The sequence below is a fragment of the Rhinoderma darwinii genome, chromosome 2 (assembly GCF_050947455.1).
Source record: "Rhinoderma darwinii isolate aRhiDar2 chromosome 2, aRhiDar2.hap1, whole genome shotgun sequence".
Taxonomy (NCBI): domain Eukaryota; kingdom Metazoa; phylum Chordata; class Amphibia; order Anura; family Rhinodermatidae; genus Rhinoderma; species Rhinoderma darwinii.
The window spans coordinates 463,268,994-463,329,941 of NC_134688.1; the positions used below are offsets into that span (position 1 = coordinate 463,268,994).

The 60,948-nt window shown below is 44.4% G+C and overlaps 2 protein-coding genes across 3 annotated transcripts; one reads left to right on the forward strand and one right to left on the reverse strand.

The window, feature by feature from the left end:
• Window positions 1-31,017: 31,017 nt before the first annotated feature.
• On the reverse strand, window positions 31,018-49,794 carry SETD4 (SET domain containing 4). Of its 2 annotated transcripts, XM_075854592.1 has the most exons (12): window positions 49,575-49,794; window positions 45,849-45,937; window positions 44,786-44,881; window positions 44,197-44,234; window positions 42,088-42,176; window positions 40,775-41,204; window positions 40,589-40,678; window positions 36,111-36,285; window positions 35,504-35,585; window positions 34,049-34,129; window positions 31,533-31,656; window positions 31,018-31,188 (listed from the first exon to the last, which is right to left on the reverse strand). In XM_075854592.1, exons 2-12 carry the CDS (start codon window positions 45,916-45,918, stop codon window positions 31,057-31,059), a joined length of 1,407 nt encoding a protein of 468 aa, XP_075710707.1. In that variant the 5' UTR covers window positions 45,919-45,937; window positions 49,575-49,794; the 3' UTR covers window positions 31,018-31,056. The 2 variants fall into 2 exon arrangements, with proteins under 2 accessions (XP_075710707.1, XP_075710708.1); XM_075854593.1 differs by lacking the exon at window positions 40,589-40,678 and having other exon boundaries at window positions 49,575-49,789.
• Window positions 49,795-51,164: 1,370 nt separating this feature from the next.
• CBR1 (carbonyl reductase 1) lies at window positions 51,165-60,573 on the forward strand. Its single transcript, XM_075854594.1, has 3 exons — window positions 51,165-51,535; window positions 57,700-57,807; window positions 59,978-60,573. The coding sequence occupies exons 1-3, from the start codon at window positions 51,256-51,258 to the stop codon at window positions 60,412-60,414; spliced, it is 825 nt and encodes a 274-aa protein (XP_075710709.1). The 5' UTR covers window positions 51,165-51,255; the 3' UTR covers window positions 60,415-60,573.
• Window positions 60,574-60,948: the final 375 nt, after the last annotated feature.

Consider the following 60,948-nt stretch of genomic DNA (forward strand, 5'->3'; position numbering starts at 1 on the left):
CCCCCTTGCCGCTGAAGTCATTTTTAATTTTTGTTTTTTCCTTTCCATCTTCCAAAAGCCATAACTTTTCCATTATTCCATCCACACAACCGTATGAGAGCCTTTTTTTTTTTTTTCTGGGACGAGTTGTCGTTTTTAACGGCACCATTTATTGAAAAATGGAAAAAATATTTTTGTGGGGTGGAATAGAAAAAAAAAACTGTGATTTCTTTATTGTTTTTTAGGTTTCATTTTTACGGCGTTCACCGGTAAATACGACATGTTAACTTTATTCTGCAGGTCAATACGATTACGGCGATACAAAAATGTATAGTTTTTTTTTTATGATTTACTACTTTCACCCCCAAAAAATAATTTGTTAAAAAAATATTGTTTTGTGTCGTCATATGAGATCCATAACTTTTTTATTTTTCCATCAATGGAGCAGTGTGAGGACTTACTTGTTTTTTACAGGGTTTTATACTGCACCTCTACCGACTATGATGTACAGTTACGTCAAATGTCGGTAAGGGGTTAAAGGTAGTATCCTGGTATTGTAGTATTGTGTTGCCCTGGCCAAATTTGGCCCCCAGACCTCAGTGCAGCATGGCACCAGTGTTCACCACGGTGTCAGATTTTAATGCTATATTAATAGATTTTCTAGATTATCAGAGTAATTTTAATTGACCCAATAATGAAACAAAACCAATTTTTATTGCCCCAATGGATAAAAACATATCTGAAGTTCTTCCCGCTAAGAAAACATTTTCGAATTAAAATTTGTTAATATACGAAAATAAGGGTCCTCTTACATGGCCCGACATGGGCTGTGTAAACGAGTGTCGATCAATAAGACGGCTCGTTGATCGGCGCTCGTTTTCTCCTTTCACATGGAGCTATGATCAGTAATGTATGGGGACGAGCGATCATTACTACGATCACTGGTCCCCATGGATTACTGTCATGTCGGCAGCACGTCTCCCTGATTATACAGGGAGATGTGCTGCCGACAACGCTAAAATTTCATGCTGCATAAACTATACGATCAGCTGATGAATGAGCGTTTGCTCTGGGCAATGATCGGAAACGAGCGGTCAAAAATTAGCCTGTGTAAAAGGGCCTTAACATCCCAAGTCGAAAAAAACTCCAACCCTGACACTTTATGGGAATTACTGCATTGTTTCTTGTACTGGGGTCAGATGTGATCTCTAGAAACACACCTGGCGTCTACTTTTAAGACTCTGAGCCTTCCCCTTTTATACAGGTCAAACAGGGGCCAAGAATAGGATACTTAGGATATAAGCAATATTCTTTTCCTTTACCCTTTGGTTCTTCTATTTCCCCATGGGCCTCCACCATTATAACCATGAATGTCCCCCGACAGCAGATGTCGGGAAAAAGAAGGATCGGGCATGTTGACAATAAGCCACTAATGGAGGTGTATTGTCTCCAGCTCGGCTTTAAAATAAACATGCAAGCTCAGCTGAGTAGAGCTTGAATGTTTATAGTTAAGTCGGAGATAGACGGCCTGAGTTGACCATGGAGATCAATTTAGGAGGTGATAGAGCGCCTGAGATGTGATGGAGATTATCTGAAGGGGTAATGGAGAGTGCTTGAGTGAGAGTGCTTTATAGCATTATCATTTGGGTTATGGTATTATTTGGGCACTATATGGCAGCACTATATGGCAGTATGGGTTGCCCCATAAAATATTTGCCCAGGGTTCTCCACAAACCTGGCCATACAACCGTGATACATTGAATTAACCATGAAACTGCATCCCTGGTATGAAGAATTGAGATTTAGTGGGTTAATAATTGGGTATGGAGAAAAAGGTAACAGTGTTCATCCATAATACAATTACACACACTCACACTATACCTGATGAAAGCTGGAAGACTGGGCTTTGGATGTGAAACAAATTCTTCATACGTTATATACGAGACTTGATCTCTGGCAATACGTTCAAACTTGCTTGAGAGGGGTTTGCGGAATATCTCACGCCCATTGTTCGCTCCTCAGACACAAACACATTACATTGTATCACGAGGAAGGATTCACAACCTGTGCTCATTGTATAGGTGGAAGGATCGGTGAGGCTGAGGTTTTTGTGGTAAGCCAGAATTGTGTGTTTTTAGAGTGTGCTATCACTGGCTGACCTCAGTTCTTTTACACAACATGCTTGTGGTTTGGTCTCCAAACAAATCCCCAAGATAAGCAAATAATCGGCAACCACTGCATCTCCCGTATACATCAGGCACCTGTCTTCAGAGTATATAGTATCATGGACCAATTTGATTGTTTCAGTGCAGAACGGATGGAGCTTCTTCAATATTGTAAGCCAAAGAACAATGATAGACTCACTACGTACAACTACTGTCCTCCTCTAAAAGGAACCTATGCTGGTGACATCTGTATAATGCCCTATCAAAGCTACGTTTTTGTATACCTTCCACATTTTTGCAGATGAGAAAAAGGGACCTGTGCCCACCATAACAAATATGTCAGATGCAACACTGATCATGATGATGAAAGCTGAAGTACCCCCATAATAGATTACTAGAGTGACTCCATAATATATATCCATGATGCACCCATAGCAGAGAGTCACAGGGCCTGCTAAGGGACAACAACAGTGGCTCCATAAAAGAGAGCAACAGGGTTTCACTAAGAGACAATCAGACACAGTTTGGCACTAAGAGACCGCAAAAATGTCCCCATAAAAGACAGCCATAGTGCCCACCTGACAGCCAGCAACAGCCCAATAGCCACAGTGCCCCAATAACAGAGAGCAACAGGAGCTGCTAAGAGACAGATAGACACAGTGCCCCCCTAAGAGACAACCACAGTGCCTCCATAAAAGAAAGCCAAAGTGGTCCCACAAAAAAGAGCCACAGTGCACCCATAAATCATAGAAGAGAGATATAGTCCCCCATAAGCGACATCACATTGCCCACATGAAAAACAGCCACAGTGCCCCCAAAACCGAGAACAACAGTGTTCTGCTAAGAAACAGACAGGCAAAGTGCCCCCTTAAGAGATAGAAAAAATGACAGCCACAGTGCCCTCATTACAAAGAGCAACGGGGCCTGCCAAGAGACAGACACAGTGCCCCCCATAAGAGATAGCCAGAGTGCCTCCATAAAGAAAGCCGAAAATGGTCCCACAAAAAAGAGCCACAGTGCACCCATATATAGTCCCCCATAAGAGACAGCCACAGTGTCCACATGACAAACAGCAACAGCGCACCCCAGACAGCCACAGTGCCCCCATAAAACAAAACAACAGTGTTCCACTAGGAGACAGACCGGCACAGTGCCTATCCTAAGAGACAGCAAAAATGTCCCAATAAGAGACTACCACAGTGGCCAGATGAAAAACCGCAACAGCGCTATGCAGGCAGCAACAGTGCCCCCTATAACCGGGAGCAACAGTTATCCATTAAGAGACAGACAGGCACCATGCCCCCCCTAAGAGACAGCCACAGTGGTCCCACAACAAACAGCCTTAGTGCATCCATAACAGAGAGCCATAGTTCCCCATAAGAAACAGCAATAGTGCCCCCTTAAGAGACAGTCCAAGCGGCAACATAACAAAGAGCCACAGGGTCCACATAAGAGAAATAACCAGACTGCTGAATAATTCTCAATCTAATGTTCCCTGACAACAGATGTTGGGGAAACAGGGATCAGCCATGACAGATTTCCAGAGGTGGCAGTGGAATTAAATTTGCACAATCGGCCAAGGTGAATGTATATAGAGAGTTTGGGTTAGATACAGTAGCTATCTACTGTGTCAGCTTAAAGGGGTTTTCTACTTTGGAAAACCCTTTTTCATACACTCTATTAGGGATTTCTGAGTTAATAGAGGGGGGTCCTCTGTTAACTGGTCCTCATCTCTTGGCCAGAGTGGAGACTGGTTACAAAGAGCGTCTCTTTATCTGGAGGATCTGTTCCGTCCTACATTACACAGATAACTGATTGACTTGAAAGGTGTAATGCTTAATTTCCTTTGTAGTGGCGCTGCAGAAAAATTAAACACTTACTGCAAGGTTAACAGTTGATTACTGGGAGGTCCAAGCAGTGGGTCACTTTGAGATTACTTTTTGTCAAGGGATCCTTCTAACAAGTAGAGATTGTCCAAAGAGGATGACCTTTAATAAGCCTATTGTCACGGCGCGGGGTGTGGACCCACTGGCTGGAACCATGTAGCGGGATAGCAGTTGGCCAAACAGGTATATGCAATGTCTATAGTTCTGAAAGGGTACCTGAGGCAACGTAGACAGTAGCGGTGATTTCAGGCTAAGATGAGGCTCCGGCAGTAGACAGACACCCGGCGGGGTACGACACAATAGATACAGCGTAGGGCAGAACACGACTCCAACTCTTCAAGGCACAGGGGCACGGTAGCACGGGATACAGGGTACAGGCAGCAGGAAAGGGGAACACTGGGAACTGGAAAAACTTAGGAGGCCATTTGCAAAGACAAACTAGGGTAACACAACAACGCTCAGGCAATGATTGGGATGGCAGAGCCCCTTTTATAGTCCAGAGGCATTCTGGGCTTATTTGCAGCTATTCTGCATATGAGCATACTAGCTATTTAAGGCTGAGCGCGCGTGCCCTGCGGGAGCCAGTCTCAGAACGCGGAAGTGAGTGCCGGCGTCTCCTAGGAGGGTGATGCCGCCCGGAACTCACTTCTCCATGGCCGCAGCCATCAGGGGGTAAGTCAGGACGATGGTCCGCGGCCATAGACGTTATACCTATAAAACTCCAGTACTAAGAATTGTGGCAGGAGTATATCTCCTTAATGCAACATGATGAAGTATTAGAGACCATTATCATAAGTCGAGTGACATTTATAGAAAATGTCCCAGTGATGTAGCCATGGGGGGTATAGAGGCAGTAGTCTCATCTGGGCCCTTATATCTCGGGGCCCATAGGTCCCATGTATTGCAGAAAAGAAAAGCAGAATAGTATGTGTGGAAGCACATGTCATATTATGTTAATTTTACAGTGATGTCACTAAACCAATGAATACATGAATTACATATAGTTGTGATGTCATCAAATATGGAGGAGAGTTCAGGTATAACTTTTGCATGGAGGCCCAAGAGATTCCAGCTACACCACTGGTCATGGACTTTTAATATAGCGGCAAAAACCAACCCCGTGATGTCATTGATCTATCTGTCCCAATGAGTTCACGTCATACACATAATCCTTCCCATGACCTGACAGTCACCACTCTGCTGACTACATTTCCAGTACATGAAAAGTCCAGATACAAAAGATCCAGAAGTTAATAAAAGAAGGTTTTGATCATCCTGAAACTAAACACCTGTCTGCTCCTCCGAGAGGCTTTCAGACACCGAGACTTCTTCAGAGCTACTGTAATACACCAAGAAGTCAGGTCGGGTTACTGCTTCAAAGGTGACTCCATGTAAAATTATCTAAGAAGAAACAGCGTGTTTTACGACAGCTCCTCTCTCTTAAAAGCAGATTTTTGACTTTGATTAATTTGTCTCCCAGGGAGAGTTTGGTAAAGGAAGGTTTTTAAGTCCTTATACTGCCAAACAACCTCTTGAGGCCTCTAGTCCCACCACGAGTAATATCTAGCAGAAAAATACGTCAATTTTATTTGCAAACTGCGGAGTGGTCACATGGTCACATCTTCAAGATGAGTCCATCCTATGGAAAATGTCTGAATCTAGATTTCTTCGCTACATACGACATGTCTATTAACAGTTTGTCGAATTTGGACGTGGCCATAGAAGCGGAAATATCTTCCGAACCGAAGAACATCACAATATTTCTTTAATTAAATCTATTTTATCTGGACGGGACAGGGAAGTAGTCAGAGGGATCTGGTCTTGCATGTGCCTCAGCTGCTGGGTGCCAGGGTACGGGGGAACCAACAAACCGCCCTGCTTTGGTCAGGGTATTTAGATACAGGGTTAGGCCAGATTCACAAGAGCGTGTGCGTTTTGCGCCCGCAAGAAACGCTGCATTTTGGGCGCGCAAAGGTCCATAACAGCTCTGTGTGTCATGAGCGTATGATGCGTGGCTGCGTGCTTTTCGCGCAGCCGCCATCATTATGACACTCTGTTTGTATGTTTGTGAACAGAAAAGCATGTGGTGCTTTTCTGTTTTCATTCATAGTTTTGACTACTGTAGCGCGCATCACGCGCGGCACACGGAAGTGCGTCCGTGTGCCGTGCGAGCTTTTCACGCACCCATTGAAGTCAATGGGTGCGTGATGCGCGAAAAACGGGCAAATATAGGACATGTCGTAAGGTTTACGCAGCGGACACACGATGCGTGAAAATGACTGACAGTCTGATAGGCCCCGTAGACTAACATAGGTCCGTGTGAGGCGCGTATTATACGTACGTCTGAATAAGCCCTTAGGGTGATTAAATTACATTTTTCTGAAGGAAAGTATACCCTTCGTTTTAAGTTGAACATCCATAGGGCACAAATGAAAGAGAATGGTGTAACAAAAAGTCCTCCTTCTATGGCCATCATAAAGGGTAACTAAAGGTTCAATAAACTTCTGACATGTCATAGTGACATGTCAGAAGTTTTGATCGGTGGGGGTCCGAGCACTGAGATCCCCACCAATCGCTAAAACGAAGCTGCAGAAGGACTCGAGTGAGCGCTGTGCCGCTTCATTTGTGATCGACTTTTCTTGCCAATCAGAAACCAAGGGTCTCAGCAGTTACTCAAGGGCATCTACTGCTTCGTTTTAGCGATCGGACTCCTACCGATCAGAACTTCTGACATGTCAGTATGACATTTCAGAAGTTTTTTGAAAGTTTAGCTACACTTTAAGATACAGTAAGGTGAAAATAATGAAACAAACCAATACATTTTTATAAACGCAATTCCACTTCTACTTATACTAAAAGATCTAAATCTCAGTTTGAAGAGTTGCTCCATCCATATGTCCCAACATTTAAATCACAAATCGTGGGACATTTTTAGCACCCCCCCAACTCCACCCAGAAACTCCCCCAAAGCTAAATTTATTTTTACAAGAATGTGTCAGTAAGAAACAGAAATAGGTCCAGTTTAAGGGTATGTTTACACGGCCTATTTTCGGCGGTTTTTCGGGCCGTAAACGCCCGAAAAACAGCCGAAAAATCGGAAGCAGAACGCCTCCAAACATCTGCCCATTAATTTCAATGGGAAAAACGGCGTTCTGTTCCGACAGGCCATTTTTCTACGCGTCCTTTGTGAAAAACGGCCCGTGTAAAAAGGGAAGCGAAAAAGAAGTGCAGGTCACTTCTTGGGACGTTTTTGGAGCCGTTTTTCATTGACTCTATAGAAAACAGCTCCAAAAACGTCCGTGAAAAACGCAGCGAAAATTGCGAAACAGCTCCGTATTTTCAGACCTTTTTTGCTAAGCGGGTGAACATACCCTAAGTCTTGCCGAATCTCCTTGCTCCTTCCCTGACTTCAGTTCAATGATATATTTGCCTTAAAACCTGAGTAATCTGAGACATACTGGTTGCTAGGGAAGTGTTGCCTGACAACCCAACTTAAAAGACTGTGGTTGTTAGGCAGTAAATCCCTTAGCAACCAGATGGTAAGTTAAAGTTCAGCTGTTCGGCTCTAAACTGGATTGGCAGTGGAGAATGTAAAAAACAAATTGGAAGTGATGAATGAAGAACTTACGAGGACACAGAGTTAAAATACACAGACACACAGAAAATTATGAATCGGTGCCATGCATATATTGCCTGCCGCAAGCAGATTTTTCACAAAGAAAAGTTTCTACTCTGCAGACAATTAGAGTATGCAGATATGGAGATGGGCCAAAATTCAAGTTCTTCAAGAATAAATGCCCTACTAATCCCTAAATATTCTTCTGGCTCTCAGTTGTGCTTGTGTCTTCATTTCTTAATTTTTTCCACCCCCGCACAGTTTATCCTATCTTGTCAGGGGACTGTTTCAGGCCACTAATCTCCATATTCAGTTTGTGGAATAGGACTGGTAATAGGAGCAGAGCTGCAGTAACCCAGACGGGCCACTATACAGTGACTGGAGCGTTCTGCTTTCGGCACAGACCACTGCATAGCTTCCAGTGCCCGGAGGCAGCCGGTACAGCTGATCAGTGAGGGGCCCAGGTGTCGGACCCCCACCGATCATATACTGATAACCTATCCTGTGGATAGGTCATCAGTATGTAAAACAACCCCCAAACTGGACAACCCCTTTAACCAATGTGCCCTAAAAAGGAAAAAGTTCTCTTCCGATCCCAAGTGGCGATCAGACCGGATCAATATTAAATAATTCTTTACTTATTTATGTCCTATCTCCTCTATGACTCGACGGATGAGTTTAACACATTTATGCAATAACTAATGTGAAGCTTGTTATCTGATGGTTATGTCTCATTCATGTCTGATGGTTTCACCTTAGAGCAGGGCATTATGGGAATTCAGATGATAAAGCAAGGTAATGCCCCATGCACACTACTGTATTATGGCTACGAACAACTTTTTAGATGAACGGAGCTGTAATACTACACCCATAGAAGTCTATAGGGCTCTGCTGTACCTCTGTATGCCTCTGATTTCATGTATGAATCGGACACCAAAATAATTGTACACCATACACAGGAGTATACAGTCTGTGGGGACATGTGCCGCCATACTGGCTCCGTGCACAAAATTCCATCTGGAGTTTTTAAGCAGATTTTGACCTGCCAGCACGCCATTTGCCGCGTTTTTCGCAGCATTTTTCCATTTTTCGCCCGTGGCCGCTGAGCGCCGCAGGCAAAAAACACAGCAAAGAACGCTTTCTCTGCCCCCCATTGATGTCAATGGGAGGTCAGAGACGGAAACGCCCCAAGAAAGGGCATGTCTCTTCTTTTTCTCGCGAGCGTTTTTTTCAGCTCACGGAAAAAAACACCTCCGCCTCCCATTGAAATCAATGGGAGGCGTTTTCGGAAGTTTTGTGGCGCGGTTTCCGACGCGGTTTCCTGGTCAAAAAGCGCAGCAAAAAATTCTGTGTGAACAGGGCCTTAGTGCTAAACTGATAGGTCATACTGTATGTCTGAGAATGGGGTGGGCCAACGCCATGAAGAGTGAAGAGGCCTTCACAAGGGAATGTCACACTGGTTCTACTCCCGAAAATATGTTGTGGGGTGGCATAAAGTGCGGTAGCTCCTCTAGTCTTCATTTCAGGTACACAACAGCTCGGAGTTACATTGATTTAGTCGTGGAACCAGTGGTACGGCCATTTGTCCAAAGTTTCCACTAAGCCGTTTTTCAATAGGACAACGCCAGGCCGCATGTTGCTCACGCTACTGTGAGCAGCCTGCGTGGCCTAGTCATGCTACCATGGCCTGCAGCGTCTCCGGACTTGTCTCCCATCAAGCACATCTGGGACCTCATTGGCCGGCAATTGCAAAGGGAGCTGCCAGTAGCCAATCTTGATGATTTGTGTGCCCAAGTGCATTCATCGTGGCATAACATTCCTCAGACAACCATTAATAACCTCATTGATAACAGGTTTCCATTTTTTTTATAATTTGCATATCATTAACATGTCTCTCGATCCTGTGAGTTCCACAATTGCAAATGTTTTCCTTCTCGGTGTTGCCATTTCAATATTGAGGAGTGTATATAGATCACACTCATCTGTAGAACAAAAATGAGAACTATGCAATAGGTGGCGTCATTTTGAATAGACTAACAGCAAAAACTTCTTCTCTAGTGCACTCCCAGTCAGTACAGACGAGAAAATAATGCAAAATAACCAATCTGACAAGCTGCTGGCCAGGTGTGCTGAGCATAACAAGGACGTTTCCCATTCTTCCCGGCAAAAATATGTTAAAATACTAAAAATGACAATAAGGGCCTGTTCACATCACCGTTCGCTTTCCGTTCCGGGGTTCCGTCTGAGGTTTCTGTCGGGTGAACCCCGCAACGGAAAGTGAAAGTGAAACCACAGCTTCCGTTTCAGTCACCATTGATATCAATGGTGACGGAAACATTGCAAATGGTTTCCGTTCGTTACCATTCCGGCAGGTTTCCGGCTTTCCGACGGAATCAATAGCGCAGTCGACTCCACTATTGATTCCGTCGGAAAACCGGAAACCTGCCGGAATGGTGACGAACGGAAACCATTAGCGATGTTTCCGTCACCATTGATATCAATGGTGACTGAAACGGAAGCTGTGGTTTCACTTTCACTTTCCGTTGCGGGGTTCACGGAACCGGAACGGAACGGAAAGCGAACGGTGATGTGAACAGGCCCTAAGACAGAATTCTTTCAGTGCGTTCAAGAACACAGAAAGGCGACGGGTGCCCTTTAAGACAATTGGTATTATTTTACGGGTCATTAGATACGTTTTAGTAGTATCAAAAGACCCATGAGAATATCCTAAACATCCATTAAAGATGATTTACTCAACAATTTCCCTTTGGGACTTACTATACTAAATAAACCATCACCGCGCAATCCGTTAGCTTGTAGAAGACACTTCAGATCATTGTGCTGCGAGATACATTCATCATCCCAGCCGGCTCTTACATTTTATCCATTATCCCTTTGAAAATTTTATCACAGGTAGAACAAAAAATACCAGTTAACGGGGCCAAAATGTCTCAATCTATCATAATAAAGATGTAGGAAAAGCGTTATTACCATACACCGCGAGGCCTGCCACTATTTAATCATGACAGCAGGCTGGAAGCATCCGATAATGCCCGGGGGGTCTACACGAGTTGTGCTTGAACCCATCCGTTGTCATGTGATCACTCACCTGCACGCTGATGTGCGCAAGCAGATAACATTATGACAGAAACTGTCTGCTGCGGGCTTCAACACATCACATCATAGGTTACAGACCCGAAGGAACTCAACCTGCAAAAAAAAAAATGGATGACTTACTTTAGGAATGCTGTGTAGTCTGGGTGCTTTTTTTTGTTTTTTTTTTGTTTTTTTATGGGTTTTTTTCTTTAACCCCACCATTAATTATTTTTTTTATTCGTTTTTTTTATTAGCTTTTTTTTATCATTTTGTGCTGCATGAGGTTTTAGTCACAAAGAAACTTGTCCTACAAAAAAAATGGATGACTTTATTTAGGAACACTGCGTCGTCTGGATGTTTTTGTTTTTTTTAGATTTCACCATAGATGTTTTTTATTTAGGTTTGGTTTTTTTGTTGTTTTTTTTTTTAGCATTTTGTGTTGCATTGGGTTAGTTTAAAAGGAGCTCATCCCACAAAAAAAAAATGAAAAAATGTATTACTTACTGTAGGAATGCAGTGTCGTTTTATATACCTGTTTTGTTTTTTTTTTACGTAAAAAGGCCAAATATATGTGGACACCTGACCGTCACGCCTAGAGTTTATCAGCTTGTTGGACATCCCATTCCAAAACTGTGGGCATGAACTGTACCAACTTTTTCCCATTCATCCAGAAGAGCATTTGTGAGGTAAGATAATGATGTTGGGGGAGAAAGTCTGGCTCACAATTTGCGTTCCAATTCCTCCCAAAGGTGTTGGACAGAGTTGAGGTCAGGGCTCTGGGCAGCCACTCGAGTTCCTCCACAACAAACTCCTCGCGCCATGTCTTTATGGAGATCGCTGTGTGTCCAGGGGCACAGTCATGATGGAACAGGAAAGGGCCGAACTCCAAACTGTTACCACAAAGTTGGAAGCCACAATTGTGTTCAATGTCTTTGTATGCTGAAGATATACAGTATATCCCACTCCTATATGATAGTCTATGTATAAATCTCTATCTTTTATCATCAGGTCATTTTTAGGTTCCGTGTGGATTAATTTATTAATATATCTTCTTAGTGGCTAGAGCTCTGTTTTATTTTAATACAGAGCTTCCAATCTCTTTCATAGACATAGGGGGGAATTTATTAAGACTGGTGTTCCATACGCCAGTCTTAATATAAAACACTCTGGAGTAAGATGCGCCTAATTCATCCAGAGACGCGCGCTTCCTAATAATTTAGGCACATCTCTGGCCATCCGTGTGCCAGAAAGTCAAATATACGCCAGCTATGAGTTGGGGTAGATTTGCGCTATAATTTACGCTGTTTCCTGTGGGTTGCCCTGCCCCTTCCGCTAACCTCCACCCTCCTTTTATTACACAAAAAGTGCAATGAGTGGCGCAAACAGCACAAAAGTTGCAATTGTTTGTACAAATTGTGACTGTTGTGCCTTTTGCAGCTTCTCTACGCCAGAAAACCGGCGTAAAACTAGTAATAAAATTCTGTCTGCAGCCACCACTAGAGGGAGCTTACTGCATACTGTTTAAAGGGTTATTCCCAAAATCATAAATTATCACCTATTCACAGGATTGGTTATCATTTTCTGATCGCTGGGGGTCCCACCACTGGGATCCCCACCGATCGTGAAAACCGGGGTCCTGAACCCCCAGATCCTCCTCGCTGCTCGACCGCACTGAGGAGGAGCTTGAATGGAGTGACGGTCGAGCACGCGCGCTGCCCATGTGTTTAATGTCTATGAGACTAACAGGAACAGCCCAGTACAGCGCTCAGTTGTTACCTTCATTCTCATAGACAGTGAAAGGAGTGGCGGTTGAGTATTTGCCAGCCGTTCCTTTCACTGTCTATGAGAATGACGGTAACACCCGAGCGCTATATTCAAGCTCCTCCTCACTGTGGGGGTTGCAGAGAGGAGGATCTGGGGGTTCGGACCTCCCTTTATGTCGATCATTGGGAGTCCCAGTGTTGGAACCCGCAGCGATCAGAAAATTATCACCGATTCCGTGAAGCCCAGCGGCATATTGAGCGCCATCACTGTGCTGCACAGCAGAGCTACAACTTATTATAGTCACTATATATCCCCAGCCATTAACGGATCTGCCGAAGTATAAGTAAAACCTCACACCCCTGAACCGCTGCTTCTGAATGTAATTGGATAATTATTTAAAGAACTTTACAAGGATTTGTATGGGCACAGGCCGTGGTTATGTGCTGTAAATTAATTGTAAGTCTCTCTTATGGCGGGGGGGGGGTTGAGGGGGGATAAGTGTCTTCACGCTGAAGAATGCAGACATACATCATGTCTGCGAATACAATAAAAAAAGATCAAATGTAATATTTTCTTTCAACGCAGACAAACTGCTTTGAGATTTTCCATTCAGACAGCCTTGAAGACCGCCTCAGGCACTTGCCAATTACTTCTGACAAATACCATTTGGTAGTGAGTTGAAAAAGGCAGCGTGAGCGGAGATAGCTGGATGAAAGGAATTCTGTTCAGCGGCTGAAAAATGACTGTAACTTGTAAGTTCACAAGGCAGGATTTATGCCCTGGTCACTGGCCGAGAAGCCGACAACACTAAAAAACAATTCCCAAACACCTCCTGATTTAATAAAATTTTGTGATCACTATACAGTATAACTCCTTTAATTCAGCATCCAATAATCCAGAAATGCTGATCATTCGGCCAGTGTTAAACATAAAAAGAGAGGGCCTCATAACAAAAGGCCAAAATGGGGCCCTCTGGTGGCGGGGCTGCTTCATACCATCACACCCCATCACTTGTAGGAGAAGAGGGCAGCATTACTTTCTGATTGTTTCCTCCTCAGGGCCTCCTTTTTCTCATGGGCCCCATAGCAGCTGCCTAGATGGAACATATGCCCTTTAATCCGGCATTGGCTTCCAGATTATAATCCCAAACCAGACACAAAAGACTGAGCAGAGATAACGAAACAAAGTGATGAAAGTTTATCTTATGAATTGTTGTCGACTCTCCCGGCATGTCAGGGGTCGGAATTACTTTTGGGGTTGGAATTACTTTTGGGGTCTGGTGGAAGACTCTGTGAAGGGGTCATGTGCAGGATTTGTGACTCAAAGCATTAAATTGGGAGTGTTTGGGGTGTGTCCTATATAAAGGGGAGGGGCATAAAAGTCTTCCTGGTGTCAAGTAGATTTTATGGTAGAAATGTATTATGTGCTCTATCCTTATACAAAATGTTTGCATATTTTTTTATGATTGTCCAATAGTCCAGAATATTTGATAATCCAGACCAGCATTTGTCAGATCCTGTTAATGTTGAATAAAAATAATTTTACCGTACATAGAATATATAAAAAACTAAATTGGGACTAAATTGGGTTTTATAGGTGCCAGATTATCAAATGTTCTGGATTATTGGATGGCCATAGAGCGGTATATATAGTTTACTTGCACTGTCTGTTTAAAGTTTACTTTTATTTTATCTCAATCAGCACTGTTATTTTGGCATTGTATAGTAGCATTATTTGGGGACTGTATGGCACTGTTATTTCAGCATTATAGGGCATTATAATTTAGGGACTGCATGGTACTATTATTTAGGTTCTATGGTAGAATTTTGGGGCTTTTATTTCAGCAGTGTTTGGCACTATTATTTGTGCACTGTATAATATTGTATACTATGTAGAGCTGTTATTTTGGAGCTCTATGGCAGTATTATTTAGGACTGTTTTTAATTGGCATAGTTATTTTGGAGCTCTAGTACACTATCATTTGGGACTGTTATTTCAGCAGTGTTGGCTCTATTTTTTGGGGACTGTATAATATTGTTTCGGAGCACTTTTTTGTTAGGGGCACTGTTATTTTGGCAGTGTATGGTACTATTATTTTGAGACTGTATAAGGAAGTTTTTTAGGCGCTTTGTGACAATATTATTTGGAAGTGATATTTGTTTGGGACTGTTATTTCAGCAGCGTATGGAACTATTATTTGGAGACTGTGTGGAGCTGTTATATTGGAGCTCTATGGCAGTATTATTTAGGACTGTTTTAATTAGCATAGTTATTTTGGAGCTCTAGTACGCTATTTTTTAGGAACTATGTAAAGCTGATATTTTGGAGCTCTGTGGCACTATTATGTGGGAAGGCTTTGGCATGGTTTAGGTGTATGTTGTTACACTTTTGGATCCTCCTGCTCTCGATGGGATGTGTGTATAATGTTCCTGTTCTAATATCAGAATATTGGAGGGTATGGGACCACACACCACATTGTCGGCCGGCATGTTATAATATATTTCTGATATGGCGGCAACAAAAGGGAAATGTATGGCTAATCGCCACGGGTTTCAGGAGCCGGACCTGAATCCCGGATCAGCAGATTCCCAGGCTCCAATCCTTTTCAATTTTAACTCTTTCCTTTCTGGATTGTTTAAAAATATAATTGCCAAAAGGTTTAAACGAATAACTTTCCAGGAAATGATTATCATAACTGGACCTTTCAGCAGAAGTAAGGGGTTAACTTGTGTGGAGGCCCCGGCAGTTGCTCTGACATTCCTTCCTAAGCTGTAATTAGGTTTATGTGATGTTTGGATTTTGGATCCTGTTGGAGCTGCTGCTGTTATTACAGACCACAGAGTGAGTGTCAGATTAGGATGACTTGTGACCTGGCAGCCATTTGTATAAACCACAAATTAAGAGGTCGGCTTCCTAGTGCCCCCATGCAGGGCCAGAGCAACACTGATACTAACATTGTCCCAAACCGCAGTAATCTCATGGGGACTTGATTTATGGGCCCCTGGGAAGAGGCTGCATCATGGAACTGGAGCTGGATAGTGGAAACCAAAGGGGATATGGCTGTATCGTACAAGAAGGGAGATATGTTAGGACGTTACGGACGTTTTTGGAGTCAATGAAAAACGGCTACAAAAACGGCTCAAGAAGTGACATGCACTTCTTTTTACGAGGCGTATTTTTACGCGCCGTTATTTGAAAATGAGACGGAAAATAACGCCCCATCGTAAACAAAACGCCGTATTTCCCATTGAAATAAATGGGCAGATGTTTGTAGGCGTTCTGCTTCCGATTTTTAAGCCATTTTTCGGGACGTTTACGTGTGAACATGCTCTTAGGGTTTGGATTCAAATATGACTGAGGCCTTGCTTACACTTTGCATCTTGATCTATTTATTTTTTTAGCCAAAACCGGGACAGGATCCAAGAAAGTGGAGAAGTGTTGAAGGGGCTTTTCAGGACTTTTATATTGATGACCTATCCTTAGACTCCATAACAGAGGCATTCTACGACAGTACCTCCATAACAGAGGCAACCACAGTGTCTCTATAAGAGCAAGCCATCGTGCCCCTATAAGGCTGGGTTCACACGACCATGTTACGTCCGTAATGTACGGAACGTATTTCGGCCGCAAGTACCGGACCGGACACACTGCAGGGAGCCGGGCTCCTAGCATCATAGTTAAGTACGATGCTAGGAGTCCCTGCCTCGCTGCAGGACAACTGTCCCGTACTGTAATCATGTTTTCAGTACGGGACAGTAGTTCCACGCAGAGGCAGGGACTCCTAGCGTCGTACATCACTATGATGCTAGGAGCCCGGCTCCCTGCACTGTGTTCGGTCCGTGTCTTCCGGCCGAAATATGTTCCGTACATTACGGACGTAACATGGTCGTGTGAACCCAGCCTAACAGAGGCAGATTACAACAGTACCTCCATGACATAGGCAACCTATAACAGTACCTCCTTAACAGAGGCAGCCACAGTGCCTCTATAAGAGTTAGGGCTTGTTTACACGAACGTGTATTACGTTCGTGCAACGCGCATGATTTTCACGCGCGTCGCACGGACCTATGTTAGTCTATGGGGCCGTGCAGACAGTCCGTGATTTTTGCACAACGTGAGTCCATTGCGTAAAACTCACGACATGTTCTATATTTCTGCGTTGTTCGCGCATCACACAAAACCACGCATGCCACACGGAAGCACTTCCGTGGGACGCGCGTGATTCGTGCAACAGCAGTGAAAAGGATGAATGAAAACAGAAAAGCACCACGTGCTTTTCTGTTTACAAACATACAAACGGAGTGTCATAATGATGGCGGCTGCGCGAAAATCACGCAGCCACGCATCATACGCGTCGGACACACGGAGCTGTTAAGTGCCTTTTGCGCACGCAAAACGCCGTGTTTTTTGCGTGCGCAAAACGCACACGCTCGTGTAAACCCGGCCTAAGCCATAGTGTCCCGATTACAGAGGCAGACTACAACAATACCTTTATAACAGAGACAACCCACAAAGTACCTCCATAACAGAGCAAGCCTATCAGTCTATCTCCATAACAGAGGCAGAGTACAACAAAGACTTCATAAGAGAGGCGGCCACAGTGCCTCTATAAAAGTCAGCATAAAACAGTACCTCCATAACAGAAACAACCTACAACAGTACCTCCATAACAGAGGCAGCTTACAGCAGTACCTCCATAACAGAAACAACCTACAACAGTACCGCCATAACAGGGGCAGCTTACAGCAGTACCTCCATAACAGAAACAACCTACAACAGTACCTCCATAACAGAGGCAGCTTACAGCAGTACCTCCATAACAGAAACAACCTACAACAGTACCTCCATAACAGGGGCAGCTTACAACAGTACCTCCATAACAGAAATAACCTTCAACAGTACCTCCATAACAGGGGCAGCTTACAGCAGTACCTCCATAACAGAAACAACCTACAACAGCACCTCCATAACAGGGGCAGCTTGCAGCAGTACCCCCGAAACAGAACCTACAACAGTACCTCCATAACAGAGGCAGCTTACAGCAGTACCTCCATAACAGAAACAACCTACAACAGTACCTCCATAACAGAGGCAGCTTACAACAGTACCTCCATAACAGAAACAACCTACAACAGCACCTCCATAACAGAAACAACCTACAACAGCACCTCCATAACAGAAACAACCTACAACAGTACCTCCATAACAGAAACAACCTACAACAGCACCTCCATAACAGAAACAACCTACAACAGCACCTCCATAACAGAAACAACCTACAACAGTACCTCCATAACAGAGGCAGCTTACAACAGTACCTCTGTTATTAAGGAAGCTAGCAACACTGAAAGAAGAAGAAGAAGAAGCAAGAAGCATGGCATACAGGCAACAAGCATACCCTCTAAGGTATATGCACCACAGGTTGGGAAACGATGCACCAGGATCCCCCTCTAAGACAAGAGCCGCTCTTTTTCTGGAGAACCTGATGCATCTTGTGACATCAATAAGGGCAGTGTAATACTCAATTTCAATTTCCTTCCATCGACTTCCAACAGTGATAACATCTGATAGCTGGGGGTCCCAACAGTGGGTATCAACTCGTCATCAGGGAACAACTTCTTTAGCCACATCCAGCAGCAGGTATCTAATCACCATACGGTAAGTGTTCGTACATATACCCACATATGTGCCACTATTAAAGCCAGTTATGATGAAGATAGTATTGTATTTGGTTAATCCACACAAGGCCTCCATGACAACAATGCACCTGACAGAAATCAAAAGGGGACATGATGTCATCAGAATCCCTCAGTAGTGCAGCCTCAGGCTTTGGGCCTGTAACCTCAAACAATCACATCCCAGCATAGGAGTCAGAAATTATAATTATAGGTGGTGTCCGCGTATCTGGAATATGTTCATCTAAATAGATGAGAGCTCTGTATAGCTCAATTCCAATCCAGCACGTCCTTAATCTGGGCCAACGATCTTTAAAATTTCCTCTAAGAAATGTGTAAAGTTTATCAAAAGATTTTTTTTTTCCCCAAGCCGAGGTGGCTTTTTATTTCCGTTGTTTTCCAGGTCCTCCTCATGACATCCCTCATCCCGTCACCTCATCAGTCCTGGTTCTTGGCAGGACCTCAGGGGATCTTCCACCTGTGGAGCTGGGTGCTGTCACCTCATTACATCTGCTAGTTATATACTTCTGACTTCCTCACACTTACTGTGTATATACAGCTGTATGGTGCGCGCTCCGTCCCAACATGTTTCATCGCTGCCAGGCCAAGTGTGATTTATTTACCACATAAACTCTTTTTCCCTTTAACCGCAATTGTCTAAGGTAGACCACCCATCGTATCCCTCTATTCCCGTCAACGTGTAGTATCACTCGCAGGAATTAGGCCTGTCACCTCCAGGCATCCATTAAGACACCGCTATTGTAATCTCAATATGTTTTCTGAAGTATGAGGTACAGTACATTAGATACTGAGAGGTTTATGTTTATATTAGATCCTTCTTGACATGAATTGACCGTTGTAGAAAAGTTCAGTTCTTCAAGGTGAAATCCTTGTCATTGGCGTCGGTGTCTCTCAAGTAGAATCCAGTTTCGTTTGCAACCTAGAACACAAAGGGTTAATTTAACAAAGTTTCTGCGCTAGAAATTTCTCAAACAACTAGAAAGTCTAAAAAATTTCAATCTGTTTGCCCCACTTTTGCGCGTTTTTTAAATGGGCGTAGCTTATTGGAAGGGGCGTGGCTACCTGCCGCTCAATATGCCTCTTAATAAATTTGTCACATCTTAACCCATCTTGTTTATTTTTTTAAGACTGGCAGCAGTGTTAACCCGTTAGTGACCGCCCATAGGTATTTTTATTCTGATGCAGTAGCCTTCAAAATCAACATCGATCTCGTCCAATCGCAGGGTGCCGATGGTTTCTATGTCAGCCGGCGACCTAACAAAGGCCCCCCGCATTTCCCCTAGTGAATGCATTACCTAACAGATGCCTCTCAGTTTTACACTGACAGGCAGTAATACACTGCAATACAGAAGTATTGCAGTGTATTATAAGGGTATTTGCACACACACTAATTACGTCCGTAATTTACGGACGTATTTCGGCCGCAAGTACCGGACCGAACACAGTGCAGGGAGCCGGGCTCCTATCATCATAGTTATATACGATGCTAGGAGTCCCTGCCTCGCTGCAGGACAACTGTCCCGTACTGTAATCATGTTTTCAATACGAGACAGTAGTTCCACGGAGAGGCAGGGACTCCTAGCGTCGTACATAACTATGATGCTAGGAGCCCGGCTCCCTGCACTGAGTTCGGTCCACTACTTGCGGCCGAAATACGTCCGTCAATTACGGACGTAATTAGTGTGTGTGCACATACCCTAAAAGCGATCAAACGATCGCATAATGAAGTCTCCTGGTGGGACTAAAAAAAAGTTTAAAAAGTTAATAATAATTAAATAAAAATCCCAAGTATAAAAATAACCCACTTTTTCCCCTTACAAAATCTATTATGAAAAAAACAAAAAAAAAGTTAGACATCTTTGATATCGAAGTATCCGTAACGGCCCCAACTATAAAATGATTACAGAATTTAAGAAGCATGGCGAATGCCGTAGAAAATAAAAAACAATGCCAGAATTGCCGTTTTCTGTTCATCCCGCTTTCAAAAAAAATTGATAAAAAATTATCAAAAAGTCTCATGTACTCCAAAATGGTACCAACAAAATCTACAAGTCATCCCGCAAAAAAAAAGCCCTCATACAACTGTATCGGTGGAAAAATAAAAAAGTAATGGCGACTCAAAAACACATAATTAAAAATAAAAAAAGTGGTTTTACTGTTTAAAAGTACAAAAACATAAGAAAACTATATAAATTTGGTATCATCGCAATCGTAATGACCTGCTGAGTAAAGTTATTATGTTATTTATACCACACGGTAAACTGCATCAGTTTAGGACGCAAAAAAACTTGGCGAAATTGTTGTTTTGTTTCTATCCCCCCCCAAAAAAGTTCATAAAAGTTAATCAATAAATTATATGTACCCCAAAATATCCATCGGATAGGTCAACAGTATATCATCGGTGCTGGTCCGTCAGCCGGTCCCCACACCGATAAGCCGCTCCGGTGGCCTGCGGGCACCGTATGTTATGGTACATAATGCTATGTACGAGCCCGGAAGCAATTGGCTCCGTACATAGCATAGCGGCCGTGCTGCAGAATTTCAGGTCCGCTCCTATTCACTTGATTGGCACGGAGGCACCAGACCAGCTGATCTGTACGGGTGTCGCTCCCCCACAGATCATGTACTGATAACCTATCCGGTGGATCGGTCATCAGTTGTCAGAAGGTGGAAAACCCCTTTAAGACCTAAAATAGTCTGTCACCAAGGGGTTAATACATCTCCCCAAAAAAAGTTATTGTCTCCTTTGCAGTACCAATAGGGATCTCCACGGTCTTGAGGCCAGCTTCATTAATATCACTAACTAATAAAGCTTAAATAAAAATATACTCAGTGCTTCAATTTTATCCCTATTTTGAAGACCTGTGCTTTCTGTCAGTGAATGGAAAGGAATCACTTTGCTGCCCGTGTACTAGAGGATTGAAACAGTGGGACTGAGCTACTGAGCATTTTTGCACACCACCACAGAACACATTAGATCAAATTCTGAGATTTAAAAAAAAGGCACTAGGGGGACCCCTCAATAGAATCCTAACGATATGCCCTTATTTTCTGTGATCGGAATAACCCTTTAACATAGCGATCAGAGTGACCCCATCAACAATGGCAGATAAGTTTCCTCAATAAACCGTGCCAGCAGAATGCCCTCCATAAGCAATAGTGCCACTAAAGTGCTCTCAATAAACAACAGTGGTGTCAGAGCGCCCCCTTATGCTGACACAGATTTTTTTAACTTTTTTATATGTCCGAAGCTCTACGCTGTTCAGTTTCACGATTATTTTTATAGAGGTCAGAGCTTCGTTTTTCTGATGGCGGTAAAATTAAGTAATCAAATACTGTCTGCCTGCAGCCGCCACAAGGGGGAGCTCACTGCAGACATATGTATACACCTACCACTGAAGTCAATAGATGCAATATAAATACATATGCAGGAAGACCTACTTAGTAGCGGCCCTCCGCCGTCTGTGGGAGCTCCCCTATTTTAGGAAAGTCCTGGACAATACAGGAGAGTAGGCAAATATGATTAATGGGGCGTTAGGAATGAAATGTCGCCGCTCCAAGGATCGCTCGTCCATCGTGACGTCATGGGGCATTGTTAGTATGGATGATATATGCCTGATTGTATACAGGCGGAGCAGAGCGGCAGCAAAGGAATGAGCGGGAATTGGTAAGGTAAGTATGGGCTTCATAGCAACCAATCACAGTGCAGCTTTCTTATTTTATTGTACATCAAATATTCTTTTGGTTGCTATGGGCAACAACGCCATCTGTAAAATACTTTTGTTAAATCTCCCTCTAATAGACTGCAAATCTGGTTATCTGGCTTCAATCAATCTATAAGCTTCAGCGCTGGCTCACAATTTAGGATTTAATAAATAAATCCTCCCATTTTCTTAACAAAACTTTCCTTTGGCAGCCGAAGTGCAGTCGTCTATAAATAGGATCCATTTTGTTTAAAGATGAAAAGAGCTGTAAAAACAATAGCGAGGTGTGATAACGAGAGATCAAAAGAAGTCATTCACCCCGGCACGTCCCCCTGCCGACCTCAGGCAAGACTTAGGAGACGTAACTCACAGCGATGACATCACTGGTTATGATAAGTCCCTGGACCGTTCCTTGAGCCGTTTATCGTGATGTTACATGAACGCACACATAATCGGGGACAGTCAGCAAAACTGGAGCAATACATGGACACGAGCGCAATACGGGTAGATTTTTGCATCTGTATTAAGGCCCGACTGCTGGGCTAATGACTCAAATTAAATGGGTATTCCCAGAATCGACAAAGGATAGGTGATAATTGTCTGATCGCTGCGGTCCTACTGCTGGGACCCTCACCGATCGTGACAATGAAGGTCCTGAACAGCGGAGCAGCTGTTGAGCATTCGCGGGGCAGCTCCATTCAAAGTCTACAGGAATGGCGGAAACAGACAAGTACAGCGTTTGGCTGTTTCCGTCAGTCCCATAGACATGGAATGGAGCGGAGGGTGCATGCTCGACCACCGCGCCATTCAAGCTCCTTCTCGCTGTAGGGCAGTGCAATGAGAAGGAACAGGGGGTTTGGGATCCCCCATTATCCTGTTAATAGGTGATAATTGTCGGTTCTGGGATGACCCCTTTAGGCTCATCATAGGGATGATGTTACGATGCTGTTAGTTTGGGTCATTAGACCCATGGCCGGGGCCGGGATTTGAGGTTGTAATTACACTAATGTCAAACCGGCCTAAGTGTAGCCTTATAGGGTACTGATCCATAATACAGAGCCCATAGATTTATATAGGCCCACATTGTACTCTGTATGCCCTCAATTTTTCTGTATAAATACTCGAGAAATTAAATTGTGGCATGTTCCATCGGATGCCATATTTTGAGGTATTCTCCCCTGGAAGCATTACTTCTAGGGGAGAATCCGGCACCTCATGGAGTCTCCAGCACACAGAGGGGGAGAGGTTTCAACCAATAAGATTCCACTTCTCATTTTTCAGAGGCCCTTTTGAAAATGACAGAAGCAATCTTATTGGTTGCCATGAGCAACTGCCCCTCATTTCCTTTGCACAAGTTTTGATATCTCTCTCCCAGAGTGTCTTACAGGTCAATAATACAGAACCATAGAAACGTAGTAGTGTGCCGCCGCCGCCGTACAGGGTCCATTTCTCTAGGCTCTGTTCACACTGGTGTCATGACTTCTGTTTATAAAAGAAGCCATGATGCTGGGCCGGATCCCAATAACTAATAATGGGATCTTTCGAGGTCGTCATCATAACTATGACGGCAAAAAATAGCGCTGAATGCTGCGCTATTCATGCCGCCAAAAGTCATGGAAACTCTGACAGGACCCCCGATGGAGGGCCATAGCACAGAGGCGAACAGCGCCTTACATTCAGATGTATTTTTTTCTCTTTCTCATACTCGGTTTTCCAGTGTTACGTCAACTGTATTATGAAAAGTAAAAAATGACTGTGCTTCAATTCCTCACTGACCTTTGCTTGATGTCAGTGAATGGAAATTCTTATTTACAGACCTAATCTTATATAGACCCAATACTTCTCAGACCTGGGTGTTTGTTAAGGCCAAATATCGCTACGATTCGCCAGTATCCAAGCAATTTTAACCATAATCAACAATAAAACTACTGTTTATCGTCACCATTGTGTCGGCCATAATATTTATGGTTATTGGTGGCACGATCGGTCTATGGGCATCGCTGTATAGTCCTCGTGTCTCTGGGGACTGCCAGGAAACATCCATGTTGCTCTCAAGAGCGGTTCATGAAAATGGTGCAAATATTTTTGGATTGATATAGGAGGATGAGTGAATTATTTGTTCCCTCTACCATATGTGCATGGTTACTACAGGGGCGACTCTTGTATAGCATTGTAAATGAAGGGTTGGCCTCCTGAAGACAGCAAAACGGCTTCATAACCATCAACGACTGAAGTCAATGGGATACACCATGTTGTGCCTGAACTAATACATTCATTTGCAAAACATGGACAGAATTGTGTCTCCTGTAGAACAATAGCACCACTCAGTGGTAGCCTATAGCAATTACACACAAAAACTCGACCGTCCCGACAAGTCTCAACCATTAAAATGCAACCTTTTTTGTGCAATTTTGTCAGATTGTACTATTTCAATGAACCATATTGAAACTTAAGTTGCTAAAAAAAAAAAAAGTGTATTCCATAAAGCCTCCAAAACAGTGTCCAGTGGAATTGCCCCATCACAGTGGCAGACAGAGTATCCCCCTAAGGCCCCACTCACACAAGCGTGTACTAAACAGCTCCGTGTGTCATCACCATATGATGCGTGGCTGCGTGATTTTCGCGCAGCCGCCATCATTATGACACTCTGTTTGTATGTTTGTAAACAGAAAAGCACGTGGTGCTTTTCTGTTTACATTCATAGTTTGACAGCTGTTGCGCGAATCACGCGCGTCCCACGGAAGCTTGTGATTTTCACTCACCCATGGACTTAAATGGGTGCGTGATGCGCGAAAAACGCCGAAATATAGGACATGTCGTGAGTTTTACGCAGCGGACTCACGCTGAGCAAAAATCACTGACAGTCTGCACTGCCCCATAGACTAATATAGGTCCGTGCGACCCGCGTGAAAAGCACGCGCGTTGCACGGACGTATATCACGTTCGTGTAAATCCGCCCTAAGGGTATGTTCACATGCCCTATTTACGGACGTAATTCAGGCGTTTTACGCCTGGAATTACGCCCGAAAATATGGCTCCAAAGCGTCGGCAAACATCTGCCCATTCATTTGAATGGGTTTTACGATGTACTGTGCAGACGATCTTTTTTTTTACGCGCCGCTGTCAAAAGACGGCGTGTAAAAAAAGACGCCCGCGTCAAAGAAGTGCATGTCACTTCTTGGGATGTAATTGGAGCCGTTTTCCATTGACTCCATAGAAAAACAGCTCCAATTACGTCCGTTAAGGAGGCAGCGAAAAACGCCTGCACATGCAAAAACTTCTGAAATTCAGGAGCTGTTTTCGCGTGAAAACAGCTCCGTAATTTCAGACGTATTTTACGTTTGCGTGTGAACATACCCTTAGGGTGCTATGCCACAGCCCGAACCAATTAGGGCCTGCCAGTACCCCCCCCTCCCCCCCCCCATTACGAACTCTGGCATGAATGCTTACCCACTCCCTGCTTCTCCTCGTCACTGTACAATCCCGACACAATTTTATCGCAAAGCAATAGGGTGTCTCTGGCCACTAGCTGCACAGGACATGGTCTGTACTTTGCAGTAAGAACTTAAACAAGTTGTCCAGGATTATAGAAACAGGGCTTCTTTCTTTCTTTCTTTCAAAAACAGTGCCTCACCTGTCAACAGGTTGTCCGTGGTATTGCAGCTCAGCCCCATTCACTTCAATGGAGTTGAGCTGCGATACCAGACACAACCTGTAGACAGGTGTGGCGCTGTTTTTGGAAGAAAGAAAGAAGCCCTGTTTCTATAATCCTGGACAACCGCTTTAAAGGAGATCTTCACCCAAATGAAAATCAAGATGGGGTTGGATGAAGCTAGAGGAGTAAAATAAAACCATTTGGTGTTACACTATTTTTCTTCTTCCGAGATATTCAGTTCTGATAAATCCTTTGTCAAACAAAAGTTAAGATTTTTTTATTTATTTTTTAGGAATAAGCTTTTCATTGAAAATATGTTGGCACAGCTGAGGGGTTTATATAGAGGGGAGACGTTAAAAAGAAAAATGACAATGAGGCTCCTACTTGATTCACACCACCGCACCCACCTATACCTGGATAAAAAGGGTCAAGGGCCAAGTCCCCACCAGTGGGACCACTGGTCTGTGGAGTTATTACATATTCAAAGTGCCCTGGGTTCGTTGTGCCGGGGGGGAGGCACTGACAAGTCCCTCTGCCTTTGCACTTAGTGATGGTATTTAGACACAGGACTAGGGCAGCAAACTGAATCTTTTCCTCGGCTGGTGAGAGGAGTGGGAGGAGTCTGCTTATACTTTTAGGCAGATGGGTGACTGCGTGACCCAAGACAGCTCTCCATAGCCTTTAAAAATGGAAGGCAATGGTTACAACTTCCTGTCACCAGTTACACAGGGAGGTGCAGCTCTGGAGACCAAACTTCAGCTTTAAACAAGTGAAATACTGTGTGAACTAAGGGACACAAGAGTCTTTATTGGTGTATTTAAGGTGTACTATTAGGGAAGGGATGACATTTTCAAGACTTCATTGTAATGTTTCTTCAATAATTGTGCTTTTTGTACACATAAGAATCATTAGACCTAAAAACTCTGGAATTCCCCTTCAAAGTGTAAAAAGTAAAGACTCGCTCTGCGGAGGATGATACCGTTTTGTGACATTTGGGATTGACCAGATTTAAGGACAATTATAATGTTAGCGTCCCGGTGCCTGTCTAGGACTCCATTACGCCAGCACTTGTTACCACACTTATAACCTCCACCTCTCACCTCCCCGTAGACTGCAGTTCAGCTACTGGTTCCTGCCAAGTAAAAAATCTACAGCTGCCAAATCCTGTGAAGTACGGGAATATTCAGCGCCGTTTTCTTTCAATCTGACATCATGGGAAGCCTGTAAAGTCTGTTATATACTTCATAAAGTGAGAGTCATTTCCTCTCCTCATAAATTGCAGTCGTTTGAAGGTTGCGCAATGGTAATCTTAAAGCCAACAGCGTCACCTACAGGACAATATGCAAAACACAGGCATCACGCTTTACATTTAACCCCTGCGCTGACAGACGTGAGTGTTACATCTTTATCTCAGTTCCTCACCAGTTTGTATGGGTCTTTACCCACTTCATGGGAGAGAGGACTCTGACCGTAAGAGCTTACAATCTAAGGTTCTCTTCACACTGGCCTTACGGCTCCATTGCATCAGGTTTCCTACAGAATAGCGTGGTCTGCTGCTCTATTCCACCACATACCGGATAGACCCCATTACAGGTCAATAGGATCCGTTACAAAAATGGATCAGTCGTGTATCCTGTGAAACGGTGACGCCAGAATGAACAGAGGCCTAGATGAATATGAGGGATGTTTTGTAATGGAGTCCAGGACTTATAATGAGATTGTCGAGTTCCCTTTTTTTTTTTTTTTTTAACCAGACCGTATAAACCAGCAGACCACACCATTCTACCTGACAGGGTATTCCACACCTGGGACAATAATGTGGCAGTATTTTTACTTTTCTGCACATAGCCATAATACAGCGCCCATAGAAGTCCACAGGACCATGGGTTGTTTTTGATATTGCCGCTCAGCTCCATTGTATTGAATAGAGCTGAGCTGCAATACCACACACAACCAGTGGACAGGTGTGGCGCTGTTTTTAAAAGAAAGCAGCCATGTTTTTGTAATTCTGGAAAATCCCTTATAGCGCCCCCTAGTGGTAAATCAGAATTTTTATGACTATACAAGGGAATTGGAGCTATTTTTTTGAACAATGAAACTCCGACCACTATAAAGCTATATTAAGAAATTAATCAGCACAGAATTTGAGATTTATTTAGATTTTTTTTCTTTTTTAAACCAATGTCAGACATTCACTTTAAAGAAACAAGTCTGAGTAATACAGAGTGTAAGGAGACGGCTGATGATACCGGAGATCTGCCCTAAGCGCTACTGGTAAGGGTGCTGGGTCAGGCGGCATGGAGCAGACCAATGCTGGATCGGAAAAATACGTCTACTGAAAATGGTAAATCTGTGGGATTGGGGTAAAGTGCTAGTCTAAGTAATGTAGGACAGTACAGAGTCTCTACTAATAAAACATTGTGCCCCCAGCAGGAAGCGAACGTACCGATTAAATAGTATTTTATTAAAGCCGGTATCCAAAACGACAGAACCCTTGCACAACGGAGACAAACTGCAACCATTGGCACCAGATCCGTCACCACTGAAATCAATGGTGATGAATACAGAAACCTTTGGTTTCAATTTGTGTGAGTCAGGGCTCAGTTCCGACGGAAAGCTCAGACGGAATGTCGGAACGGAGCCCTGACGCAGATGTGAACATAGCCTAAAACACCATTGCTAGGTACAGCTTTCTGTGGCAATTACTTAATATATCTTTATGGTGGTCTGTTTTTCTGATACTGAGCTCTAAATCCCCGGTATAAACAAAGTCAAACTATACAATTTTGGCTGCTTGCAGCCACCACTAGGGGGAGCTCACTACATATTGTTTATTATTGAGTTCAATGTACAGTATAAATAGTATGTAATAAGCTCCCCCTAGTGGTGGCTGTATGTAGCCAGAAGTTTATCATTTACCTAAGTCTATGCAAAAGATTAGAAGAGGTCAGAAACACAAGATAGCAATTAGTATATAGGAGCACGCCTGATTAGGACCCGGTCCAAAAGGTCCTGTTACCATCAGAAAAACCAAGAGCAAAGCAGCACTCTCAATATATGATCCTTTATTCAACCAATGCAACGTTTCAGCTTTCACAGGTTATAAAGGCTCCTTTGAGAGCTGAAACGTTGCATGGGTTGAACAAAGGATCGTATATTGAGAGCGCTGCCTGATTTATCGCTTTTTTATGCAGGGGATTTGGAGCTCTATATCAGAATATAGTGGAGCCCCAACCGCACAGATATGTAGTCACATCACTACCACTGTGCATAAACTGCAGTAAAACCGTATGAAATCATTTGGAAAAAAAATGCCATATGAACACCACGAAAATATGACAGAAATGGCATGTTGTGGTTTTGGAAAAAAACAAAACAGCAAGCATGAAAAACTTGAAACAAGCTCACTATTCTGCTGGTGGAGTCACTGTGTACATACATTACATTACTTATCCTGTACTGATCCTGAGTTACAGCCTGTATTATACTCCAGAGCTGCACTCACTATTCTGCTGGTGGAGTCACTGTGTACATACATTACATTACTTATCCTGTGCTGATCCTGAGTTACATCCTGTATTATACTCCAGAGCTGCACTCACTATTCTGCTGGTGGAGTCACTGTGTACATACATTACATTACTTATCCTGTACTGATCCTGAGTTACATCCTGTTTTATACTCCAGAGCTGCATTCACTATTCTGCTGGTGGAGTCACTGTGTACATACATTACATTACTTATCCTGTACTGATCCTGAGTTACATCCTGTATTATACTCCAGAGCTGCACTCACTATTCTGCTGGTGGAGTCACTGTGTACATATATTACATTACTTATCCTGTACTGATCCTGAGTTACATCCTGTATTATACTCCAGAGCTGCACTCACTATTCTGCTGGTGGAGTCACTGTGTACATACATTACATTACTTATCCTGTACTGATCCTGAGTTACATCCTGTATTATACTCCAGAGCTGCACTCACTATTCTGCTGGTGGAGTCACTGTGTACATACATTACATTACTTATCTTGTACTGATCCTGAGTTATATCCTGTATTATACTCCAGAGCAGCACTCACTATTCTGCTGGTGGAGTCACTGTGTACATACATTACATTACTTATCCTGTACTGATCCTGAGTTACATCCTGTATTATACTCCAGAGCTGCACTCACTATTCTGCTGGTGGAGTCACTGTGTACATACATTACATTACTTATCCTGTACTGATCCTGAGTTACAGCCTGTATTATACTCCAGAGCTGCACTCACTATTCTGCTGGTGGAGTCACTGTGTACATACATTACATTACTTATCCTGTGCTGATCCTGAGTTACATCCTGTATTATACTCCAGAGCTGCACTCACTATTCTGCTGGTGGAGTCACTGTGTACATACATTACATTACTTATCCTGTACTGATCCTGAGTTGCATCCTGTTTTATACTCCAGAGCTGCATTCACTATTCTGCTGGTGGAGTCACTGTGTACATACATTACATTACTTATCCTGTACTGATCCTGAGTTACATCCTGTATTATACTCCAGAGCTGCACTCACTATTCTGCTGGTGGAGTCACTGTGTACATATATTACATTACTTATCCTGTACTGATCCTGAGTTACATCCTGTATTATACTCCAGAGCTGCACTCACTATTCTGCTGGTGGAGTCACTGTGTACATACATTACATTACTTATCCTGTACTGATCCTGAGTTACATCCTGTATTATACTCCAGAGCTGCACTCACTATTCTGCTGGTGGAGTCACTGTGTACATACATTACATTACTTATCTTGTACTGATCCTGAGTTATATCCTGTATTATACTCCAGAGCAGCACTCACTATTCTGCTGGTGGAGTCACTGTGTACATACATTACATTACTTATCCTGTACTGATCCTGAGTTACATCCTGTATTATACTCCAGAGCTGCACTCACTATTCTGCTGGTGGAGTCACTGTGTACATACATTACATTACTTATCCTGTACTGATCCTGAGTTACATCCTGTATTATACTCCAGAGCTGCACTCACTATTCTGCTCGTGGAGTCACTGTGTACATACATTACATTACTTATCCTGTACTGATCCTGAGTTACATCCTGTATTATACTCCAGAGCTGCACTCACTATTCTGCTGGTGGAGTCACTGTGTACATTACATTACTTATCCTGTACTGATCCTAAGTTACATCCTGTATTATACTCCAGAGCTGCACTCACAATTCTGCTGGTAAAGTCAATGTGTGCATACATTACTTATCTTGTACTGATCCTGAGTTATATCCTGTATTATACTCCAGAGCAGCACTCACTATTCTGCTGGTGCGGTCACTGTATAAGATAAGTAATGCTGCTCGGTGTATCTAAACAAGTAAAACAAATTTTTGATAAAACTATTTACAAAGTTACACAAAACACACTGATTGACCTTTCAAAGGTTAACATATCCTTTAACTCCCTCATACAAGTTATATTGTGCTCGAGTCGCCGTTCTGTAAAATATTGGCTGAATATTTCAGAATCTTCATTTCCTCTTGTCTTAAAGCTTCCACTAAATCAAGGTGAGGGTCGGCTGTCTTCTCACTTTTCCGAGAAGAGATCTGAAAAGACAATGTTGTATTGAAAATGTATAAGTCGTAGGATAGGTCGCAAATGTCTGACAGATGAGGGTCCCACCTCTGAAACCACCATCTATCCAGAGATCAGGGGTCCCATGACCACATTTACTTGAATCAGGATGAGCTACAATACTGGACACAGCCATCGGACAAGAGTGGCGCTGTCTCTGGAAGAAAGTGGACGGCTTTTTCTTTTTTCATACACCCCTATTAAAGTCTATGGACCTGTATTTTATAAGTGCGCTATCCCTTTAATTTTGGACAAACATGTAATTGCCATTCAGTTGATGTTTTTGAAGCTGCATTTCAACATTTCGCTGACTCACCGCGTCCAGAGCATGGGAGGTCTGTTCTAGTAAATGGAGGCAGATTTTCCTCGCCAGTTCCACGGACGCCCGTTCACTGGACTCGGAAACAAAACTTCCCAGAAGCACTTTTTTCCAGTACGTGCTGAAATCAAAACATTAAGTGTCAAAAAAATGATGAAAATCAAAGGAAAAATATACAGAAAAAAAATTTTCATTTCATTTTTTTAAATCTCATGTGTCCTGTAATAATGAGCAACACCTACAACATAGACAGCAGATTACGGTTATTATATGTTATTACAGTGCAATTCCTTTAATCCGACATTCGATAATCCAGAAAGTCTGATCATCAAGATTCTAGAATCTGTACTGCAAAATAAAATGGAATTTCAGATTGAGGTTGGAAAATCAATGGAGAATTTCCATTAATGTGCATGTAAATGATACCAGCGGAACGCACTGCGTACACGGATGGACGTTTGGCCGACGTTTCGGCTGTCACCGCAAAAAATATTTATGACTGACCAAAACAAATCCAGATCAAAATTTTGCCAGTTTGACTGTCGGAGACCAATTCATGTCTGATAACTGGAAAATACTAAGGCCCCATGCACACGACCGTATTTTCATCTATCTGTAAATACGGATCCGTAGTCCTCCGTAACTTATCCGTATATACGAAACGGTATCCGCAAATACGGCCCGTAGTGCATCCATATTTGATCCCTATATAGAGATCCATAAAAAAACGAGGGAGGATGCAAATCATGTCACCATCATGTTGCTTCCGTAAATACGGACGGTTTACGGATGCACATCCGTAGCCATCCGTATTTACGGAAGCGCTCGTAGGCGTGAAAATACGGAACGAGGTCCGTGGCCAATAGAAATTAATGGGTCCGTAATTACGGATGAAAAAAAAATACGGTCGTGTGCACGGGGCCAAAATCAGTTGTTTTGGATGATATTTATCTCTGGTCTATGGTCGACTGTATCCCCCATTAAGAGGTCCCTCCGCCACCACATTCGCTTTTACCTCCAACCTCTCATCTCTCCATCTCCCTCGCTGCTCCACCTTGCCCGCTCCTCAACCCATCCTATTCTTTCACCTTTAGGCCTTGTTCACACAGTGCAGATTTTGCATGCATTTTTTTAAACCAAAACCAGAATTGTATCCAGGAGAGCAGACCTATTGGGCCTTACCGTATATATTTATGCTGTTTAGATTTCGTTCCTGCTTTTGGCTTAAAAAATACATGCGAAACCCTTAGCAAATCTGCACTGTGTGAACAAGGCCTAGGGAGGAATATCATGTCAAGCAATAGTGTTTAACATGATGCTCCTAAAGGACTATGTACTGCATAATACAACCGCCAGATGTTGCAGAACCTCTTTTTGAAGAGAAAGGAGTCGTTTCATGTCAATTATCTTCTCAATGTAGATCGGCAGTGTGTGGGATGTATACTAGATTGTGTATTACCCCAACGATTGCATAACCTCATAAATACATGCTCTGGATGAGGCAGAACCTCTTTGAAAGCTATATGTCAGCTGATTGGCTAAAGGACAGGTACACTATATGGCCAATAGTACGTGGACACCCCTCCTAATTATTGAGTCCAGGTGTTTTAGACACTCCCATTGCAAACAGGCGCATAAAGTCAAGCACACAGCCATACAATCTCCATAGAGAGAATGCAGCGTCATCCTCAGAAGAGTGAGCCTTTATTTTTTACACTCTGAAGGGGAAGTCTTAGGTCTAATATATACAAAAAGCACATTATTTGCAGAAAATAACACATTGAAGTATTAAAAATGTATCCCTTCCTAAATATTACACCTTTAATAGACCCATAACGGTTCCTGCGCCCTTAGGCGGCACAGTATTTAACTTGTTTAAAGCAGAAGTTCGTGCTTCAGAGCTGCACCTCCCCCTGTAACTAGTGAAAGGAAGTTTTAACCATGAGCCACCATTTTATCAGGGTATGGAGAGCTGTCTTTGGTCATGCAGTCACCCATCTACTTGTAATTCCTCTTGTTTCAAAGAGGTTCTACAGCAGGCGGGTCACTCTATAGTGCAGTGATTCATCTTGATCGCTTACAAAAAGGATTACATCATCTAATGTGTTTATATTCAAAGTATATGTTAAAAAATATCTTAAAGGGTAACTAAACGTTCAACAAACTTCTGACATGTCATAGCGACACGTCAGAAGTTTGGATTGGTGGGGGTCCGAGCACTGAGACCCCCACCAATCACTAAAACGCCAGAAATCAACGTATAGGAGTACAGGCTCAATAGAAAGTCTATGAGCCCAGACTCTGACACATTGATTTCCGGAAGAAGCCGAACAGACACGAAGCGGCTGAGCGTTCACACAAGCACTTCTGCAGCTTCGTTTTAGCGATTGGTGGGGGTCTCAGCGCTCGGACCCCCACCAATACAAACTTCTGACGTGTCGCTATGACATCAGAAGTTTGTTGAATGCTTAGTTACCCTTTTATGAAACAAAAATATGGAACACATTTCATACAATTCATCCGCTCCAAGACGCAGGAGTTTGCACGCTGTAAGGAGTCTCCAGGAGGGACCGTCTTGTCCAAACGTCAGGTTCCTGGAAGGAGCAAATTACTGAGAGTCACATGAGCAGAACACAGAATTACTGCCAGTACAAAACATGTCCCCATGAGGCCAGAAATACACAAACATTTTTTGGGGTCATAGCAACACAGTCATGAAAAAGTGGTCCCGGCAAAACCTTAGGGCGAATTCACACAATGCAGCTTTTCAGTGTAGATTTCACTCTGAAAAATCGCAGCAATTTACAGTACAAGACATAAGGGAGGGGTTTTAGAAACCCCATTCACAAATAGTGGAAAAAATTATTGTGGGATTGAGATTGTAAAATTCGCAGCAAGTCAATTCTGCTGCGGAATTATTGCGGATTATCACCGCGGATTTCATCCAAGTAGGGTCTTACGCACCGACTAAAAGTTACTGGCACCTCACCATGTAATACTCATGTTATTTATCTGGAAGAATCTCCATAGCAAATAAGTCAAATGTGAAACAATGGGCAGATTTATTCAAACCAGTTCATGGAAAATGTGGAGAGGTTGCCCATAACAACCAATCAGATTCCAGCTCTCATTTTTCAGGGTCCATTTTGAAAACAAAAGCAGCAATCTGGTTGGTTCTTAACGGCAATGGCTCTACATTTTGCACCAGGTTTGATAAATCTCCCCATTGGGCTTCATTTATCAAACTGTCTAACACAAAAAATGGCCCCATTGGCTATAGCAACCAATCACAGGGCAACTTTCATTTTTTCAGTGAAATCTAAGAAATGAAAGCTGAGCTCTGATTGGTTGCTATGGACAACTAGGCCGGTTTCGATAAATCTTCTCCAGTGTTATGTTAAATCCACATGTGTTGCCATTACAGGGCTTGTCGTATTAGGATATTCCCTGTTCATATGGCCTATTAGGACATACGGATGCAATACAGGGAGGTCCCCTGCTTAGAATCCACCTCTGGGAAGAGGTGGTGATTTCATTGCCCAACTCCAGATTCAGCCCGTGATAACCCCGCTGTAAAGCATACCCCCTCCATGATGTGCTGAGAGGGTGGGGAGGAGTTCCCTTAAAGGGGATGTCTGGTTTAGAAAACCCATTTTCAAATACCCTATTAGAGATTCCTGATAGGGATTATGTAATGCTTTGTTTCCCCTGTGGGGGCACTACAGGGAAATTGAACACTTACTGTCAGGTTCATCCATGGATTACAAATGATCGCTGGGGGTCCCAGGATTGGGTCGCCCTGTGATCAGCTACATTCAGGGGACTTTTGTGACAAAAAGGGATTATCAAAAGCAGACTAATGTCCTACAAAGAGATTAGCCCACATTCGAAGGAATATTGGCTCAGGCTGTGAAACAACTCCCACTGTACACAGGTGAATGATGAATACAATATTGATAGGAACTTACTCTAAAAAGCCATTTTCTTTAAGAAGTGACCATTTCCTCTGTAACTGTTTGTCTTTTCCGGACACAAACTGAAGGATGGCATCTAGTCATAAAAAATAATCATAACAGATAGATAGATAGATAGATAGATAGATAGATAGATAGATAGATAGATAGATAGATAGATAGATAGATAGATAGATAGATAGATAGATAGATAGATATGAGATAGATAGATAGATAGATAGATAGATAGATAGATAGATAGATAGATAGATAGATAGATAGATAGATAGATAGATAGATAGATAGATAGATATGATATAGATAGATAGATAGATAGATAGATAGATAGATAGATATGAGATAGATAGATAGATATGATATAGATAGATAGATAGATAGATAGATAGATAGATAGATAGATAGATAGATAGATAGATAGATAGATAGATAGATAGATAGATATATGAATGGGGCATCTGTGGCTGGCAGTGTTATGGGGTCCCACTGTGACTTAAAGGGGAATCCCAACCAACAAAAATCAGTCTTTTTGGTGCAACTGGAAATCCCCATTCCCTTTTACCCATACAATTGATAATACAGGTACATTAAAGACTATACAAACCTCTCGTAACATAAACACTTTGATGAGGATTGTTAGCTGCAATAAAGCCATAATCCAGGAGGAGGCGCTGGTTATCATGATGTCCATAGCATATAAACACCTGTTGATATTTCCTATATGGGACCATAGTCCTTATCTCGTAACACCGGTTCTCCTCATTAAAAGCAGCTTCCACCTTTCAAGAATAGAATACATTAAAAAGTCTGAACATATTAGACAAACAAAATCCATACAGTAGCCAATAGGTAAAATTGGCAAAACTGCAAGGAGACCTACCAGAGAAAATATACAAAAAGCCGTAATGTGAATAAAAAAATATGAAAAATATCTTGCTTCTATCCTGAGATCTGATCTCCTGTTACAGGCCTTAAGACTGAGCTGCACTACTGAGATATTCTGATGTCCCCTTCTCCTTTCTGTTAGGTGCAATGGTGTCATGGAGACTCTGTGTGGATCCAAATCAATCCACTTCCATGTTCACACATATAGGCCACTATTCCAGACAGTTAGAATGTAGATATTGATGTTTTTCGTTCCGTACCAGGTCTCCATGACAACACTACACTTGGCAGAAATCAGAAGGATCAGGTCTTCAGAATCTCTCAGTAGTACAGCCTCAGGCTTTGGACCTATAACTTAAAGCGAGTACCAAACACCGGATGGACACTTTCCATATGCGAAATTCGTCAGTACACTCCCCATATGCGGCACTCGTCTGTACACTCCCCATATGCGGCACTCGTCTGTACACTCCCCATATGCGGCACTCGTCTGTACACTCCCCATATGCGGCACTCGTCTGTACACTCCCCATATGCGGCACTCGTCTGTACACTCCCCATATGCGCACTTGTCTGTACACTCCCCATATGCGGCACTCGTCTGTACACTCTCCATATGCGGCACTCGTCTGTACACTCCCCATATGCGGCACTCGTCTGTACACTCTACATATGCGGCACTCGTCTGTACACTCTACATATGCGGCACTCGTCTGTACACGCTCCATATGCGGCACTCGTCTGTACACCCTCCATATGCGGCACTCGTCTTTACACTCCCCATATGCGCACTCGTCTGTACACTCCCCATATGCGGCACTCGTCTGTACACTCCCCATATGCGGCACTCGTTTGTACACTCTCCATATGCGGCACTCGTCTGTACACTCCCCATATGCGCACTCGTCTGTACACTCTCCATATGCGGCACTCGTCTGTACACTCTCCATATGTGCACTCGTCTGTACACTCCCCATATGCGCACTCGTTTGTACACTCTCCATATGCGGCACTCGTCTGTACACTCCCCATATGCGGCACTCGTCTGTACACTCCCCATATGCGGCACTCGTCTGTACACTCTACATATGCGGCACTCGTCTGTACACGCTCCATATGCGGCACTCGTCTGTACACCCTCCATATGCGCACTCGTCTGTACACCCTCCATATGCGGCACTCGTCTGTACACTCCCCATATGCGGCACTCGTCTGTACACTCTACATATGCGGCACTCGTCTGTACACGCTCCATATGCGGCACTCGTCTGTACACGCTCCATATGCGGCACTCGTCTGTACACCCTCCATATGCGGCACTCGTCTTTACACTCCCCATATGCGCACTCGTCTGTACACTCCCCATATGCGGCACTCGTCTGTACACTCTCCATATGCGCACTCGTCTGTACACTCCCCATATGCGCACTCGTCTGTACACTCTCCATATGCGGCACTCGTCTGTACACTCCCCATATGCGGCACTCGTCTGTACACGCTCCATATGCGGCACTCGTCTGTACACCCTCCATATGCGGCACTCGTCTGTACACTCCCCATATGCGGCACTCGTCTGTACACTCTACATATGCGGCACTCGTCTGTACACGCTCCATATGCGGCACTCGTCTGTACACCCTCCATATGCGGCACTCGTCTGTACACCCTCCATATGCGGCACTCGTCTGTACACCCTCCATATGCGGCACTCGTCTTTACACTCCCCATATGCGGCACTCGTCTGTACACTCTCCATATGCGCACTCGTCTGTACACTCCCCATATGCGCACTCGTCTGTACACTCTCCATATGCGGCACTCGTCTGTACACTCCCCATATGCGGCACTCGTCTGTACACTCCCCATATGCGGCACTCGTCTGTACACTCTCCATATGCGGCACTCGTCTGTACACCCTCCATATGCGGCACTCGTCTTTACACTCCCCATATGCGCACTCGTCTGTACACTCCCCATATGCGGCACTCGTCTGTACACTCTCCATATGCGCACTCGTCTGTACACTCCCCATATGCGCACTCGTCTGTACACCCTCCATATGCGGCACTCGTCTGTACACTCTCCATATGCGGCACTCGTCTGTACACTCCCCATATGCGCACTCGTCTGTACACCCTCCATATGCGGCACTCGTCTGTACACTCTCCATATGCGGCACTCGTCTGTACACCCTCCATATGCGGCACTCGTCTGTACACTCCCCATATGCGGCACTCGTCTGTACACTCTACATATGCGGCACTCCTCTGTACACGCTCCATATGCGGCACTCGTCTGTACACGCTCCATATGCGGCACTCGTCTGTACACGCTCCATATGCGGCACTCGTCTGTACACCCTCCATATGCGGCACTCGTCTGTACACTCCCCATATGCGGCACTCGTCTGTACACTCTCCATATGCGCACTCGTCTGTACACTCCCCATATGCGCACTCGTCTGTACACGCTCCATATGCGGCACTCGTCTGTACACGCTCCATATGCGGCACTCGTCTGTACACCCTCCATATGCGGCACTCGTCTTTACACTCCCCATATGCGGCACTCGTCTGTACACTCTCCATATGCGCACTCGTCTGTACACTCCCCATATGCGCACTCGTCTGTACACTCTCCATATGCGGCACTCGTCTGTACACTCCCCATATGCGGCACTCGTCTGTACACTCCCCATATGCGGCACTCGTCTGTACACTCTCCATATGCGGCACTCGTCTGTACACCCTCCATATGCGGCACTCGTCTTTACACTCCCCATATGCGCACTCGTCTGTACACTCCCCATATGCGCACTCGTCTGTACACCCTCCATATGCGGCACTCGTCTGTACACTCTCCATATGCGGCACTCGTCTGTACACCCTCCATATGCGGCACTCGTCTGTACACTCCCCATATGCGGCACTCGTCTGTACACTCTACATATGCGGCACTCGTCTGTACACGCTCCATATGCGGCACTCGTCTGTACACGCTCCATATGCGGCACTCGTCTGTACACCCTCCATATGCGGCACTCGTCTTTACACTCCCCATATGCGCACTCGTCTGTACACTCCCCATATGCGGCACTCGTCTGTACACTCTCCATATGCGCACTCGTCTGTACACTCCCCATATGCGCACTCGTCTGTACACTCTCCATATGCGGCACTCGTCTGTACACTCCCCATATGCGGCACTCGTCTGTACACTCCCCATATGCGGCACTCGTCTGTACACTCTCCATATGCGGCACTCGTCTGTACACCCTCCATATGCGGCACTCGTCTTTACACTCCCCATATGCGCACTCGTCTGTACACTCCCCATATGCGGCACTCGTCTGTACACTCTCCATATGCGCACTCGTCTGTACACTCCCCATATGCGCACTCGTCTGTACACCCTCCATATGCGGCACTCGTCTGTACACTCTCCATATGCGGCACTCGTCTGTACACTCTCCATATGCGGCACTCGTCTGTACACTCTCCATATGCGGCACTCGTCTGTACACTCTCCATATGCGGCACTCGTCTGTACACCCTCCATATGCGGCACTCGTCTGTACACCCTCCATATGCGGCACTCGTCTGTACACTCTCCATATGCGGCACTCGTCCGTACACTCTCCATATGCGCACTCGTCTGTACACCCTCCATATGCGGCACTCGTCTGTACACCCTCCATATGCGGCACTCGTCTGTACACTCTCCATATGCGGCACTCGTCTGTACACTCTCCATATGCGGCACTCGTCTGTACACTCTCCATATGCGGCACTCGTCTGTACACCCTCCATATGCGGCACTCGTATGTACACTCTCCATATGCGGCACTCGTCTGTACACTCTCCATATGCGGCACTCGTCTGTACACTCTCCATATGCGGCACTCGTCTGTACACCCTCCATATGCGGCACTCGTCTGTACACTCTCCATATGCGGCACTCGTCCGTACACTCTCCATATGCGCACTCGTCTGTACACCCTCCATATGAGGCACTCGTCTGTACACCCTCCATATGCGGCACTCGTCTGTACACCCTCCATATGCGGCACTCGTCTGTACACCCTCCATATGCGGCACTCGTCTGTACACCCTCCGTATGCGGCACTCGTCTGTACACCCTCCATATGCGGCACTCGTCTGTACTCCCTCCATATGCGGCACTCGTCTGGACACTCACCATATGCGGCACTTGTCCATACACTCCAGAGCCCTCTAACCCCTTCCTCTCTGCAGTCACTGTAGCACTGTAAATTGACAGTCTCTCTCTCTGCAAACATAGTGAACGTAATGGAGCATTATTACTCCAGTGACATGTTTGCAGTCATATTATATAAGAGGTACCAGGCAGGTATTCATGTGTTACCTGCACCCCTGCATTGTGGTTCAGTAGGTCTAAATATGGCGCCAGGGCGTACACATCCTGCTCCGCAGAAAAACATTCCCTGTGTGCGTGCTTCATATACACTGTCCTGGTGTTCACCGTGCACCAGGCCCACCGCACTGCGTCATAGGTTAATATGTTCTCCACGATCCCAGGAAACAAGGGTGTCAGGGACGTGAAGAACGGCAATGCTGAAGAGTAGAATTCCTGAACGGCGCTCCTCTGCTCCACGGCTTTCTGTTTAACAGGATCAGGCAAATAATTCACGGTCTCTGCTTCCCAGTGAACTGGACAGTGGTAGGCACTGGGCAATACATCCAAGTACGGCTTCCATGGTGATTGATCTCCAGTGTATCTCTCCAAGACTAAGAACGTGCACAGAGCCAGCAGAGGGGACACAGGGGGGCGCCACCTGTCATACACAAAAAACTCCATAAGAGGCAATGACACTTTTGATGCAGCAGAGCGGAGTTTGTCATTTGGTACAACTCAAATGTTGGTCAGCTATATTGTTCTATGCAGCCATTTCATAGTTATTTCTGTTACGAGCAAAGCTATGTGACAAACAATATGGCTGCTATTACAGGTCCCACCGGGGTGGTCACCCAGCTTTCCTAGAGTACTGAATGGCAGATCTGCCTCGTTAAGCAGTGATAAGACCACTGCTACTATATGCCTGGATAACTAGTCAGCTTTTCTGTACATGGCTCTGAGTAAGAACCCCATATGGGAACACAGTGATTTCCCTTTCATGAGCTGCATACGGGAAAGCTTGCAATAATATAAATAAAGCAGAAAGGCTATGTCCATCTTCATAACCAATTTTTTTGATTGTCCTGATGTTTCTAAAATAAAAAAATAAAGCAAAAAGTCTTAATAAAAAAGGTCTTATTTTTTTTTGTGTATACAGCTCCTATGCGGATCTATGTGTCTCCATGGTAAACGACTACAAACAAACCCTGTGTAGTCTGATTCTGCAGCCATACTCTCTTATGTGTCCACTACTTCTTGCTAACCTATCAAATGTATGTAGAGAACAGAAGAAAGGGAGGATGACTGACTGAAGGATCAGACTACACAGGGCTTGTTTGTTGTCTGTTGCCCTGACGACACATCGGTCTACAGAGGAGCTGGAGAGACAAAACCATAGAATTAACCTCTAAATACAGCAGCCTGCTCAAAAATAGTGGTAGACGTTTGTGGTCCACTGACGAAAATAGGCATTGAAATTAAAAAGTGAATTGAAATACTGGTAGAAATGATATGTTCTATGTCACGAGTCATGAATTTCTCACCTGTGGATATACTTGCCAAGGTAACTGGTGAGGACAGTGCTGGTGGTGAGCAGACAAGATTCTGGAAGGGAAATAATCAGTTCTCCTGGCTGGGAAAAGCATAGAAATCAGGGCAGATTGGGGTTTAGGTTCCGTCACTGTAAAAATCTAGGGGCTTGTGTCGCCTTAGTGCGTATTCTTCTCTAGAAACAATGCAGTATATAGCGCATCAGATCTCTCTCATAATCAGTCTAGCACCTGTGCAAGCAGGACTAGGTTAGGGAGGAGACACTGAATATAAACAATGAAGGTTTCCATTCACTGACTGCGGGTAGAGATCTGTGAGGAATTGATATGATGCAGATTGCAGGGGTTTTTCTACACGTCACCCCCTTGAAGTACAATAGAGTCAGCCTGAAAACAATAGATTGTGTAAAACTTTATAGCAATTTTTTTTGATATTTCTAATGTCTTAAAGGGAACCTGTCCGTTTATTTAGGCCCCTGAAACTGCCACCATGGCCATACTACCTCACCAGCCTAAGAGGCTCAGGTACATGGCAAACCCAGGAGTCCATTGTTGGGCCCCCTGGCTGCCAGGGCACCCCACCATTGTGAAACCACTTACGTGCTGCTGTCAGCATTGATCGCGGCATCCGAATGTTTAAACCACTGGGTTAGTGGTCAACTCCGATCCTGGGTAAGGCATGGTGGGTGACCTGCCCACTCCTCACATCATACTATTACACACAGTGCGAGAAGGGGTTACATTTGATAACAAGAGACCACTAAGAGTGTAATAATCAGATCCCTCGGTCTGACCCCAGAAACAGGAAAAATAAGTGAATTTCAATATACACTATATGGCCAAATGTATGTGGACACCTGACCATCACACCTATATGAGCTTGTTGGACATGCCACTCCAAAACCATGGCCTCTTCTGGGGGCTTTCTACAAGATTTTGGTTCGTGTCTGTGGGAATTTGTGCCCATTCATCCAGAAATGCATTTGTGAGGTCAGACACTGATGTTGGGGGAGAAGGTCTGGCTGACAATCATTGTACCAATTCATTACAAAGGTGTTGGATGGGGCTGAGGTCAGGACTCTGAGCAGCCACTCGAGTTCCTCCACAACAAACTCCTCACCCCATGTTTTTATGGAGCTCGCTGTGTGCACTGGAGCCGTCATGCTGGAACAGAAAAGGGGTTGAACCCCAAACTGTTACCACAAAGTTAGAAGCTCCAATTGTGTAAAGTGTCTTTATATGCTGTATTTTTAATATTACTCTTCGCTGGAAATAAGGGACTGAACCCTGAAAAACAGCCCCAGACCATTATCCCTCCTCCACCACGTTACAGCAGTCACTATGCAGTCAGGTAGTTAGCGTTCTCCTGGCCTCCCCCAAACCCAGATTCCTCCATCAGACTGCCAGATAGTGAGCTGTCATTACATTGCTGTGTGCTTGATTTTATGAACCGGTTTTCAATAATTATGAGAGTGTCCACATACTATTGGCCATATGCTGTCATTATGTAATTAAAGAGGATCGGTCACCAGTTTATAACTTCCCTATCTCCTACCTAATCTAATAGGCGCTTTGATGTAGATAACTACTGTGTTATGAACATTTTACGATTTATGCAAATTTTTTCGAAATGCCCAACTGGGTGTTTTTTTCTATTCACCAAGTGGGCGTTGTATAGAAAAGTGTATGACGCTGACCAATCCACAACATACACTTCTCTTCATTCCAGCCCAGCATGATTCACAGCACAGCATGATCTCGCGAGATCACTCTGTGACATCATTTCCTCCCGCAGGTCCTTCATCGGAGCGACGAAAGATTGAACAGACATCGCCTCCAGCCGTGCCATGACGTTTATCCGAATCTGCAGCGGCTGGAGGCGATGTCTGTTCAGTTGGGCATTTAGAAAAAATTGGCATAAATTGAAAAATGTTGATAACTTGGTCAATAATAAAAGTTTAAAACAAAAAAACATTCAGTAGTTATCTACATCAAAGCGCCTGTTAGATTAGGTAGGAGATAGGGAAGTTATAAACTGGTGACAGAGGATCTTTAATTTCCAAGCACTATATTACTTATTATTTGTAGTGTATCGTCACCAACCTGCAGCAATTGACTGGCCATCAGTCCTCTCCCAGTATCTTGAAGATAAATAAAAGAGGAATGAAGAATGAAAGAATTAAAAAAAAGAAATAAAACAATGTATCAGTGAGTTTGGTCCAACTTTCTAATTACTTTTTATTAAAAATTATTTTTACTTTTTGAGATACAGCTGCTTTATATCCTGTATACAGAGCAGCTATATCTAGCGCTGAGACCTGAATCCGTCAGGTCAGTAGGACTGACGGGTTCAGTGTCAGCGTGTACTCCTGTTATTCATCACATCTGTTATAAACTTAGATGTGATCAATAACGGCTCGATCCTGCGTGTCAGAGACACCCAGGCCCCGCTGACGCTGAACCCGTCAGTCCCGCTGATCTGACGGATTCAAGTCTCAACGTTAGATACAGCTGCTCTGTATACAGAAAAAGTCAAATATATTTTTTAATAAAAAAGTAATTAAAAAGTTGCACCAAACACAAAGGGGTACATAGCCTCTAAGTAATTTGTGCAAGTTCACTTAAACATGGCATTTGAAACAGAGTAGCTAAATGGTTCCCAAATAAATATATAAATATATGTTCTTTTTACCTGGAAAATGTGCCGTCCTCAGCCGCTTGTCCTGAAACCCTCTCTCCTTCATCCACCTCCTCAGCTGGATATTTTGCCTTTCATGACATTGATTCACTATAGGCAACAACAGCAAATGAGATGACAGCAAACAAGTACAGTCGTATAACATACAAACCCCTTCCCTTCACAGACATTCTCATTAAAGAGGATCAGTCACTAGTTTAGTAATGCCCTATCTCCTACTAATCTAATAGGCGCTGTCACACTGATGATACTAGTGAAAATTGTGTCCTAAAAAGTTTATTATTTTAGAAGTTATGAGCATTTTTTTAAATATGCAAATGAGCTTATACTAGACAAGTGGGAGGTAACAGCAGCGATTCTCCTGAGGTGGAGCTCCTCCCAGCCTCTGACGCTGTCCTATCAGCATGAAGCTGCTTCACACAGTGTGAGAGACTGAGGCTGGAAGGAGGGGGGATCACTTCAAATAGCCATATCCCCGGCTGTGGACCACCTAGAACCGTGGTTCTGGTGGCATATGAAAGATGAGATTCTAATCTAACCAGGATCGCAGTTCTAGCTGTGAAACAACCGGAGATGTCACCAGTTAAATACACAGTCGGCATAATAGCGACTATTAGATTAGTTAGGAGATCGGGAATTAATAAACTGGTGACAGAGTCCCTTTAAATAAGACCTCTCCTGACATGTCTATTTTAGTAAATCCTTGTATTACCCATGAAATAACAATTCTGGACCATCTTTTCTTAGAACTCTGTATTATGCCATTCCTCTGTTATTACTACGGGAAATGTATAAATAAATTGACAACTAGACCATACCATTCCCCCTTGTCAATAGGGTGTGTCCTTACAAAGTCTGATATTGGCAGCATCAATCGGAATAAAAACGATATCCTCAGAAAATAAAAACAGACCAGAAAGCATAAAGAGAATATTTTAATGAATCTAAGGAATATACATTGCTAAATATGTTGGTGCCATAAAGGCATCGGGAAATAAAATGTTCGCTGAGAACCTTATTAACATGTAGATAAAAACCAGCCTTGGTCTTGTGTTACCTGTAGATGTTTCCAGAACTTTCTTCTTCCGGCGTCTTCCTGTCCGTCCTCGTTTAGGATTCATTTTCATTCTTCATATTTGTTTGTGTCTGAAATAAAATGTAAAAAAAAAAACAAATGTGAATAAGCACGTGGACTACGCGTGGCTGTACATAGGGGCTCGTGCCAGGCACGGGAATGAACAGCGCGATCTCACCGCTCAATGAAACGCATTATGATGGTACACGGGATCGGTCTTAGAGAGGATTTCCCACAGGATATGCCATACAATTCTGTTCAACGGAGGATCAACATCCAGGACCCCCCCCCCCCACCTGAGAACGCCAGGGTTGAGGTCCCATCTGCTTTTTCCCTGCACAGCGACACTCCTGTCCACCCACTTGTGTAAGCGTGCTTTTACGTGGCCTAATACCGGAATGGAAAAACGGGCGCCAATCGACGATACAGCATGTCGATGGGCGCTCGTTAGTTCTATTCACGAGGGGCTGTGTAGGGGGACGAGCAATCGTTAAAGTCTATGTACACCATTGAAATCATTGGGTTTGAAGCAACTTTCAAAATACTTTTTCTAAAAATGATTTTTACTTTTTGAGATACAGCTGCTTTGTATCCTGTATGCAGAGCAGCTGTATCTAGCGCTGAGACCTGAATGCATCAGGTCAGCGGGACTGACGGGTTCAGTGTCAGCGTGTCCTCCTGTTAATCATCACATCTGTTATAAACTTAGATGTGATCAATAACAGCTCGATCCGGCATGTCAGAGGCATGCAGGACCTGCTGACACTGAACACGTCAGTGCCGCTGACGCGACAGATTCAAGTCTCAGTGCTAGATACAGCTGCTCTGTATACAGAAAAAAGAAAAATTATTTTTCTGTATCCAGCGCTGAGACTTAAATCCGTCAGGTCAGCAGGACTGACGGGTTCAGTGTCAGCGGGTCCTGCATGCCTCTGACATGCCGGATCGAGCTGTTATCGATCACATGTAAGTTCATAACTTAGATGTGATGAATAACAGGAGGACATGCAGGACCCGCTGACACTGAACCCGTCAGTCCCGCGGACCTGACGGACACAGGTTTCAGCACTAGATACAACTGCTCAGTCTACAGTATACAAAGCAGCTGTATCTCAAAATGTAGAAATAATTTTTAATAAAAACTAATTAGAAAGTTGGAACAAACCCACTGGTAGATATTTTTATGAAAAAAAAACTTTTTCCAAAGGTGGACATAGCCTTTAAAACAATAGTTGGTCGACATGCATTTGCTGGTTCATCGGCTGATTGTAGCGCTCCACTCTACTGGACAGGGCCGTGCTGCAGTTCCCTGCACAGCGGGTGGAGCGGATTGTCGCTGTGCAGGGTAAACCTGTAATCATTCTAAGAATTGGTGGGGGTCCCGGCAATCAGACCCCACTAAACAGAAAGCAATGACATATCCTAGTGATACGCCATCACTTGTAATACTGGGAAAACACCTTTAATGGCCACCTATCTCCAGAACCATTAAAAGGATATTTCTAATTTAATACCACAAACCTATCTCTAGAACGGGGGTCACTCGCTCCCCTTCCCACCCGGTGAAGCTGCTGCCGGCGGAAATGAATGGTGAGGAGGTCGCTCGCTATTCATTTCTTTAGGTGTTAGGCTTTATTCAGACGAACGTAAAATACGCGCGTGCAACGCGCGTGATTTTCACGTGCGTTGCCCGTAGCTATATTTGTCAATGGGGCCGTGCAGACATGGCAGCGTTTTTTGCGCAGCGTTGCTCCGTTGCCAAAAACTCACGACATGTCCGTTGATTCAGCGTTTTCAACGCATCACGCACCCATTGAAGTCAATGGGTGCGTGAAAACCACGCATGTCGCACGGAAGCACTTCCGTGCGAACTGCGTGTTTGCGCAACAGCTGTCAAAAGGATGAATGTAAACAGAAAAGCACCACGTGCTTTTCTGTTTCCGAACATCCAAACGGAGTGTCTTTGCGATTAGCGAACCCCGACAACCGAAGCTAACTTCACCGGGTTCGGCCAAACTCGTTTTGGCCGAACCCGGCAAAAAAATTTCCGGTCCGCGACGTCGGGAGACATTCACTGTGCATGGTGTTGAAAGAGTTAAACTGTTTCAGCACCATGGACAGTGACTTGCGATCCCAAAATACATGAACCTGTAAAAAAAAACGAAGTTCTAACTTACCGATTACTCCTGTCTCCTTCCTGCAGTCCGACCTCCCGGGATGACACTTCAGTTCAAGTGACAGCTCCAGCCAATCACAGGCCAAGCACAGGCTGCAGCCAATCACAGGCTGCAGCGGTCACTTGGACTGCCGCGTCATCCAGGGAGGTGGGGCTCGATGTCAAGAGAGGCGCGTCACCAAGGACGCGTCACCATTGGAAGTTCTCGGTAAGTAGGAACTTTATCTTTTTTTTTACAGGTTTTTCGCTGTTGTGTTCGGCATTCACTGTCGAGGGTGCTGAAAGATTTAGCGCTTTCAGCACTTTGGACAGTGACGGGCGTCGACAAGCCTCATCTCTATGATGCCGGCTGCGCGAAAATCACGCAGCCGCGCATCAGACACGGATGACACACGCAGCTGTCAAATGGTTTTTGCGCGCTCAAAACGCCGCGTTGTTTGCGCGCGCAAAAACGCAACGCTCGTGTGAATCCAGCCTTACAGAAACAGCCCAACAAGCTGGCTCCGCTGTTTCCATTCACTCTCTGCCTGGATGCAGCGGCCGCCTCACCAGGTGGAATGGAGGTCGGGTGACTTCCATTCTAGAGATAGGTGCGGGGTATTAAATTAGGAACACCCCTATAATGGACCTGCGACTATCACAGGATATCAGACCGCGTGGTCTTCTCAGGTACAGTCACAAAAGGGACAGCGTGAAGCAATGGTGGGTTGTCTTGCAAAGCAGCATCGCAAAATCTCACTATGGTGCCGGGATGCTGCCAGGCAAGGGTTAACAAGGCACTTTGCAGCCCCCTACACTACATCCTGAACATCCGTAAAAGTTTGTTTCTGATTTTAGGGTAAAGATTTATTGTTGTATAAAAAAACAAAAGTTCTGACACTTTCTAACATACTTTTTTATTTCTTCACTATTTTCAAGACCTCTGCTTGCTGTTAGCTGTATGAATGCAGACAATTAGCTGTTTTTGAGTGCAGAAAGCTGCAACGGGGGAAATTAACCCCTTGACGCACCATGACGTATCTGTACATAATGAATTGCCTTACCCGGAGGCACCGTGACACACAGTTACATCACGGCGATCGCGAGGGTATAGGGGCTGTCCCGTAGGTTTCCGTTGGTGATTGACAGCCAGGCTCCAACCCCTTAGACGCCGTAGTCAATAGCGACTGCTGCGTTTAAGGTGAGGGGCTACCTCTGTTACTCCATTGGGGCGCTGATCGGTTACCATGGCAATTATGGGGCCTAGCAAAAAGCCACCAGGTCTGCCATAAACATCTGCCTTATAGGGCACATGGAAAGGGTTGTCCAGATGCATCAATCCCTTTAAAATCAGTCCTGCTCTAATCTTACTGCAGTTTGTTGCAATGTATCAGCAGCTCAAATCGCTTACATACACTGAAACACTGCAACAAACCCTCAGCAGTAGGTCAGGACTAGATTTAAATAAAGCGATTACCGTTCCCATCCAATTACAGATGAAGCTTCACATAACAAGGACATTGCGCCGTATTGAACGTAGGAGATAAGCTTACATCACCGCAGGAAAGGAGGACCTTGTCAGCAGTGTCCATGTGGGAGACAGAACTTTACTTCCGGGAATGATTCTTCCGCCGACACGTCTCGTTGGATAGTGTTGTGTGACGTCACGGACAACGTGATACGAGGGTGAAAGAGCGCACTGCAGTCGTTCTACTGAGAGTCTCCGCTGCACGCGGACCGCCATCTTTCCTGAGGCTAATTCTCAGAGCTGTGCCAAGTGAACTGCAGAGAAAATGTGATGGTCCAAAGCTGTAATTAGTGGTCCTCTGTGCTGTGTTTTAATCTATGGCGTGCCTAAACTTGTATTCACATAATGCTATATGTATAAATGGTGTCACAGCTGCAATTCGGTGCAAAAGCAGCGCCATAAATGGCGCAAAGATGTTCACTAACTTCTGATATGAGTGGCAATTTAACCAAAAATGAGTGTGGTTAAAGAAAGACGCCAACAGGTAGTCAAAACTTACGCAAACGTGAAATATAAGGGTATGTTCACACGCTAAACTAAAAACGGCTGTAAAATACAGAGCTGTTTTCAAGGCCGTTTGTAAAGCATCAAACTTTTTGATGCGTTTTTTGGAGCCGTTTCTGGAGCTGTTTTTCTATTGACCCAATGAAAAACGGCTCCAAAAACAGCTCAAGAAGTGACATGCGCTTCTATGTACAGGGCATTTTTTTACGCACCATTGTTTTCAAACGGTTGCGTAAAAAACGCCCCGTCTGAACGAAACACAGTTTTTCCCATTGAAATCAATAGACAAAAGCTTGGAGGCGTTCAGCTTCCATTTTTTCGAGGAGTTTACACCCAGAAAAATGCCTGAAAACCCTGCGTGTGAACATACCCTTTTACATACATGATTTGGGCTGGGGGGGGGGTCACTTTTTTTGAAAACATGGGTTTTGGGCGCCATCAGATGATTTTGATGTGTTTTAATTGGTGTGAATTGAAGGAGCGGTTTTGCCCAATGATGAGCTGTTTGTGGGCCGGTCCCTGCTGTAATCCGGGTGAGTCATTCGCATAATATACGGACCCGTCCAGAAGGATAGACACTCTTTGCAGCGACTTCCGCTCTGGCAGTGACAATCAGCATAGACAAGGAATATTTACTATAAAAGCAGCGTGAGAGATTGATCTAAACTGGTGAAAAGGAAAAGTGGAGTATTACTCATAGCCACCTAAGGACATGTTCAGACGTGGGGGATTTTCTGCAGAGTTTTTCCTCACATGCTTTCACAGCGCACGTTTGACGCACATGCTGAACGTATGGCACTGACATATGGAACTGTGTGCTGTATAGTTAAAATCGTCGCCCATTGACTCCCCTTGTAACAAAAAAAATTATATATCTTTGTTTGCACTGGACCATTGATGTACATTTGGGCCTATAGAAGGCTATGGATATTTTCAGCGTATACGTCAGAGGTGTTTCCTGGTTTATACGCCAAAGTGTGAACACAGCCTTATCACCAGAAACCTAAGCAGAGCAGTTCTCCTTTCTGACCACTGGATGGCAGCAGCATCCCACAGTAGAGTGAGAAGGAGGCAGATCTTACTGCTTGGCTGGCAGGGAGGAGCTGCCTTGTATTGCTTCCTCCATTAATAAAAAGCCCTGTCTCTGTCTTGCTCTGTGCATTTCCTCTGCTCTCCTTGTGCACATAGTAAGTGCTGTCAGCATGGCGCAGGTTGCAGTGGTTACAGGGGGCAATAAAGGGGTCGGGCTGGCTGTGGTCAGGGCCCTGTGTAAGCAGTTTCAGGGGGACGTGTATCTGACAGCTAGGAACCCCAAGCTTGGAGACGAAGCCGTCAAGGGCCTGAATAATGAGGGGTTGTCGCCGCTCTTCCATCAATTGGACATTAATGATCTTACCAGTATCCGTGTTCTGCGGGATTTCCTGAAGGAAAAGTATGGTGGTCTGGATGTGCTGGTCAATAATGCTGGAATTGCATTTAAAGGTATGTCGTATCGTGGGTAAAAATCCTCCCCGGGTAAGTTCTGGGCCGTATGTTACTGGAATACGCCTGTACGTGTAGGTGTGTAATCCTTGTAAACAAACGCAGAAGCACCTGAAGCAGCAGCAGCCAAAGATCTGAGCTCAGAGACTGACTACATGGAAGTATCATAAAGCGTGAGCACATAAAGCGTCCGTCCAGTCGTCCTCTCCCGACCGAACTCCCATTGAGCGTGAAGAGACGCGCCATTGCTACGGAAACTGCTGCCCAGGGTGCAGGAGCGTCCCTCCACGCCCTCTGTCAGTTTGGGCGAGAGAGTACAGCTGGAGGTGCACTTATTTTATAATATCTTATGAGAGGTTTCTGAATGATACGGTTATTTGGACCCTAATCTATTAGCCAGCGCAGATCCAAAGATGGCGGGTCCTCATGTAGCGGAAATTCGTCGTATTTTCATAGCGAATTTGCGCATGGAAAATTTATGGAGAATTATCCGTACCAGCCATGTGGATCAGATTTGGACAAATCTCCTCCACATGCTGCAGAATTTTTCAGCGCAGAAATTGACCTGCGGTGCGGATTTTAAAATCTGCAGACAGATTTGCAGCTGGATAAGTACTAGATATGTAATGTTTGTACACACCAGCAGAATAGTGAGTGCAGCTCTGGTGTATAATACAGGCTGTAACTCCGGATCAGTACAGGATAAGTAATGTAATGTATGTACACAGTGACACCACCAGCAGAATAGGGAGTGCAGCTCTGGAGAATAATACAGGATGTAACTCCGGATCAGTACAGGATAAGTAATGTAATGGGCTCATTCAAACTACCGTATAGCGCAGGGGGTCTCAAATTCGGCCGGGTAAGCGGGCCACATATAGAAAAAATGTGAAGTTGACGGGCCGCATTACTTTCAAATTTGATACAATACAAAATTGTTGTTAATCAATTAGTTATTTGAACTACTATAATACTACATTACTATAATACTATATTACTATAACAATAGCGCTAGGTTTAAAATTTTAGATATTTCTCCACATGCTGATTTCAACAATCCAGTTTAAGTTTATCCGGCTCAGTTAGCAGCGTTTTACAGACCCACATGTCTGCCGCTGTGCCCTCTGCGGATGCTGCCCCAGTGCCCTCTGCGGATGCTGCCCCAGTGCCCTCTGCGGATGCTGCCCCAGTGCCCTCTGCGGATGCTGCCCCAGTGCCCTCTGCGGATGCTGCCCCAGTGCCCTCTGCGGATGCTGCCCCAGTGCCCTCTGCGGATGCTGCCCCAGTGCCCTCTGCGGATGCTGCCCCAGTGCCCTCTGCGGATGCTGCCCCAGTGCCCTCTGCGGATGCTGCCCCAGTGCCCTCTGCGGATGCTGCCCCAGTGCCCTCTGTAGATAATGCAACACACCCCTAGATAATGCCACAGTGCCCTCTGTAGATAATGCCACGGTGCCCTCGGTAGATGCGGCCACAGTGCCGTCCTCGGTAGATGCGGCCACAGTGCCGCCCTCGGTAGATGCGGCCACAGTGCCGCCCTCGGTAGATGCGGCCACAGTGCCGCCCTCGGTAGATGCGGCCACAGTGCCGCCCTCGGTAGATGCGGCCACAGTGCCGCCCTCGGTAGATGCGGCCACAGTGCCGCCCTCGGTAGATGCGGCCACAGTGATGTCAGGGGCTTGCCCAGAGCTGGAGTCCCGGAGCAGAGCTGCTTCTAGCACTCTTCCTGGGATTCCAGCTCTGCTACTGACATCACTGTCCATATATGGACAGAGATGTCAGGGGTAACCCCAGAGCTGGAGTCCCGGGCAGAGCGCTAGTTTGCTCTTCCTGGGACTCCAGCTGTGCTCCTGACATCACTGGGACTCCTGTGATGTCAGAGGCTTCCCCAGAGTCCCAGAGCAGAGCCTATACTAGCGCTCTGCCCAGGACTCCGGCTTTGGGGAAGCCCCAGACATCGTGTGTCCAAACATGGACACCGATGTCAGGGAATTCCACAGAGTCCCGGAGCAGAGCCTATACTAGCGCTCTGCCCGGGACTCCGCTCTGGGGAAGCCCCAGACATCACTGTCCATATGTGGACAGTGATGTCAGCGAATTCCAGATTCTCGGAGCAGAGCCGATACTAGCGGCTGTGTCCCGCGGGCCGCAGATGACAGCCCGAGGGGCCGCGTTCTTGAGACCCCTGGTATAGCGGATCCATCTTTCATTGTTTTTCATATGACGCTGTACGTTTAGGTTATAAGACCCACGGTCAGACCAGGATTTGCAAGCATAAGGGTATGTTCACACGGCTTAGCAAAATACGTCTGAAATTACGGAGCTGTTTTCAGGCGAAAACAGCTCCTGATTTTCAGACATTTTTGTAACTACTCGCGTTTTTCGCGGCGTATTTTACGGAAGTTATTGGAGCTGTTTTTCAATGGAGTCAATGAAAAGCGGCTCCAAAAACGTCCCAAGAAGTGACATGCACTTTTTTTTCGAAGGCGTCTTTAAACGCCCAAATTACGTCTGAAAACAGTGCGTGTGAACATACCCTAATACTGGTTCAAAAACGACAATCTCATATTTAACTGAAAAATTAGCGCAGCGTGCTGCATTATTCTTACCGTCTTAACGATGGACACCTCGATGGTATCCAACAGACCCTATTATAAGGGGGTATATTCCAAAGGGGTCTGTCGGGCATCGTCGTGTCAGTTGTGCGACGGATCTGGCACTGCATCTTGGTGGTTTTTTTTTTTTGGTTTTTTTTTTACAGAAACCACAACACCTGTCTGAACAGAGCCTAAAACATATATTATTAATTTACTATTGTCTATAGGGGACAGATTGATTTGCTGCAGCAAAAGAACAAAGCGTTGGTTCTACAAATTAATCATACATTATATAAACTCTGCATAAGGCGTCATGCGCATAAGCGTATTACCGTTTTATGGGGCGCTACTGTACCTCAGAACGCCTCCGATTTCATACAGCGGTTTTGTCTCTTGAATTTATATGGGATCCAACAAAAAATTGGGACATGCTCCGTTACCATTTTCCTTGTCAGATTGGCATGTTCCTGCCTACGCTGACATTGTCCAAGCCGTGGGACAAACCCTATTGACAAGAGGAATGGTAACGCCCAGTTGTCACTTGATTTACACATTTCCAGGAGGAATAACGAACAGCCCAATGCAGCATTCCATGAAAAGATGCTCCAGAATAATTTTATGGGGGGCACTAGTCTTTACTAAAACAGACCGGTCCTCTTTAAAGGGGTTATCCGACCTCTAAATTTTTTAAAAAAAATAACCGCATCAAATGTTATAAAATAAAAAATAAACCAATACTCACCACTTCAATCCCCCTCCGATCCAGTGCAGACGGTCCTGTAGTTCCCACAGTCTTTCTTTTACAAGTGGCTGACACGTGACCCCTGCAGTAAGTCAGTGGCCTCCGCGATCACGTGGCATCCACTCTCAGTGATGGGAGCCACGTTGCTAATATGGCCAATGATTGGCTGCAGCGGTCACGTGTCGGCCGCTTGTAAAGAAAGACGGGGACGGCGGGACCATCTGCGCTGGATTAGCGGGGGATTGGAGTGGTGAGTATTGGTTTGTTTGTTATTTTAGAACATCTACTTCTGTTATATTTTTTTTCATCTCCGGTCGGATAACCCCTTTAAGAGGGTCACCCTCCAGCACAAAATAATTTTGGATTTTGCTCAGTTCTGAGATTTCTCTGGAAGAATTATTGTCCTTGCATTTATGTTTTTGGAACTGCCCCAATCAAAATGTTCTTCGACCATGGCAGTATAAAGTCATTTCAAAGTTCTCATTCAATAGCCGATCGTCCCTTACACAGCGGGTCACATGTATAAAAAGTGTCCTTGCGCCGACAGTAATAATTTACCGGACGTGCGCCAAGTTCTCAAACTGGTCTTATGGATGGCTGTCATTGTGATGTATTTGTAGCATGAAATCTACCCCTGGGATCTCCAGTCGGAGGATTTCCGACAGCCTCCGCTATTCAAAAAGTTGCATGCGCTAGAATCCAAAAAGATGATGGACGAGCTGAAAACCCAAGCGTCCGGAAGCTTTATAAATGTCCACGTTATTTCTCATCTCACACGTATCACAGACTTCACAATCTTTCTTCTTTTTGTACATATTCACCATTCTCTTTCCATGTTTTCATTGTGAAACTGTAGAATTCCTTGTACCGTCTTCGGGTCCATGTACATAGCATTACTGCTCGCACAGACCCTGCCAGCGGCCCACGCAGTTCCCGTGCTCCTTATTCTGCATCCATAGGCCCACATGGTGGCGCTATATAGTGCCTCTTTGAGCGAAGCTTCCAGGGGAATATACCGGTGTCATATGGCATGTGATGTAACGTGATATTATTTTTATTCCCCACGGATCCCAGATGAATCTATGACGAAAAAATCCGAACCCGCGCCTCCACCTACCATGTGCCTATTATAAGGCCGGGTTCCCTCGGGTTGGATACGCTGTGTAAGAACTGCGCAGCGTATCCAACCTGGAACCCATAGCACATTCCATCCGTAAAACCGCACCATATTGTGGTGCGGTTTTTCAGACGGAATTTCGGCTGCGGAAAGCAGCACTGTAAAAAAAAAAAAAAATTATTTACCCCCCTCCTTCTCATCTGCGCGTAGTCCGGCCTCCTAAGATGACGTTGCAGGCCATGTGACGATGCAGTCTGTGATTGGCAGCAGCGGTCACATGAGATGAAACGTCATCCCAGGAGGCCGGACTGCAGGAAGAAGCAGGGAATTCTGGGTAAGTATGATTTATTATTTAATTTTTTTCCTGAGTTGCGATTTTTGCGACGGAATTGCTGTGATTTCGCCACAAAAGTTGTAACACTTGGCTTTCTGTTGCAGGTTTTGCATCCCCACTGAATTCAATGGGGGAAAACCCACAACAGGAAAGCAACGAAAACGCAGCATAAATTGACATGCTGCGGATTTAGATTCCGCAACGCAGGTCAATTTATTAAAGTTTACTCCGCGTTTTTTTTCCACAGCGTGGGCATGAGATTTTCTAAATCTCATCCACTTTGCTGCTACTCTAAATGCTGCGGAATTTAAACGCACAATTCCGTTGCTGAAATTCTGCAGCGTTTACGCTACGTGGGAACACGGTCTTGTGCTGGTGTCTTCTTATGTGGCAGAGGAGCCTTTGGGCCTCCACAGGCTCCTGGGCCTAGGTCTGACTCCTACCTCTGCCCCTCCTATAGCTATGCCCCTAAGAATGGGTCCATAGTGGACTATAGGTGGTGGATTTCAACAGGGATCCATAATATTACAATGTAAATGGGCCCTTATGCGTTTTGCTGCCTGATTGGAAGGTCTGAAACAAGTCTGTGTGTATAAAGAAGCAGTCCAATGTACAGCACATCAAACCCTTCAACGTATGTAGCGAAATTGTGGTCACCCAGACTGGTTGCTAAGTAATCCGAAGCGATAGATGTTACTTTAGAGTGAATGGGATGTTATATTTTTTTATTTTTTTTTCTTGCGCACAATGCAGTTACAAATTGTAGTAATTTCCGGCCAGTTTTTTTTTTTTTTTTTTTTTTTTTTAAGTGCAATTTGCCCAATCGCTCTCAATTGCAGTACATTTCCATCTATGTGTGGTGTATTAATAAATATATATATTTACTGTAGTTGTTGTAAGGGTCAGTTCACACAGCGTTTTTTTGGTGCTGATAGACACGGTATCCAAATCAGCGCCCAAAAAACGGGCCACTCTGCCCCCCATTTATTTCAATTAGAGGCTGATGCGGGTAAAAAAAAAAAAAAGCGGCATGCACTTTCTTTGAGCGGTTTCCGCCTCTGACCTCCCGTTGAAATCAATCGGAGGCAGAAAAAAAACAGCGGCGCTAGTTTCCAAGTGGTTTTACGCTGTTTTGTGCCTGCCGCTGGTAAAAAAAAAAAAAACACTGAAAAAAACCGTCCTGGCAGTTCAAAATCTGCCTGTAAATTGCTGATGGAATTTTGAGGCAGCTTTTTCTGCATAAAACTCTGTGTGAACTAGGTCTAAGAATGAGGATCTACAAGAAGATGGATAATATTAGGTAAATGTATTATAATTAATTTGAGCTAAACATGGCCTAAACCTCATATAATTTCCATAGAATTGTTTTTTTTCCAGTCGCTGACACAACCCCATTTGGTACCCAAGCTGAAGTTACTGTAAAGACCAACTACTTTGGCACTCGCGATGTTTCCAATGAGCTACTTCCACTTATTAAACCCAATGGTAAGTATACAGTGATGATTACAACATAAAGTGTCCCCATCGCAACCAAAAATTTGTATTGTCCCAATACAACTATAATAAAAAATGAAGCAACTTTGCAATAGGTTTTAATTAAAAATCTCCTATTGTTTTGTGTATACAGCTCCTATGCAGATCTATGCGTCTTCATGGTAACAGACAACAAACAAACCCTGTGAAGTCTGATGCTGCAGACATATTCCCTTCTATCTGATCTCTACTTCTTGTTAACCTTCCAAATGTCTGTTCTCAAAAATTAGCGGATAAATGGAAGGTAGTACGATTATAGGATCAGACTACAAAGAGTTTGTTGTCTGTTTCTATGGAGACGCATATTTCTGCATAGGAGCTGTAGACGCAAACACATTTATAATTAAGACCTATTGCACAGCTGCTCCATGTTTTACTTTGGCATGCACTGGGACAATAAAAATTTTAGTTGTGAAGGTGGACATTAAAACAGATTTTCCACCATGTAGAATTGTCTGTCAATAAATCAAAAGTTGGAGCACCAGATAAAATTGGGTCATTATATTTTATTTACTTAGAGATATTTACATTTTTCTGTTTTCTAAGTACATCTTCAGAGTGGGTCGCTGTTACCATTGGGGTTCCACAGGGGGCAGTATTGGGCCCTCTTCTTTTTAATATGATTATTAATGAGCTTGAAGAGGATTTAGGCCGGATTCACACGAGCGTGTTCGGTCCGTGATATACAGACTGTATGCCGGCAGTATTTCCCGGACCGAACACACAGCAGGGAGTCGGGCTCTTATCATAGTTATCTATGAGGCTAGGAGTCGCTGCCTCGCTGCGGAAACTGTCCCGTACTGAAAACATGATTACAGTACGGGACCGTTTTGTCGCAGAAAGGCAGGGGCTCCAAGCGTCATAGATAACTATGATAAGAGCCCGACTCCCTGCTGTGTGTTAGGTCCGGGAAATACTGCCGGCATACAGTCTGTATATCACGGACCGAACACGCTCGTGTGAATCCGGCCTTATTATGCATTAAATGGTAAAACACTGGGGGAAACTGCTACTGAAAAAGATTTGGGGATATTGATGGACAGTACATCTTTACCTTTAGCAACCAGTGCCAGGCAGCTGCTGCCAAGGCAAATAAAATTATGGGATGCCTCAAAAGAGGCCTAGATGTTCATGACTAGAACATGGTTTTGCTTTTATACAAATCATTCGTCAGACCACACATGGAATATTGGGTACACTTTTGGGCACCTGTGTATAAGTAGGAAATGGCTGCACTAGAACGGGTGCAAAGAATGGCGGCCAAGGTAATTAAGGGAATGGGTGTATTGCAGTACCAAGAAAGGTTATCAAACTTGGGGCTATTTAGTTTAGTAAAAAAAAAATGGCGGTTTAGTAAAAAAAGATGGCTGTCAAATGACTGTATAAATCTATAACTGGACAGTACAGAGATCTTTCTAATGATCTTTTTACACCTATGCTTGTAACAAGGACAAGGGGGCATCTAAAGGAAAAAAGGTTTCACCATCATCACAGACTGGGATTCTTTACTGTAAGAGCAGTGAGACTATGGAACTCACTTTCACAGGATGTTGTGATGGTATATTCTTTGAACAAGTTCTAGAAGGGCCTTGATGCCTTTCTTGAAGAATATAATATTACAGGTTATGATTCTGGTGATGGGATGTTGATCCAGGGATTTATTCTGATCACCAGATTTGAAGTCCGGGAGGAAATTTCCCCTAATGGGGCAATTGGCATCAACCTCCTGGGTTTGCCTTCCCCTGGACCAACACGTTAGGATTATAGGTTGGACTTGATATACAGGTGTTGTTTTTCAACCTTATCAACTATGTAACATGCACACTCGTCTCGGCTGAATGTGCATGTGTTCTCAGGGAGAAAGCCACTGCCAAACTCCTCTGGCGGCGGCTTATCTCCAAACAAACAAAAAGATTGGGGTGTTGAAATTCAACATGCCCAACCCTTCTCTCCACTGCTGTCGAGGGAGAGTCTGGACGCCGCCATACACATCAGATGATTGGCAGGTCCCAGTCGGAGGGTGAGGGTTTGGAAACCACCATAGGCCTTAGACTATCGGCTGATCTGTGCGATGAATTCTCTGGAGTTCTTCTTCCTAACACCGTGTATTGTGCTCTTACAGGAAGAGTTGTCAATGTATCCAGCATGGTCAGCCCCTCCTCTCTAGCCAAGTGCAGCCCTGAACTTCAGGAGAGATTCCGCAGTGACACCATCACACAGGACGAGCTGGCGAAGCTGATGGAGAAGTTTGTAGAAGATGCCAAGAATGGAGTCCATAAGGAAAAGGGATGGCCAAACACTGCTTATGGGGTGTCCAAAATCGGGGTAACAGTGTTGTCCAGAATTCAAGCACGTCAACTAAAGGAGACTAGGAAAGGAGAGGGCATTATTCTCAATGCCTGCTGCCCAGGGTGGGTAAGGACTGATATGGCAGGTCCTAATGCCACCAAATCCCCAGATGAAGGTGCCATAACACCAGTATATTTGTCTCTCCTCCCAACCTCCGTGCATTCACCCTATGGGGAGCTGGTCAGCGAAAAGAAGATTGTCACCTGGTAGATCTCTGTGAATCTGTGTTAAATCCTAAGCCGCGATGCCCTTATGTCAGCAGTTTGCCTTAATGTAAGCGCTTATTGATAGAGCGATTGGTTATTTTTCCTGTAAAATGTAGTAGTAAAAGTTTTTTTATGTAAAAATAAACACGGATGTTAAAATGTCTTTCTTTCCTGACCTTCCATGATGGTATACTTCCTGGAAAAAAAACTTGAAGTGGAGTCCAGTGCATTCGGAAAGTCTTCAGACCCTTCCACTTTTTCCACATTTTATTATGTTAAGACCTTGTGGTAAAATAAAGTAAAAAAATCTCGCTTTTCATTCAATACCCCATAATGACAAAGTGAAAACAGAATTTTAGAAATGTTTGCAAATTTATTAAAGTTGAAAACGTTTCGCATGGACATAAGTATTCAGACCCTTTACTATGACACTTGAAATTTAGCTCTGGGGGCTCCCATTTCTCTAGATCATCTTTTAAATGTTTCTACACCTTGGAGTTCACCTGTGGTAAAGTCATTTGATTGGACATGATTTGGA

Coding starts and splice junctions, on each gene's coding strand:
- SETD4 (XM_075854592.1), bottom strand. CDS start 45,918: ATGAAAATGAATCCTAAACGAGGACGGACAGGAAGACGCCGGAAGAAG. Junction 40,679..40,774: donor ACCACAATGCAGGGGTGCAG/GTAACACATGAA, acceptor CTATGTTTGCAG/AGAGAGAGACTGTCAATTTA. Junction 31,657..34,048: donor CGTCTTGGAGCGGATGAATT/GTATGAAATGTG, acceptor TTTTGATTTCAG/CACGTACTGGAAAAAAGTGC.
- CBR1 (XM_075854594.1), top strand. CDS start 51,256: ATGGCGCAGGTTGCAGTGGTTACAGGGGGCAATAAAGGGGTCGGGCTG. Junction 51,536..57,699: donor TGCTGGAATTGCATTTAAAG/GTATGTCGTATC, acceptor TTTTTTTTCCAG/TCGCTGACACAACCCCATTT. Junction 57,808..59,977: donor TCCACTTATTAAACCCAATG/GTAAGTATACAG, acceptor GTGCTCTTACAG/GAAGAGTTGTCAATGTATCC.